Consider the following 72,089-nt stretch of genomic DNA (forward strand, 5'->3'; position numbering starts at 1 on the left):
ATGACAACCCCGAGGAGCTCACCACCGTACCCCGCGTTTTACGGGATTGTGACTTATAACGGCTATATTAACTCACCCACTCCCCGATTTAGGCGGAAATGGGCAACCTTACCGGTTAGTGGCTTTATCCCCACCTAACACAAAAGCAGGTCCCATCACAGCGGGAATCCAGGAACTACTCCACCAAACTCATGAGGACTCCAGTATATAAAGGCCTCACCCCCCAGGGGTGGGAGGAGATGGTAACCCCTGCTCTCTAGCTCTCTCATTCTCTAATATCATTCTCAGCTCGCTACTAAGTGCTGATTTAGCCATCGGAGTGACCTCGTTGGAAAAATACCCCTGGGTTCTTTGATTCAGTTCATGCAGGTCCCTCAGTTCCCACCGCCTACAGAGATGAACAGATCATCTCCAGTAGAAAGTAGTCGGTTCAGTTCCGGTTGTTGCTGGTAACCAGATCACCTCCTGCATGGAACACTTGGATTGCACTACGCTAAGGAGCTCTACTTCAGCCCTTGAGTCGTCGGCCACTTGGGAACAAACAAGATGATAAGATCCTTAGCCAAAGAAAAATGATACGTGACTAGAATCGGTTACATCAAATTTCTTATAAAATCATCAATTTTAAAAATCAGTCATTTATGAAAATTTTCACTAGAAAAACCAGCGTGTATCCCAAGCATCACCATGATTTAGGGATCCCATCTGATCTAAGAACCCATGGATATGATGGGACCAACCAAGGGGTCGATGTAGCTCCCATGCGTGCCACATACTCTACGTGACGTCGTGACAAATGTCCATCAAAATTCGCAATTTCATATAATACAGGTCCGTCCCACTCGATTAAGACGACCGTTTTTTCAGTTTTAGTTTGTTATCTAATGCCTACCTGTCAATCGCTGTATTGGCACGATCCTTCAATAAGGGAACTCTTACTTGTACACGTCGAATTGCCAACCATCACACTCGATCTCTTTTCGTTTCGTGTTCGTTTTGCATTCAAGGAACTGTCCCAACTCCCAAGTCCCCAACTTATCCATTTCAGACCTCTCGGTTCGTCTTTTCGTATCATCGTATGCCATCACTGAACAACGTTTGTGAGCATGGATAAACTTTTATCAGACGTGGCGCTACCGCTGACTCAGGATGAGAGAATTGAGACCTACCGTGTCACAAATAAGTTGAGAGAGAGAGAAAAAAAAACAGAATATAGGTTTGAGTATCCAAGTGAACAATAATACTGGGTGGATTCCAATTTCCAGGGAATATTAGAGAAAGAATATTGAAATGCTGCAGGGAAAACATGGTCATATCGTGGCAACTGCATGTTAGTTGCTGAATTTTTTATGTATAAAATTCATTGAAATTTATACATTTTCTCATGGAGGGCGGTTGCATAGTGCCCCGGTTCCCCTAAATAAACCGTGAGACCATTTTTGTTTTCTTTGCAGGCAATCCAATTCGAATCAGTTTATTTATATTATATATAAATAAAAAATTAACCACAAATAATAATTTGGTGCAATGAGAGCTGCCTCTAGAGTCTAGACCCGAGCGGCGGAGCGGAATATTCTCATTTCTCATCCCCAATTTCTAGGCTGCTGTGACCACGCGCCCAAATACACTGTATATGTATGTATTAATTATTGTATGGTTTCAACGGTTGAGATGTGTGATGTGTCCCACCCTAAGGATAATTATAGACCATAACCCTCCCCGCCTAATTAAGACTTATACGTCACCTCCAAATTCCAATCTCAGAACTCAAGAAGTTTCGTTACGTCACAAACCGTTTGTTGGATAATTTCACAATTTTATTTTACAACCAAAAAAGTGTAATAGAAAAGCCCCCTGAACTTCCCATCCCAACTGGTCAGTGCCCACCCCTTGTATAAATACTTTCCCGGTCTCAATTCAAATCCACAACAAAACTTTCTCACTTTCTATTTCTTTGCTCTCTCTCTTTAGAATGGAAAAGAAACAGCAGCACCAGCTTCGATGGATCAGAGGGAATTGCATAGGAAAAGGTTCGTTTGGGACCGTCAGTCTCGCAGAGTCCGACGGTCGACTCTTTGCAGTGAAGTCCGTCAATCCGAATTCGTCCATCCCTTTTCAACACGAATCTTTGGAGAACGAGATTAGAATTCTCAAGTCTCTATCTTCGCCTTACGTGGTGGAGTACCTCGGCGATGACATAACACACGAGACCGCCACTACATCGTATCGGAATCTGCACATGGAGTATTTGCCCGGAGGTACCATTGCTGACTTGGCCACCCAGTTTGGCGGGAAAGGTTTGGAGGAACGCATTGTACGGTCCTACACTTGGTGCATCGTCTTTGCTTTGAGCTATGTGCACTCCAGGGGCATCGTCCACTGCGACGTCAAGGGCAGGAATGTTCTGGTGGATTCCGCTCTCGGCGTCGCAAAGCTTGCTGATTTTGGCTCCGCCAAGCGGGTCTCCATCGGAGACGCCAATTCCGAGGACGAAGGGTTGATCTTGCCTCGAGGGAGCCCGCTCTGGATGGCGCCAGAGGTAATTCGACGGGAGCGGCAGGGTCCGGAAGCTGACGTCTGGTCGTTGGGTTGCACGATTATCGAGATGATCACGGGTAAGCCGGCGTGGACAGATTGTGGAGATGCCGCGGCAACGATGTTTAGGATCTGTTTCTCCGATGAATTGCCGGAGGCTCCAGCTCAATTGTCAGAATTGGGTCGCGATTTCCTTAGTAAATGCCTGAAGAGGGAACCAAGCGAAAGGTGGAGTTGCGAGCAGCTTTTACGCCACCCATTCGTATCGGCCGGTACCATTACGGAACCATCGCCACGGTGCGTATTAGATTGGTCTAGTTCGGAATTTTGCGACGACGGAGACGAAGATGAAGTACTACAGGAAGAAGAAGAAGAGGCAGAAATCGGTAACAATTGTGTTTCGCACGACTCAGTTTCCAACTTTGAAGTTTCTGCGAGAGAGAGGATTAGGGAATTAGCTACTGATAGGAGAGTACTTTGGGAATCGGATGGTTGGGAGGTGGTGAGAAGGCCGGGTTCGGTCTGTGACAGGGGAAGAGGTGGGTGTGGTGGTGGTGGTGGAGAGGGAAGAGAAGGGACAAGTTCGGAATACTCGAATTTGATTGAAAACAGGGAGGAAAGAACAGGAGCAAGTTCAGAATCTGGGAAGTTGATGAGTGGTGGAGAAGAAATTGAAGGGACATGCTCGGAATATTTAAATTCTATTGTAAGTTGCTTTAGAGTTGGAGGGGAGTGGCCATGTCTCGTAATTACCTGCTGTGGTAGTAGTTACAGCAGCAGCAGCAGTTGTGGTTACAGAGATGGTTCGAGTTGTCAGCATGGCTTGCAAGGGGAAAAGATGGGCTTTTACTTTTACAGTTGGTGTAAATTATTGTTATCTTTGTTGAGTCACATAATGAAAATTCAGATTCCAGTTAATATGATTTTTATTTTTGGTTCCAGTTCAGAAAACCATAACTTCACAATCTCTCTCTCTTGACTTCTTGATATATATATATATATAAGTGTTTGGAATGGCAGAGAGCGTAGTGGAAGTGGAACGCAACGAACCACAAAAGAGTGTAAAGTTATAAAGCTAAGATGTTAGGATGAGTTAACCACTTGAGCAAAGGGGATTCCGGATTCGTATAATGATGGATGAGTAAGACTGTCCTCCAGAGGTGCCTCTCCGAAAATGAACCACCACCACCACCAGGCATCGCCCTTGTGAATTATTGACCTGATGTCCCATGCACCAGAAACCGGCCAAACCTTTTTTTAGGAGGTTTTTGTAAGGGTCTGATTCAGGTTCAGCAGTGCAGACAACATTTTGAAAGCCGGACCAGACCTATATAATATACCCCGTCAGACGTCACTCCGTCATCTGTCTCATTCATCGGTCTCGTAGTTCAACCAAAACTGTTCGTCCACTGGTAACAAACAAGCAAACCAGATACCCGGAACCCGATCAATTGCCCGGTCATCGGTTCAACCATTTTGGGTCAATAACGATTTGATGGGACAGTTGATTCCAAATGAATTTAAAAGTACAAAATTTTGGTTGGGTCTCAACAGTGTATGACACTATATTGTATGCTAGCTTAGGTTGGGTTGGTTAGTCGAGCTCTAGTTGGACGCCAAACCCAGCCCACTTGATTTCCACCTTGATTATTAATTGATCTGCAAGGGTATGGGACCAATTATTTAAGCAGCAGTCGACCCAATAGTCTTGAAGCTCTTGGGAGTTGGGACCTTATCCTTATATTCCTATCTAAGTTTCTAACTAGCTTTGTGTTCCTAATTGCCCTCTATCCTTTCCTTTCTGGGTTTTTATCTTTTAAATTCTAAACCTTCTGCGATTGTTTCAAATTTACCTATCAAAAGATTGTTTCAAATTTGGAACCAATTAAGATTCCACAAGTGCCATGAATGTGGTTAGTAAACATGAGATCTGCCAAATCATATCCTGCTGGTGCCGATTCTCATACATTATCAATATTATTATTTTCATTGTCATTATTTTGATTTGCAAGAATCCGATGCTGCTTCATTTCCATGTTCTAAAATCTTTAAATTAAACCTAAACAATTAAATAAGGCGGTGTTCAACAACATCGTTGATTTTGTTTTTTTAAATAAAAACAATTGCCACATCATAAAAAACAATATGCTAGATGGATAGCCAACCATACGTGAAATTGGGAAGGCAACTTATCCACCTCTACTCGTCTTTGAGTTTTTCTTTTCTTTTCTTTTATTTTTATTTTTTTTTTTTACATATGAATAAGGCAGATATGGTATTAAGCTAAACCGGCCAACCTTTCTCAAACTGTATATTGTAGGAAGGCATATGAAATTACGTAATAACTTATCAGGTGTTCAATTTAATAATATTATTTCAAAAGTAATAAGAGATTACATGCAGATTTTGGACCCAACTCACTCCACTCTCAAATGCAATAAGAGTAGGGTTAAGGATGATATTGCATTTAATGTGTGGAAAGGGTTTAGATTCTAAACACCAATTTACTACAAGTTTTAGGAAGAGTATAGGTTGAGAGGTATAGGAAGTTAGATAGGATTTTAAATTTACAAAGCCCTCCTCAAACCTGTTCCGTTATCATCATCCTTTTGCGAACATGCAAACTAATGGGATGGTTCCATGCCAACCAATATATCTCACAAGAGTTCAACATTGTACTTGAAAAAACTTATAACCAATCAAATGCTGCCATTACTGGTAACAAGTCAGGTGGTTAATTATCAAAATCATTGGGGTTTATTGGTCAAAGCCACTCTCATACCATTAGACCTGTTCATGGGCCAGGTAGCCCAATGGCTCGGTCCAGCCCAGCCCATTATAAGTTGAGCTTGGTCATAACTTTAGGCCTATAGGCTCGGGCCTAAAGCACCTAGCCTGGCATTTTTTCAGGTCAGGCTTGGGCTTTCTCAAAAAAGCTCGACCTGAGCCCGACATGATATTAGATATTAAATAATAAAAATATATATTTTATTTAATAAAAATATATAATATATACAATATTTTTTGTTCTTCTTCTCTTTTTTTTCAAGTAATAATGAGATGTTTATTATTTTTTATTTTTGAAGGTCTTTTATATAAATAAAACACTTTTATTGAATAAAAAAAAAAATCTATTTTCAAATTCCTGACCATACTCAAGCTTCGGGCTTTATATAAGGGTCAGACTCAAGCTCAAGACCTAGGGCCGATGGTCGGGCCAGGCTTAGACTCAGGCCTGAATATATTCAGTTGATACATAGTCAAAGCCTGGCCCTGCCCATGAACAGATCTACTTACCATGTATTTCCTTCCACCTATCTCTTACAAAAAATGAAACCAACCAAGTGATCGTTTGATCGGACTGGTCCTTAAATTGGTCGTGGATGGCTTGATGTAGAATGCTCGGGTAAATGTATAGACAATTAGATGGATTAATTAATAATAACAAAATCTGAAGCTGCAGCATATATCAATCAAGGATTTTGCCAAGTCATCCCACAAAAATTAAAAAATAAAAGGACTCAATCAAAATGGTCGAAGCAATCCACATTTAGCCAGGACCCGGTGGTAGGTAGTGCGGGGCACCCACTGATTTAAGGTTGCAACATTCCCTTGCGAGTTGCAACTCCTATTCAAGGTTTAAAATATTGATACAGGTCAATATGCGATAGGGGTGTATTTGCTTACATCGAGGCTCGCTTCTCTTTTTTGTAAGTTTTTTTAATCTAGTTCAGAGGGGTCAGTTTAAGGTTTGTCTACCCTCTGAACCAGGTCAAACCCCAAAAACACCCACTGTAGGGTGTATTGAGAACCTCACTCCTACTGAGATATCTTCCCATGAATGAAAATATTCAAATATGGAAATGTCTTAATGCATGGCTTCAAGTGTTGTGAGGACAGTGTGAAAGCAAATTTTATAAAAACAAAACCACATCCTTTGGAATTCAATCTTGAACCTTAAACATGGGAGGATGAAAAGACTAGGAGAGCATTATGCCATGTCTAATTGTCTTTCCATGTGCTGGGCTACGCCATAATAATTTTTTACCATCAAATCAATCCATGAATTTTGATAAATAACATTTGATTGATTACCACATTTGTAATACATAAGGGACAGGCCCAATACAGGTTTCTAAATTCCACATTAATTAGCACCAATTCCGAATTAACACTCATCCTAACTGTATTTTGTGCCTAAAAATTTTGATCCTGACTGAACTATTATTCTCCCTTTTTTATTGGATATCATGTATATCAGCGGCATCCTAAGAAAAAAGCCCCAACAGTCACTTTTGAATCCACTCACTAAGATCCAAATTTATTGAAGGGGAAAAAAGATTAAGCAACAGACCCAACGGCTATATTATTATATAGGGTAAAATATAAAAACCTCCCGGTTTTATTTTAACAAAATTCTCTCTTATAATTTTGAAACAAAATAAAAACCCGGAGTTACCTCCCTTTGATAAGTATTAAGATAATACATTAATTTTTCAAAATATCCATGTTACCCTTACGCATATTAATCATAAAAAATATATTATTAAAATATCCAAACAAAGTTTTTATCTTCTAACTATAAAAGTTCCTTGAGTCAAATCCACAAGAGAAAAATTTTATTCTGTAAATTTGTCAAGAGCGAAGCCATCTTCAAGGTCAAATTTAACATTTGAATTATGTACAAAGATGGCCTAACAAATAATAAGGATAATTTCATAGATTATGAGTTTCCGTTATTATAGGTGATAAGGGTGGATTTGGCACTCGAAACCATTTTGGCAACAATTTGTCTTAGTCAAGTTGATGGTATCCCACCTGCCAGCTTGGCATAGGCATAGGCATAGGCGCGACCTAGCAGCCTGGCACAGGCGTCAACCTGGCGACTTGCAAGACGTGCTCGCAGACGAATTCGGCATGCATATCCAAGCACTCCCACGATCCTTGGAATTTGGCCCACGTGCCGAACGATCCGGAGGGTGGTCAACGTGCATGGCGGTTACCTTAGGGAATCTCGGACCACTTAGACGACTTCTCGGAAATCTCGGATATGGTGTGTGAAGCCCATGCCAAACAATGCCTGTATAAAGGCACCAACCCCAATGACATGAGGGGCAATTAAGCATATTCTAGCTCTCATACTTTGTGAATTTTAGCTCGCAGTCTACTATGAGTACTGACTTAAGCATCGGAGCGACCTCGCCGATTAGCCACCCCGGGTCCTCTAACATTGATTCCTTGCAGGTCTCTGAAGAACGACGAAGCTCAACAATCAATACAGCTCGTCACCTAATAGGCAACTCGGCCCCCTGGTCAGCTTGGCAACTAATAGGCAACTCGGCCCTCTGGTCAACTCGGCACCTAACCTGCCTAGCTCGGCACTTTGGTCAGCTCGTCACCTAACCTGCCTAGCTCGGCCCAGTTAGTTCATCACCTAACCTGCCCAGCTCGGGCCCAGTTAACTCAGCACCTAATCTGCCCCCAATTCTGACCAAATGATGAGGTAGTTAGCACAAAAAATTGTTAAAAAAAATTGATTCATCAATAGGTCAATGGCAGAATTAAGGCAAAACTCTAGGAGAGGTTTTGTTAAAATGAAACCTCAGGAGATGTTTTTATGATTGTCCGAAAACTAAGGGAGGATATTTCTATATTTTACCCCGTTAAATACAACGCTGAAACACATAAAGCTTAAGTTTCCCCAAAACCTTTAGGTTGTGTTTGGTTTTAAAGAAAAGATAGAGAAACTTTTATAAACCTTGTATAAGTTTCTCAGTTTTTTCCTTCTTTTCCCTACATTTGTTTGAGGTGTAAATTCATTTTTACACCGATGAAAAAGATAGTGCCAGTTCAATGATCGATGGAAAATAGAAGTAGGTGGATTTGAATTTTTATGTTGATAACGTTTAGTTGTCACAGTATAAATAGCTCTCCTTTACGATAGGGTTGTTCATAAGAAGGCCCAACCCGACCAAACCGACCAATCCGAACCGATCCAATCTGAGTCGATCGGGTTTTCATCAGCATGGGTGGGTTTCGGGTTGTGCAAATTCTTAAACCGATGATTTGGGTCGGTTTCGGTTTTCACACAAAAAAACCGAATCCGACCCGAACTGAACCGACTTAGTTCCTAGTTCAAACATGAAGTTCCAAAGCTCATTAGGCCACTTAGTTTTTGAATAGTTGCAAGAAACTTTGGATTAGTGAATAGTGATTAATGAACAACTTTTGTGATTAACTTTTCATTTAAATAATATCATAGGAGATTGCTGAAATGATGTTCAATTTACGACTGTTTTTAAAATTAGCAAGATTTTATCACAGGGATGAACTTAGAACCGAAACCGACCCAATCCGACTCAAACCGACCAGGTCGGTTTTGCTTAACATTGGGTCGGTTTCAGTTTCTATGTCAAGTAACCCGACCAAGTCGGGTCGGTTGGAAAAACCACAGTAAACCAACCCAACCCGACCCGTGAACAGCTCTACTTTACGAGATTAAATAAGAAGAATAAGGGTATTCGATTTTACTTGAGAGAGATTTACAAAATTAAAATAAAAAACCATTTGATTAAAGGAGAGATTTACAAAATTAAAAAGCAAAAAAAAAAAAGCTATTTGATTAAAGGTGAACAAACGCACCAACAGAAAAATAAGGGAATTTCGCATAAAAACTGGGTCTCAACGGAGCAACAGCCGCTGCTGAAAACGACTAGTTCAGGGAAGTGTTCGCCTGTAAGAGACGAGAGTTGGGTATCACTGCTCAAGGAGATTCTTGAACCAAGCAACTGGGTCTCACCGCTCAAGGAGATTCTCGAACTGAGCGACTGATTCAAGGAAGTGTTTGCTTGCTGCTACTGTAACGGAGTTGGGTCTCACCGCTCGATGCTCAGTATGGATGGAGTTGGATCTCACCGCTCTCTACTACTGTAACGGAGTTGGGTCTCACTGCTCGATGCTAGGCATGGACAGAGTTGGGTCTCACCGCTCGTTGCTCGGCATGGATGAGGTTGGGTCTCACCGCTCCCTACTACTATAACGAAGTTGGGTTTCATTGCTCGATGCTAGGCATAGACGGAGTTGGGTCTCACCGCTCATTGCTAATGTAACACAGTAACAGAGTGGGATTTCACTGCTCAATGCTCGGCATGGATGGAGTTGGGTCTCACCGCTCACTGCTAATGTTGAATCCTAGAGAGAGAACAGGGGAGACCGTTGGACAGAGAAGATGCGAGGTGACCGTTGGACAGAGGAAGGTAAAATTTTACAGTAAACTTTCCACTGATTTTCGATGAATATATCGACAAAAATGGACTTTACACCGCAAAATCAAACCGAAATATAAAGTTTACCTCAGTTTTTATTTTCACTTTCAGGAGGAATATAAGAAATGGCTTGAATTGAATGTTGAAGTTTGTCCTTACAAATCAACCGTGGAATGGCTTTAATCGTCATTTGCGTTCCCATACTAAAAGCCAAATGGTTAAGGTGTGGGAAGGGAAGGGAAAACTTGTAATTGAATTGGATTTTGCTCCGTGAATATAACAACTTTTAGTGGGCTGGGCTTGGGGCATGAGACCGTTTTGTGAGGCAGTTAGCCCAAAGCCCAAGCCTCATCCCGTATTGCGTAGCCCCCACCTCTCGATTTATCAAAAAAAAAAATATAGTCAGCTAATCATCTAAAATTTTTTGGGCGGGCCCCGGACTTCAACTACCCTCATATTCTAATCAGGAGCAGCAATGATCGATTTTATGTTCAGTTTGAAAAGAGTACAAATATAAATATGTACAGTATAAATATATAAAAAATATAAAATATAAGTTTTTACACTCTATATATATGTATTTATACTCCATTAAAACGGAGCTAATAACGTTTAGATGGAACTAGTCAAGGCAACCCATATCCTTCTGTAATTGGAGGGCCATAAGAGATAAGCAAGGGAATCAAATAGCACTTTATTCAAGACCGTATGGAATTGAGACTCGTTGAAAGTTGAGTTATATTTAGTATGGTTTTCAAAATCGGTCGGACTGGACGGCTGGATCAAAAAAACCGGGATTGGTTCTGCTTTTCTTAAAACCGTTGATTTTGGTCAGTGAACTGCTGAAACCAGATGGTTAATTACTCAAACTGTTTGAATGGTCTTGACTGTTTTTTATTTTTTTAAATTTTTTTACTTTTTTTTTATTTTTTGTCAGAACAGGCTGAACGTTCGGTTTGAATTGTCGGACCATTCAACCCGGTAACCGGACCCCTGATCGGTTCGATTTTAAAAACCGTGATATTTAGTATTACAAGGTGCCTAGATAGCAAGAGAGATGAATGTGGAGAACATGGTGATAGAAGGGGATTCCAAGGTGGTAATGCACTTAGATAAAGAATTCGGATTCAACCATATGGTGCTATAGAGATAAAATGAAGTTCAAATGGCTAACACAACTAGAGGTGTAAAATGGGTCGGGCCGCCCTCCCCTAGGATAACTTGGGGAGTTGGCTCGGCATGGCCCACGGCCCAGACCCGTGCAGGCTCGTGTCGTGTCATGGGCCAAGTCGGGCTGGGCATCAGACCAAAGTTATTTATTTAAAAAATTGATAAAAAACTTAAAAATTTAATTTTATATGAATTTTGATATATAAAATTACTTATATATACAATAATTAAATAAATTAATATAATAAAATTAAAAAATATATTTATTTTATTAAAATAAAATAATTAAATAAAATTTAATTTTATATCCAACAAGACTCAGAGTACTTGTGAGCAGGCTCCGGTCTAGGTGGAGGTAGTGGAGTTGATGTATTGTGCAACGAAAAGGGCAGCAATGAGCAGGCAGTGATCCATTCCCGTGTAGCAGCAATGGTGATGACTGAATTGGAGTCGTAGGAAGAGTTCTAGTGACAGGCGATTCCCAACAACGACAAATATCAGGATGGAACCAAGGCAGTGATAGTAATAACTGGGCTTCTGCTTGTTCTTCACCCCAAGTGTCGGTTGTAGCATCATTAGGATTCCAATCTCCCATCATCGCAGATAATAAAATCCCTAAACTGGCTGCAAAAGAATACTTGTTAGTGGTTCCACCTCTAATGAGACCCACCTGACCTGACCCTTGTTAGAATACTCTACAAAGGAAAAAGATTCGAGTTTTCTGGGTTGAATTTGCAGTTTAACATTGGATCAAACAAAGCAGAAAAATGATACTGCTAACAAAGAATTTCAACATACATAAAAGAATATCTGAACCCTTCCCAAAAAAAATCAAAGAATAAGATCAATCTAGACTCCAAATAACAAATGGAACTGTAAATTATTTCAACTTAGAACAAAAGAATCCTGTATGAAGCTATGTTTGTTGCTTGAGCTAACTCTAACTGCAATGGAAGAATGAAAGAATGAGTTAAAAAATTCAGCTAGCCTTCTCTATCTAGAAAGAGAAAGAATTGGAATTCTACCCCCCTTCTGCATGGCATTCATGGAAGAAGATTAAGATGACTCCCATGATCAACTCGGTACCTAAGATAAGAGGAGCTTCCTGCAACGTCAAGAGATGCCCACGCAGAAACAATGTACAGAGGCTGCTCTAGCCACCTGAGAGTAAGCCCAGCTCCTTCCCCTTGCTTCTCAACGCTGTACTTGTCACCAGCATACATCTTCAACAGCATTCGGCTCTGAAGCAGCTCTCTGTCTCCAATCCCCACATATCAAAACCCTCCATGTTTCATCAACCCCCTCCACTTCGCGAAGCTCTCGTGTCTCTCCAACCTATTCATTGCCTTCACAAGAAACTATGTTTCTAATCTCCTTGGCATACATCTCCTCTGCTTTGATTCTAACCAAGCTATCTAATGGCAGAGCAGAATCAATTGAATCAAAGATGGCAGAGTAGTATCACAGAGAATTACAAACCCTCGCTTCCAAATTGGCTTCATTGTGCAGAGCTCGCATTCTGTGCACCCGTGGGTGCACTAGACGAGTGCACCCGCGAATGAGAGGTGAACACGTGTTAACCATGAATTAACGGAAGTTTTCTCCGTTAGCTGGTTGAACCGGCTATTGTTGGAACACCTTTTGGAAGAAGAAGAAGAAGAGAGGAGGAGGAAAGAAGGGGCGGATCCGGAGCCCCTGTTTTTGTAAGGTAAAAGGGGCTCCGCCCCTGTTTTTGTTCCAAAAAAAAATAAAAAGAAGGGGCAGAGCCCTGTTTGTTGTTCCAGAAGAAGAAGAAGAAGAAGAAGAAGAGCATGCCTTATACGTACCCGCGTCGGAGTCTTGCCACCGATGGATGATAGCAGATGAACGGTGGATGAAACTTCGACGAAGATTACTGGTGAGAAAGTCAGATTCCTCACCAGAGGAAGATATTTTCTTTTCCGGTAACGATTAAAATCATTTTTGGATTAGTTAGGTTTTAAGAGAATGGCAATAAAAAGAAAATTTAAAACGTTTAGTGGGGTATTTTGATAATTTAACGTTTTCCGTTATCTGCTTAAACAGTCAAAGGGGCATTTGTCGAAACATAAATGTTTAGGGGGTCTATCGAAAAAAAAGAAAGTATTAGGGGTCTTTCTCACTAACCCTATAATATAGGAGAGTGAACAATCCAAGTGAGAAAAAAAACAGTTCATTACATGAAAGACACGTATCTGAAAAAAATAATTCATTGGATGACACGACACGTGTCCATAATTCTGTCTTCCTCCTCTCGAACTCTCTCCTCTCTTTCCTTCTTCGATACCCTCTATCTTCCCGTTGCCTCCCTCTCTTTCTCTCCCTCTTTCTCTCCTCTTCTTTGTTCTTCTCAAATTTGTTTGTTCTTCTCTATCATGGGTTCTTTTTGATTGTTTTCTTTTCTTTTTGTTGGTTGGCAGGTGTTGCAGTGGCTTCCTTTTCTGACGGAGATGGCTTCGTATCTAATGCATGGTGAGGGTTTGTAGTTCGTCTGTTGGTTGTTCCCTTATTGGCACTGTGGTTACTGTGGTTCATGGTGCCGATGGTGACACATAGAGAGAGAGGGGGGGGGGGGAAGGGGAGAAAATAAAGGTCATGGAAGCATCACTGGATAGGGTTTCTACTCCTCTTCGTTCCTCTCCAATCAAATTGGCAAGACAACACCAACGAAAGATTCTTCAAGCTTCTTTGAAGTAAGTCGTAGCCCTAAAGTTTCTACATTTCTTTTGTCTCTCTTCCAAATGTATATGAGAAACATTCATCTGCTTAGGGATTTTTATTTTTTCAAATTTTCTACTTATTGGTGCCATGGAGACCTTCAAAGGTTCCTATCTGAGTTGTGATCCCTAATTACACCTCAAATGCATTGAAGTTTATGTAAACCACGACTCTAGTGTTTCAATTGCTACTCAATACCTTCTGTTGTTTGTGTCCAGGGATTCCATTTTCCTGGGATCTGAGGTCACGGCTCTTTCTTTGAGCTTTTTCAAATTTATTCCTTCATTTGGACTAACTGTTTTGCAACATTGTAGAGTTGAACTCGTAGTGAAGCTACTACTATAATGGATTCTTGTTGTGAAACCTTGAATCCCAATGCCCATCCCATACAAGTTAGGAAAGAGCTTATTACATATGGAAAAAATGCTCTTCGGGGAGAGAGGCTCGGGGAATTTTGAGGAATGGGGTAATGCGTACCAAGTTGGCGAAGAGTTTGAGAGCTGATAATGGAGGTAGAAAAATCAAAACTGATGTTGCTTTCTCTGTTCTTAAGGATGTCAATAACGACATTGTGGTAAGTAATGCAGTACATAGCTCATTTCCTTCTCCAATAAACTAATTAAATACGTGTTTATTTTCTTCATATTTATCACTATTACCCAAAAAATAGGTCACTTTCAAATTCTAGAATAGCTAAATTCTTCATTTTATGTCCAAGTTGAAAATAAAATTGGTATTGATTTTCATGGATCATTTTTAGGGTTGCAATTTTTTGTGATACTATATGTTCAAATTGCCAAAAAAAAGTGATCAAGTTAAAGGTTCCTTTCTACTCAAATTATTTTCTCTGAATATGCTCTCATCCTTTCATTTATGTTTCGACTTTAGAGCGAGACCACCCAAGCACCACTATTTGGGAATGCAGAAGGCAGACCCAAAGAATGTTGCTTATAGGCTGACCATGTGAGCCCCACCTCGGAAAGACAGAAGCAGCTGCACTTTAACCCTCCTAAACGGGCACATAAGAACAATCCTGGGTCAAGGTCAGTCTGGATATAAAATGTAAGGCCATGCCTAAAAAAACTTGCAGGCCAGATGGGATGAGTTTCTCCACCAAGTTTGGGATGACAACCATTAGTTTTTAAAATTTGTTGTCATTTTAAACACAATAGATGGATGCAGATTAAATTTAAATTCATGATATCAGATTTCATATCAGATTCGGATCTAAAGGTTTGGTAATTGGACCTTAGATGGGGATGTAGCTGGGTCAAATCTGTTTACATCCTTCCGTTGGATATGAGCACTTTCTTCCTACTGCTTCTTTTCTTCTTGCTTTCAGTGACCCAATAACGTGATAGGTTTGGCTCCAACTTCGAGTGCTTAGTCTGATTTGTCTCTTTCATCATATGGGTTGGTTTGTGGTCTGCTTGAGGCCTAATGGGCCCTCTCTACCTCAGCAACAGGTATTACATATTATCAATTTAAGGGGGATTAAGGGTAATTGGGATTTCATGAAAGTAAAAACTCTACATACACTCTTAAAAGCATATGCATCCAATTGCACATTGGGAACATCTCTTTGTGAATTTTATATACTTGCAAATTTGGTTTACCATTTTCAGAAGTATGTTGATACAAATGCTGATATTACAGTTCCATGTATACTAATGGATGATAGGTATGTTAAGTGAACTTTCTATCCTTATTATAGGTGGGTGCTTTGAGGCATTTCTCTCTTATAGTCCATGTACAACAAGGATTTGTACAATGGGAATGAACAAAAAGTGTTTGGTTTGTCATTTGTATACAATATACTACTATCATTTTGAGTATCACCTCATGGTATTATGTTTATTTCTTTCATTTGAATGCATATGCATTCATAAGGGTGTATTTACACGTAGATGCATGATAAATTGACAAAGTCCAACAAGTTATGATTTATTTTATTTTCTTTTTTCATGTTAACATATGCAGAAACATTTGTATGGAAACATGATGTTACTTTGAAGAGTAATTGCAAAGTTTGTTGGTGAAACGCTGAAGAGTAAGTGATGTTTGATGTCCTTTAAGTAACTCCTGTCCTTGTAAGACATGTATCTTTTTTTGGTAATAGTAAGACATGTATCCATTCTATACCACTTAGACTTTTTGATATTTTTTTATCACTTTGGTATTTTTTATGTTGCAATAACGTTGGATATTCATGGTTAGCTTATTAAAAATTGTATCCATGTTATGGGAATCAAAGAACTATTGTCCGGTCCAATTTACTTTATTACAAGCCAAAGCTATGTACAAATCATCATAAGTCTCTCATGGGGAAGAGTTGAACATAGTGTTTGTAATAGAAAAATTCATTTAGTTTTTTTAATCACTTCTATTTTTTCTTCATTTTTTACTCTCAATTATTCGATATTTACTTGCGTATGCCGAGCACAAGCACCCCTCGCTAGTTTTACATTATTTTGTATGTATTTGTATTATACATATTTGTATTTGCACTATTACCAAACGTAGCTTTGTCCATGCAAATGCAAAGTTGGTTTAGTTTTGCCTTAATAAATTTCTTACCAGACTATTTTTAGTTGTAATGGGTGCAAATGTAAATCCCGAGATTGAAATATATCTTTTTAACATTTATCAACTTTGAATGCAAAATATACTTTTTTTATTATGCAAACATTCCTTGAAATCTATGAACATTGCTACTTTAAATATATAAATACATTCTTACCAAACACCATTAAAACTTAAATAGATTGCATATATGCATTGAGTTGGCATTTGCACTTTTTTCAAACAGAGCCTTAGGCTGTGTGCAATGCAATTCTATTTGCACTAGTACAAATGCACAGGAGTGTAAATGAAAAGAATGCAAATTCTGATCTAATTCTAGTGTACCTGAAAAGAATGCAGTTCATATGCTCTAGGTCTTATTTTAGTTCATTTGTACTTCAATCAAACAAAACAAGGTAAATTTTGAAACAAAACAAGAAAAAAATTGCACCCAAATCATTTACACTCTACCATAGTTTTGCATTAGTACAACTAGATTTGCACTACAACCAAATGCAGAAGGGGAAATCTATGCTTCTAGAAAGACATGATAGGGAAGAGCCTTGACTAATCAAAACCCTCCATGAACTTGATAAATAATCATATGTTTGGATACAAGTTTTCTAGCATCACAATCGAACTCTTCTTTCTTATTTTTTGGGTAAATTACAAAGACCCCCTGTACTATGGGGTCTATGACAAAGACTCCCCTGTATTATGACCTTGAGACAAAAACCCCATTCCATTAGTTTTCCCTTGAAATCCAACGTTGCAATATTTTTTAATCCCCATACTACCCTTATAATAACTATTCAGACTATTAGGCTGCATTTGTTTGAACTGTAAATTCAAATTGTATACCATGGAAAAAATGAACCGATTTAGTAATTGGTGGAAATTAACCAGTTGATTTTGAAAATTTACACCTATCGGTGAGATGGTGTAGAGGAGGAGAAGACACTCTATTGAAGAGGAGGGAAGCAGGGGAAGAAGAAGAAAAAAAATGAAGAGGAGAAGACGAGTGGGTACTACTCGAGGAGGCTGGCGATGGCGAGCCTCCAAAGCAACTCCAGGTGACTAAGAAACCCGTGTTCGACAGTCTCTCTCTAAGTTGCTGACTCCATCAACTCTGGTGCTCAAGAAAACTATTGTTGACAGTTCAAGGCTAAACAACCTAGTTTCATATTCACATTTTTTGTGAATATGAAAACTGTTTGTTGTACCGGAAATGACAAAGACAGGGAGCAATCGCCATGCCAGAAGCAGAGATGATTCTGAGTCATCCTTGTAGGTTGGTTGTTCTTGGGTAGAATGAACATCAAGTCAGTGCTTCAATCTCCCTTTTGTACTTGTTCTTGCTTCTTTGCTCCCTAATGACACGAACATGCTCCTTCAGTTCCGCTCTCAGACTGATGCACATGGGATCCTCCGTACCAACTGGGCCATCGACAACGCCTGCTCCGCTTTGTTGCGAGGTGTTCGATGCATTCACATCATTGCTCGAGGAGGCTGGCGATGGCAAGGGTACGTTATTGGACCTGTCCGGTGTTACATGGGCGCAAACAAATACTGGTCGGGGAATACCTTCGCTTGGGCTAGATTTGCACATGCGTACAGAGGAAGCACAAAGAGAAGCTACCGATTATGAAAGGTATTCCCCTGTTCTGGGTCCTCTCCGATTCTCCCTTCGGAGGTGGGTTCAGATCTGCCGCTGCAACTAGTTGTAGCGGTGGTGACGGAAAGAGAAAAAAAAGGGGGGAAGAAGAAGAAGAGAGAAGAAGAGAGAGATAGAGAGAGAGAGAGCGAGAGAGAAGGGGAAGAAGAGAGAAAGAGAGAAGGAGAGAAGGAGAAGAGAGAGATGTAATAAATACATCGAAATCGATTATCGATGTAATGCAATGGCAACATTAATTTTACATCGATATGTAAAATTACATATTTATCAAATGCTTGCAAAATCGAACCGGGGTGTAAAGTTTACCCCGGTTTGATTTTATACCTCTACCAAACGCAGTCTTAAGAGAAAAACATTGTTAAAGTGACACCCACCAAACCCCACTTTACCCAATACCCACCCCCTCTCTTGTCTCTCACTCTCACCAAACCCCACTTTACCCAAGCATATGAAAAAATGCTATCTTCAAACCCCTTCTCTTTTTTGCGCTATTCTTCTATGCCTACCTATTGCATTCATCTTCATAGTTACCAACCCCACCAACAGCAGCAGCAGCACCGATGACGCTGGTGCCACCACCACCACCAACGGCAATTATATTCGCAAAATCCAGGTAAGGAATATCGTTCCATCCACAAGCAACATTAAGCGAAGCAAGAATAGCGGAATCAAAAGCAAAATTGTCAGTAGACCGCTACCGCCGCCAGCAGTTATTCCAGAAGACGACGAATCTCTATTCCGCATCGCCGGCCAAGTAAACCGAAACCCATCACCCATTGGAGCAACAAAGAAATTAGCATTTATGTACCTGACTACTTCGGATCTCCCATTCGCTCCACTATGGGAGCGCTTCTTCCTTCCAAATCAAACCCAACAGTAGAACAATAGAACGAAGCTCTTCAACATCTACATCCACGCCGACCCATCTTCTCACTACGACCAACCATTCTCCAACATCTTCTCCGGGTGCACCATCCCCTCCAAACCCACCCAACCATTTACTCCATCTCTTGTCTCCGCGGTTCGTCGCCTCCTCGCTCACGCCCTTCTGCACGCCCCCTCCAATGCCATGTTCTCTCTCCTCTCCCCCTCCTGCATCCCCCTCAGTTCCTTTGGCTTCACATACATAACCCTCATTGGATCCGATAAGAGCTTCATCGAAATCCTCAAAGACGAACCAGGCTTCTGAGGTTTCGCCGGAGCTGATCCTCTCGCTCAGACATGCTAGGCCTAGATACTGTGGTGATGGCAACTCGACTGCCAATGCTCTGACTAGTCCGTGTCGAAACGGCATGACCCTTTTCTTTTTGCTCGGAAATTCTCGCCGGATTCTTTACAGCCGTTGATGGACAGCCGGCGACGTCATCTTCCGAGACTAAAAAAGTGACTGTAACTAGTAAGTTTGGTTGCAGGATTTTATACATAGAAAAGAAATACAAAAACATGCAAGTGTAATTGTGTAAACCCCTTTCTTTGTCTTTATTCTCTGAGTTCTTTTTAGTTTTTATTAACACTTTTAACTCAGAGTCAACTGCTCCTGTTGTTCGAGATCGGGGAAGATGAACAGTATTTTTCTTTGGAATATTAATGATAACGGTTGTATGGAAATTAAAACGGCGGATTTACAACCTTTATCGCAAAATAAAGTACAGGGAGTCATTGTCACAAACCCATAGTGCAGGGGTGTCTTTTTTTTTATTATTAATTTTTTGTCAACAGAAAAGGTATCCATGTTTTTTTTTTCTTGCCTTATTTGCAAGTTTGGATTGCTAGACAAAATAGGGTTTTACGATGGCATTATATATGCATGAAAAAACTTGGAAAATTCAAATCTCATATGACCAGGACTAGTCTCATACTTGATCCAATATGTTACTTTCAGTTCGTGTAGTCTTAGAGTCTCCTACTTAATCTAAATAATCAACTTCCTCTTTATTTTTATATAAATAACCAATCTATCTCAACTGTTCTTTTTGTTTTTTTTTTCTTGTTTTCGGTGGATTGTCATAGATCATAGATCCTAAGGTATACTCGTTTTGGGGATGCTTCTAGCTTAGATGACGTTAATCATATTTGTTATATAGGATCTCTTATGGATATCATTTTTCCATGGCTGAAACAAACAATGGATTTAAAAGAAGAAAAGTTGGAGCATTGGAACATTTTCCCTTTTTTTTTCTCCATTTTGAACTCTACTGCTTGAAAATTGAAATAGTAAGAGAAAGAGATGGACTTTTTCATTTTTCTTATGTAAGCGTAATTTTGTCTATAAAAAATTAAAAATTAGATTTTCTTCCTGCTAACGGGTTTTAACATTAGAGTCCGGATCTCAGCATCCCTGGAGAGATTTCTATACATCAAATCAGAGAGTGTCACGTCAACACTCTCGCATGCTTAAATTTTACATGTGCGAGTGGAGTGATATTCCAAACGTCCTCCCATTCTATTTTTAATATATTAAAATTTCAAAACAAATAAAAAACAGGAATTCCGACTTTTGACTTCCGATTCTCGATACAGAGCTGGATATCACTAGGGCTGTTCATAAGAAGGCCCGACCTAACCCGAGTCAGTCGGGTTTTCATCAGCACTGGTCAGTTTCGGTTGTCAGTTTCGGGTTGGACAAACCGAAACCAACCCAAACCAAACCAAACCAATTAGTTTTCTAGTTCGGTAGTTCCTAGTTTCCTATTTAACTAGTCTTCTACTAGAACTAGAACAGCCATATCAATTAGTTCTTAATTAAATTGTATCTATCCTAATTTCTATAGTCTTTTACACCAAATAGGCAACCCATTAGGCAATTACAATTAGAATTAGGTGTCCTTCTAGTTCTAGGCTTTTCTATCATTTTTGTACAAGAACAAAACCGAAATCGACCCAACCCAACTCAAACCGACTAGGTCACTTTTGCCTATCAGTGGATCGATTTCGGTTTCCACCTCATGTAACCCGACCAGGTTGGGTTGGTTGGAAAAACCCTTGTAAACCGACCCAACCCGACCCGTAAACAGCGCTAGATATCACTAGGCAGAAATACCTCAAATAAGAGCTCCGACTTCTAAGAATTGAACGCCTAAAACTGACCTAAGACACTCTTTCTAAATTGTACTTCCTTCCACCCATATGATTATGTCGGCTCAAACTCTCCCGTCTGAACCCAACTTCATGTATTCATCATTGATGACGCCGTAGGCACATGTATATAAATATATGTAATATTTGGGTCAGTAGACATTAAGTACATACCCAAACTTCCATTCAAAAATCTCATATAGCTTGGTTCTTTGTTCCCTGTGGTGACATCTTGCACTCGAAATAGACCTGTGGAGGATCGGACTCAACAAGAGCAAACAAACCTGCTTAGTAACAACAAGTGATAGAACACTATTCCAATTGTTAATCGTTTTAAAAGTCTGAGAGTCGTCTCAGCTTCCAGCATTCAATTTTGGAAGTTGGAAGTCGGAATTCTTATTGGTGGTTTTTTCTGATTAGTTTCAACTCTGTAAATTCTTATTTTTTATTTGAACGAAATAGGATGAAGAAACCTAATCCATATTTTTATTTGTTTTAAAATTTTAATATATTAAAGGTAGAATCGGATGATGTTTAAAACGTCTATTACTCCCATTGGCACATGTGAAATTTGAGCATGAGAGAATGCTAGTGTGGCACTCTCTGATTTGATGTACAGGAATCTCTTCATGAAGGATTGTGCAGGAGATCCAAACTCTTAACATTATTTAAAAAATGTAACATATTTTGTCAATTGAAGATTTCCTCATTTATTTCTTACATAGTGGTAGAGCAGAGACCTTTTTTTTAGGGGGGAGGACCCACCAATATACTTGACTCCACCCTTGTGTATTCACCATACTCTAAGCAATTGTTTTTACTTTTTAAAACTCATAATTTAAAAGATATATACGAGGTCAAAAATATTGGATGTTTTAGGCAGTGTTTAGCATCGATGCCGTTTTTTGAGAAAATGGCACCACATAAGCGCCACATCAGAAAAAATGGTGCTTCAGAAAATGACCTCTTATTTGGTACTATTTTTTCAAAAAAAAAAAAAAGTTGCTCCGAACCACATCTTGGAAATCGAGAAAGTATGGTCTAAAGAAATGCCAAATTCAATGTTTTCTCAAAAAATAGCCTGTTGCTACCAATAGCGTAATGATATGGCATCAATATGACACCATCTTGAATGTTGGATAATATAGACCAATGATCAAAACTGTTCTATAGCACTGTACCAAACAAAACCAATTTTGTTTTCCCATAAAACTCCCTATGTGGTAGCACCGCTTCCAAACAAAAAATAAGCATCATTTTCTCATAAAACAATGCTTACAACTCAGACATGCATAAAACAGTGATGTGTTCCCAGCACCAATGCCAAACACCTACTTAGTTTTAAGATAGGGTAAGTTAAAAGTTGCCACCCTATACTTAGGGGTGGTGGCATTTAGTCACGTGAGCTTTGTTTTGTGATACCCTCAAACTTTTGGATTTCAGCACTTTGCCCCTATTCATTTTACCATGTTGGGTGAAAGTAAAACTACTAAATTGCCTATATGAGAAATTGATGAACTGAGAGAAAAGGTTGCCAAAACAACAATTTTTTAAGGCAATTCTTTCGGAATGGGTTATTGTGCTTCTAAAAAACCCTCGTCGAAGAAGAAATGTAGTTTACCATCAACGATCTGGAAACACAGTAGTTTATTAATTTTGTTAGTTTTTTTTTTTTTTTGACCCATTGAATCTCAAGTGGGTAGTTTTATAATTTTACCTTCATCATCAAGAGTAAAGATTACATGCTGAAATCCAAAAAGCTTAGGGGGTCTTTGTCATAACACAAAGTTCAAGGGGCTAAGTGCTACTATCCTTGAAGAAATGGTGGAAGTCTGTAATTTATCTTATAGGTGCATTCTTTTTTTTTTTATGGGGGAAGTTAGTCAATGGGATTTTGGTTCCCATTGACCAAGATACCAATGTTCTTTTTTCAGATTTATGTGGGGTCTATGGAAAGGTACCATTTACCATAAGTATTCTACTTGGGCCAAGTTGGCCGGAACCCAACCCGAAAAAAAGTTAGGTTTGATTGGTTTAGGCTGATGCTCAAGTTAGGGTTAGGGTTGACCCTTTGGGCAACCCGACCTAACCTGAACTTGACTCTATAATACATCTTATATATATAATATCTCATGCATTGATTTATTTAGATGCATGATAGTTGTATAGCCCCCACCACATAATATTATGAATTTCTTTTAAGATAATCACTTCACTTAATCATAATTAGAAAGCCTAAAACCTTGATAAAATATTTTATGTTTTTTTGAGTATTTTATTCTTCATCTTCTATCTTGCCACCCATAAAAGATCTATCATAATCATAACTCACAATAAACTATAGTCATTTCAAGCACTTATTTTTCTGAATGTAGTACTAAATGAACCAATAAAAACTTCAACAAACAAATACTAATGAAACATAGGATTAGTATATGTAGTAAAAATTGAGAAGTTCTATGAGATTTTGATGGATAGAAATAAGGTTGGGTTGGGCCCAACTCGAGCCCAGTCCAACCCTAAGTTTTGGGTTGGGGTTGAAGGAATTTAATTAGGGTTAGGGTTGGGTTGGGTTGGGGGTTTAGAACTTAGGGTTGGCCTCAACCCGGTCTGACTTGCAACCCTAATTAACCAAGGTAAGTGATACCCACCTCCTAGGTGGGTAAGTAACTTTCCCACCTGGGGGGAAGTTGCCAACACTTGAATGGGACAAAAATTTCCCTTTTTAATAATGGTTTTTATAGATAAAACAACAAGTTTTCTTATTTAATTGAGAAACAAAAGAACATGGGTAAATGCACTTACCTAGGGAAGTATTTCCTTATAAACACTTACTTGAATAGGTAACTTCCTGAAAATTGAACACAACCTTAGGGTCCGTCTGTTTTTTGGATTTTGAGGGGGAAAGTTGGTAAATGGGATTTTGTTTCCAATTGACCACAAAACCCATGCTCTTTTCTTTAGGTTCCATTCGCTTTTTAGTAAGTTACTTACCCAAGTAAATGCAATTACCTGGGTAAGTTTTTTCTGGGAAACACTTATCAAGGTAAAGTGCAGTTACCCATGTTCTTTTATTTCCCAGGTAAATAAGACAATGACCATTTTAGCCATGGAAATCCATTATTAAAAGGGGCATTTTTGTCCCATTCAAGTGTTGGCAACTTTCCCTCTATGTGGAAAAGTTATTTACCCACCTAAGAGATGGGTATCACTTTTTTGGGCAAGTGATACCCAAGAAAATAAACTTTCCCTGATCCCCACATAAAACTGAAAAAAAAAACATGGAATTCTTGGTCAATGGGAACCAAAATCCCATTGACCAACTTTCCCCCCTCTCCAAATCCAAAAAAAGAGCGCCCTTAGATTTTTGTGGGATCAACAAAAAAATTATTTTCATTAGGTATCATTTACTCGGGTAAATGATATCCATCTCCTAGGTGAGTAAGTAGCTTTTCCACATGGGGGGAAGTTACCACACTTAGATGGGACAAACTTGTCTATTTTAATAATGACTTTACGGCTAAAATGGTCATTGTCTTATTTACTTAGAAAATAAGATAACATGGATAAATGCACCTACTCAGGTAAATAATTTACCGAAAAGCGAACGTGGCCTTAAGATATTATTGTAATGTCTAAATATAATATTTTTTATTACATCAATGCATGTTTTGTAATGTCTAAATATAATCTTTTTTATTACATCAATGCATGTTTTTAGTAGATTATATGTAAATTACATAAACATATATGTTTAGAATCTAAGAGTACATTTCATTTTACCCCAAAATTGGAATTAAATTTTAAAAGAAGAAATCTCTTGGCATATTTAAAGTTGTTTGTCATATAATGGATTTAGATATGTAAAGTTTTATTAATTATAATTTACACCATCTCTTAAAGTCTTAAATATAGTGTTTTCAAACCATCACCGATCTAGACGATTAGACCGTTTGGCATGGGAATTGTCCAAGCAACTAGTTCCATTTCACCCAAACTTGGCCGTTGGCCAAAAAACCATTGATTTGGTCAACAACCTGCTGACCTAGGCGGTCAAACCATTGACTTGTTCAATGGTGTTGGCCATTTTTTTTATTTTAATTATTTTATTTACTTTTTAAGTTGAAACGGGTCGCCCATTCAAATTGGACAATTGAACCATTGACCTAGAAACCAATGACCATAACAGTTCTGGTTTCATATCAGTTTTTAAAATATTGCTTAAATGTTTCTTTTTTTTTTATTTTTTTAAAGTGAGTGAAATCCAAGCTCACTTTGATTTGAATTTGATTGTTTAGTGAGGAAGGCTCGGTTTAGGAGTACAAATACAAATATGTATAGTATAAATACAATGATTTAATAAAATTTTGCATCGCTTTTAAGAATACAAATTTCACATCCCAATACTGATGCAAATGATAAGGCCTCAGTGTGTCAACACAAAATTTAAAACACCTTCCTAGTCTTTGCATAACATGGGAGAAGCAAATGAAGTCGGTTTTAGTCAGTACAAGGCCTATTAGAATATTGTTTGAACAGCCTTGCATCAACAACATCTTCATACTTCTATGCTTTATTTCATGGGGAGATATTCCCAATGCAAGGCTATAATGGTTGTTCGAGAGGGTCTTGCGCTGACTGAATCCGATTTCAAAGCAGAAATAAGCTTCGATCAGTACAACACCCGTTCGAACAGTCTTTACAACTTTGCATTGGGAATATCTCCGTATTTATTTTCTTTTATTTCATAAGAGATATTCCCAATGCAAGTTACAAAAAAATATTGGAACGGTGTGAGCACGGATTTGCACTGACTGAAACCGAATTCTTCGAAGCAAATAGGTCGCTGGCTGCACTTTTGCACTTCCAAACAAACAAACGGAGCCTTAAGATATTTCCATCCTCCGCCTATCGAAACCAAAAAAAAAAAAAAACAAGAAGAAAGGGAAAAAAGTCATATAACATATTGTCTACCCGAACGATAATATGATGGAATTCCATGTACACCGCATTTAAACATAATTTAATGTCATTTTGACACTAACAAAGGGAGAGGAAAAATAAGCAACTCGCACAGTCTCTCGCTTATATTTCCTTCGGAAGTTCAGATCCATCTCTCTCTCTCTCTCTCTCTCTCTCCGGCTTGGAGAGCTAAAAAGGGTTTGTCGTTGCTTTGGATCTCCAAGGGATCAATCTCCAAACAGGTGTAGTTTTGAACCCTCGGTAGGGGGTTTCATCCTTTCGGCAATTCAGATTCCGTGTTTTGAAGCGTCGATCTGAGCACCATGGCTGCCGCAAGTGCTCCGATCACTATGAAAGAGGCATTGACGGTGAGTACTGTTTCGTTTGTTTGTCTCAAGAGTTTATCTTCTCGATTTTGTGGCTAATCTTAGAATTTAAGCTGAATTTGTTAGAAAGGTGGGGTTTGGATTGATGTGCTGTTGTTTTTGATCATTAATGAGGTACCGAGTTTTATTTTCGATTTCGCTCTTTTTGTTTCTGTTTTCTTCTGCTGGCATTGACGAATCCAGGTTGCATTTATTTCTGTCAATCGAAATAAGCTTGCAATCAATTCATAAGAAGCCTATAGGCTATAGTTTCACTTGAAATTTTGTTCTACGAGTGTCTGGTGGATTTTTTACTTAGAGCTTAGGTAGATCCGGGATCTGTTCAGATCTGTAAGGCAGAAAATGGTGTCATCCATGAGTGCTGGATCTGCTTGTTGATATTTGAAAATTTTCACCTTTCCCATTATTTTGGGTTTTGGGATCTCCATGCATGATCTTCAGTTTGTTTTTCTTTTCAAATTTTGTGATCCGTAGAAGGTGAGGTGTGTTCTTCTAATTCTGTTGTTTGATCTGCTGTTCCTGCAGTTACCAAGTATAGGGATCAATCCTCAATTTATTACCTTCACACATGTTACAATGGAGTCGGACAAATACATATGTGTTCGTGAAACATCCCCTCAGAATAGTGTGGTTATCATTGACATGAGCATGCCTATGCAACCTTTAAGAAGGCCCATTACTGCTGATTCTGCTTTGATGAACCCAAATGCGAGAATACTTGCTCTCAAAGGTAAGATATTATTAGTGGAGTTAATTTTTTGATGCACGTTTTAAGTTTCTGATCTCATATTTGTGTTTCGAGTCAAAGACTCACTAGTGCATAAAGTTATTTCTAAGCTTTATTTCTTTTTACATATTCCTAAATATTTTAAGCAATACCATATATGCTTTTTTTTGTTAAATGCATGCTTGTTGCTTCAAGCAAACAAACATTTGCAATGACTTATGTGACGTGGTTGGGCAATGGTGTATAAAATCAAAGAAGAACTAGAGGAGTTCTTAGGTTTTCTTACTGTGGTAGTTTGCTGGTATTTAGTTGCTCCAATCAAGGGGCTACAGCAAACAGTTAAGCTTGCACTCTTTCTTTGAAAAAGAAAGACTATCATTCGTTATCTCAATTCATCCTTTTTTTATGTTCTTCGAAATGAAGATTGTAAACTATATGTTCTATATCATTCTTTTTTTAATACTTAGTCTATATTAACTTGTATATGAGGGTGCATCAATAATTTATATTTGAAAATTTTGTGACCGACTAGTTGGCCTAAGGCACTGATTAAATCATTGCATCACATAGGGAGGGCAAATGGTTTGTCATAGTCTCACCACATTAACAACACTGCAAACCTGCCACTGAGAAGTGATATTTTTCACTTTTGCAGTGGAGAAAGCAACAAATGAATAAATTCTTTATTTAGGCTGCTAGTCCATTCCCCAATTTTCTGTCTTTTGGTTCATTTTGTTTGTTTCTTTTCCTTTCCACTTCTCTCTCTTGTAAAATTCATTACATCTGTCGTGGCATGATAAGTTGGTGGTTCTATTTTCTATTTTTTGTTTGATAGGATGGAAAATAACCACTGTTATCTTTGTACTGTTGAATGGTTTGGTGCAAAGCTTGTGGGTTATTAGGCTTGACAATTCATTAAAGCTTGTGGCTTTTTTTGATGGGCAACTCCATAACTATGGATATTTTGTTGTTCATTGATTAAAGAACAAATATGTATAAAGTGCCTTGCACTCTGTAAGTTGGGCCAGCTTCTGCTTCTTAATTCTCAGCCTACTACCAGAATTGCAAATTTCCCCCCATGGGAAGTGCGTTCCCAAGATATTTCTTCCCCGTGTGGTCCTTGTATTGCCAGTGTATGAACCATACCGTTGGCTGATCTGTGTGCCTATTGGAATTTTGCCCCCAGCTCCTCACCAAGTCTTCATACTTCTCTTATCTCTTGTCTGTAAGCCAACACTTTGTTGCTTGAACCCCTACGAAAAATTGTGGCTTACCAGCCCAATTATCTCCTTTTGATGGATAGATTGGAAAAATGATCCATTTGGATTCTCTTACTGTTAAGGTGAAATTTTGGGAAGATTACAAGTTACTAGGTGTGATGGTAAATCAGAACTCATGACTTGTGAGTTAATTTGGCGTGATTATAATGCCAAAATCATTGGTACCTTTAGGTGAGGGTGAGAGTAATTTGTTGTGTGACCAATCACTAGGCCTATTGAGCAAGGATAAGGCTCTTAAGCTGTCAATAAATCCATGCCATGGTTTTATTCTAGCCTTCTAGGTTGACACATAGGCTTTTTTTATCCATCAACAAAATTAAAGTGATTCATAGGAAAACGCAATAAAACATTCTTGGTTGTCCATCTTCTTTTTATCAGAAACAGAGGTGATGCCTCTGGTGTCTAATTCATCAAAGAAACACTTGTTGAATCGTGGTGGATGGTGGATGATACTTCTCTGTTTTCGAGGCTAAATGAGGTTGAGGCCTCTAGTAGTTTAGGAACTTGTATGGGGGGGGGGTCCAATTTTGTTGTTAAAGGTAATAATCAGATACTTGACAAAGGTTTTATTCATAAAAGAGGAGTTATTGAACAATGCAAATGATACTTGGATACTTGTACAATCATGCCAAATACTTCAACTTTTAGTCAAATTTCATATTGGATGCTCTGTCCAACCATGTCCTTGCCAAGTTAGGGTAACATTGAACATTGCTAGTTTCATGGAACCCTTTGGAGGGCGTTAATGATGAAGATCAAAAGAAGGCGGATAGTTATGAAGTTGAGGACCAGGAATGTCAAGATTATAAAGGCGATCAGGGTAACATAGAACATTTCTAGTTTCACAGAATCCTTTTAGAGCATGTTAATGATGAAGATCAAAGAAGCAGGATAATTATGAAGTTGAGGACTGGGAATGTCAAGATTATAGACAATGAAAACACCCAAATAGATGAAACTGTCGATTAACATCTCAAAGGTTTTGGTTGGAACATAGGTTTTAGGAGAAACTTTAGGGAGTCAAAAATTCAGCTGGTGGCCAATCTATTGAACACCTTAGAAGGGATTTTCCTCAATCCTAGGTAAGAAGATAATTGTGTTTGGAAACTTCATCCCTCTAAAGTGTGGTGTAGGTTTATTGGTAAAATTCTAGTTTGAATAACTGATCAAATTTTCCCTGAAATTCGAACTCGAATCAAGCCCTGTGATTTAGAAGGCACGCCTTGGAACATAGGCCCGGGTCCAACCCCTTTACAAAGGCGTGTGCCTGGTGTACCTTAGCTAAGTTTTGCATTTTTTTGTAAGTTTCGTTTTCTCACAAGTTGTCCGAGAACCCCAATTTTGCTAATGTTGTACATTCATCCTTCTTAATAGAAGAGACTTTTAAAGATAAGGAATTATGATTAAAATTACAAAATCAAACTTTTGTTCATGAATTAAGGATTTAAGACTCTAGCATGGATTTGTTTAACCTTGCCTCAAGGGGCTTGGGCTTGGTATAAAGAAGGTCGTAGAATTGGGGTAATGTGATTGGGGAAGAAATAAAGAAATTAAAAGTTTCATGTGCTTTAATTTTGTGTGCATGAAAATGTTTTATATGTTATATTTAATTTTATTTTTACTTTTTCACTTTGAATGTGTGTTATATGTTATGTTTATATTTTTAAAATTTGAGCTAATAGGATTTTTAAAACATTTAGCTTAAAACATTTGTATTTTTTACATATTACTGTTTATATATATACTTTTTTGTTTTTTTGTTTTCATTTTGAAAATTTCTGATTTTTTTGCATGTCTTTGAATTTTTGCTTTTATAAATTTTGTGTTTGCTTCAAAAAGGAGCGCGTCTTGGGCACAAAAGCCCCATGGACTTTGTTTTTGTGCTTCCTGCTTTTAATACACTAATTGATCTCAAGCCAAAACTATTTGATTAAAGCTTGATTTGATTACACCGCTAGTGTAATGTAAACCTATTCTTCCTAAAATAATGGTGTTCTGTTGGGAACTGTTTCATGAAAGCATCAATACTTCAGGCCTCCTACAAAGGAGGTGGCCTACTTCTATTTTGAGCTTACCCACCTAGGGGTGTCCATGGTTCGGTTAATCGAACCATGGCACTTTTTTGTAAACCGAACCGGTGGTACCGGTTTTTCCAATTCTCCAAACCGAAACCGAACTGGTACCATCGGTTAACCGGTCTACCGGTTTCGGTTTTTGACCGGTTCGGTTCTTCGGTTTTTTATATTTATAATATATATTATACAAATATATGTACAATATTATATAATGAATAAAAAATGACATATAATATATTATAAATATTTGAAAAATACATAATATATATATTATATTTATAAATAGGTTATTATAAATATAATATAAGTATATATTTATATATATAATGAATATATATTTATATATAATACATAGAAAATGTGACATATATTAAAAATATATATAAATTTTACATAAAAATATATATACCGGTTGGTTCGGTTAACCATTGGTTTTTTTGTAGGTTAACCAAAAACCAAACCGGTCCTTCGGTTTTTCAAAAATCCCGAACCAAAACCGAACTGGTCGGTTCGGTTTACCGCATTTTGCGCTTCGGTTTTCTTGGTTCAGTTCGATTTTTTGGTTTTTTATGGACGCCCCTAATCCCCCCAACTGGTGCACTTTATGCAGGTCAAATGATGAATCTTGTTACCATTTACTAATCTCCTTTTCATTTGCTCTTTACATTTGGGAATGGATTTTTTGGTTGCATTTGGAACTATCCATCATGTGCATCCAGCTTATTTGCTCTCATAACTTTTAGCTGGGCAAGGAAAAGGTATTGAGTTATGTGGACTTGTGGAGGTGTACAGAGGGTTGCGTTGATTTAGACAATTTGGGAGGAAAGAAATGTGTGGATCTTTGAGGAGAAGAAAAGGAGTAAAGAAGCAGTAATTGAAAGCATTGTTGTCAAGGTAGCACATTAGGTAAGAAAGATGGGCATTTTTGAGCCATTCTTGATGGATGATATTATTAGAAATTGGTCTCAAGTTGCAAGCTCTTCATCAAGGAAAGGAAGAGGGATGAGAATTTAGGAAATGTCAGAGAAATGCTTTCTGAAGCTGAATTTTGATGGAAGTAGCTTGGGAAATCCAGGAACATTTGGGGATAGGAGGAATATTTAGAAATGAAGAAGGTAATTTTCAGGACCAACTGGAGTGGGGGATTCCTTAAGAGCAGAATTTTTGGCAGTAATTTATGGGGTGCAGAAAACTTATCCAAAGAAAAAAAAATTTATGGGGTGCAGAAGCAATGGAAACAGGGGGTGGAAAAGTCAAATTTTGAGGGTGACTCTAAGATGGTGATTGGTTGGTTGTTGAAGCAGGAGAAGATTTTATGGACACATAAAAGCTCTCAAATGACTGTCATAGAATATTCAGTTACAAATTCAGTGGGTGCAAAAGTCCGCCAGTAGTCTAGCTGATGCTCTAGCTAAACAAGGGGTCACTAGGAATCAAGTGTTTTGGGCTTATCTGTAATATGGTGTGAGAGGGTGTAATTGGGGAGACTTAATTGGGGAGACTCAATTGGGTGCTAGGCTCTCATGGGTTTGCTTGTTTCTTAATGGTTGTAAATTGATTATACTTGTATATTCCTGTCTATATGGTAATAACATCTTTTTGAGTGGAGATGGATTTGTGAGATAAGTTGTAATCAAGAGATAGGCATGGGGAATTCTTTTGACCTTTAACAGTCCAAAGTTTTATTAATTAGTGGAAAAAATGATGTAGTCCTAGTTTGCCAAACACCCCAAGCATCAGCTAGCCCTTGCTACCCCAATGTGCCCCACTGTACAGTTTTAACAAGTCCACATCATGGGGAATTACACTCCAAAACAATCGATTCCTCAGTGCTCCCTCTTTCATTAGTTGGCTGATCTTTGGACCCGTCTGAAATCTATATGCAGCCAGTTCCTCAATCTCCCTCATTACATGAGAGCTTGTGCTTCTTCTAGTTAACCACTCCACAATCATCTTGAATCCCCTCTCCACCACTAGTTTTGTAAGGTTTAAGGAATTTAATAATCTCTGACCTTGCCTAACTGCTAGGTATTCTTGTCTAATAGAATCTCCATGGCCAACAGCTCCGGAGAATAATGCAATCAATTTTCCTTAATTGCTTTTAAAATTCAAGTTCTTGATGTTCTTGGATTTGTGAAACTGCAGCCTTTGAAGTTAAACTTGATGTTTTTTTTTTCGTGTTTTTGGGGGTGTGGTGGTCCAAGAAACTGCTATGAGCCTATGCCATTCCTTGGAGAAAGCTTGAAGATGGGAGCATTTCACCTGGTGTGGTTGATGTGAAATGGTGGATAAGACTGTAGAAATGACCAATTTACTGTTAAATCATTTTACAACATTCTTGTTTGTAATTAAATGGATCACTCCAATATTTATGGCATTTTTTTGATCAATAACTGGGATTCATTAGATTAAAAGAATTTAGTTATAACACTCCAAAGAGAGATAAACAGGCTTAACTCTCTCCAGGAAGATAACAAAAAAGAAAAAGTTACAGAACAGCCTAAAACATTTGATCCCTTCCCACCCCCTGCTTTGCCAAAGCATCAGCAAATGCATTTTCTGTTCTCTTGACCCACTGAAACTTGATTTCCAGTCCTCTAGTTAGCCAATTAATCTCCCTCCTCTCATTAGCATATTTCCAAAGTGCACTACCTTCTTGTAACCAACTTAAAACCAGCTTTGAGTCCCCTTCAATGACCAACTTTTGTATATTCAGTTCTTTAGATTTCCTTATACCCTCCAGTACTGCATAGGTCTCAGCTTTGAGAGAGTTTCCAAACCCAATGGGACCTGAATACAAAGTGAGCACCTTCCCATCCTCATCTCTGAAAACCCCTCCTACACTTGATGGACCTAGATTTCCCTCACTACTTCCGTCAAAGTTTAGCTTTATAAGTCCACTTCCTGGTGGTGACCACACAGGACAAACTAAAGAGCGGGCAGGAGCAGAATATTTATGGCATTTAAGGAAACACAATACCTTCAAGGGTGGACACATTCACTTGGTGGCTATGAATAGCAATTTGACAGCAGATCAAAAGGAAGAGGCTTTCAGTTGGTGGATTGGTGCCATATATGTAACGGTCATGATGAAGATGTAAGGCATCTTTTCAATGACTGCAAGACAATAAAGTTTATTTGCAGCTTCTTCTTTTCTTTGTTTAGGAGGAAATTGTAGCAGTCAAGGCATCCTGATGAGATTTTTTCATTGTCACCAACTATTCATGTAAACAAGAAGGCAAAGATTTTATGGAGCTGTGTTCCATTTGCAGTGTTTGAGGAATTTGGAAGGAAAGAAAGATGGATTTTTGAGGGGTGTTAAAAGTGATGTGAAAGGTTTATGTCTAGAGATTGTAAAATTAATTGTGAACAGGATTTTAGTTCACACTGAGTTTGGTTGTGGGCAAGGTGCTTCTTTTGGCTCTTGTTTTTGATCTACTTCTGAGTAGATTTCATGCACTGAGGCTTGAATACTTCTCTCTCTCTCTCTCTGCTCATCTGTTGATTGTCTAGAACTAAAATCATCTGCTGTTGATGGCCCGGGAATAGGATCTCGTCACGGGTCGGTCCACGGGGAAAACTTCATGTTTTCCCTTGTTCCTTCCTGCTCTTGATGAACCTATCTTGGCGCCTCTGGTGATTTGTTCAAGAGATCACCAACTCTCCTAACTCACTTCTTCAACTGAATATTCGATATCTCATTCAATAATGGGGTCTCCTTAAATAGGAGATTACAAGAGTCCTAATCAAAGGGAGTCTCCTTGCTGAATAGGGAGACTTCCAGTTCTATCTTGCTAAGGATAAGATAAGCTAATCCTAATGTGATAAGCTACTAGCAAGATAAGATAAGAGATAAGAACAAGCAAGATGAGCTAATCTAATCTAGATAAAGCTGCTGTTGCCGAACTGGGTAGGATGAGCATCACTGAATCACTGCTGCTGCTGCTGGCGGTGGGTCAGGTGCCTGTTGCTGCCGGCAGCGATGGTACGTCTTCCCGAGGAAGGCGTCCATAACATTACTCCCCTCCTGGACTACGAGCTTGTCCTCAATCTCGAACTCTGGATATGTGGCTTGGAACTCTGCCAATGGAATCCATGTGGCTTTTGTTGATGGTAAATTACACCATTCCACCAAGACTTCAAGGATTCCACGATTGAAACGAGAGCGGGTGACAGCTTGCCATCTTTCAAGGGTGGCAGGGAGGGAACTTGGTCCGGGGGAACACCTGTAAATGGCTTCAGCTAGGAGATGTGGAAGACATCATGAATCCGGCTGGTCTCAGGCAATTCCAGCTGGTGGGCCACACTGCCAATTAGTCGTAGAACCTTGTAGGGCCCATAGAACTTAGGGGCCAGCTTCGGGGCAGCCTTGTGGCGCAAGGAGCGTTGCCGGTAGGGCTGGAGTTTCAACCAAACAAATTGTCTTGGATCGAATGACAGTTCCCGGTGGTGCTTGTCATAGTGGAGCTTCATGCGGAGTTGGGCCTGCTGTAAGCGAAGGCGGACGTCGACTAGGAGGGCATCGCGTTCTTGTAAGGAGTGATCTTCCAAACGAGTAGAACCGGGCTCGTAGGACAGCAAGCAAGGAGGATCCCTGCCATAAACGACGCGAAAGGGAGTCATGTCGAGGGAAGAATGGTAGGCTGTGTTGTAGCAGTACTCGGCCCAAGGGAGCCAATCCACCCACTGTCGTGGTTGATCGCCTACGAAACAGCGGAGACACATCTCGATTGTGCGGTTAATCACTTCCGTCTGACTGTCGGTTTGTGGCCGGTAAGCTGATGAGTAGGCCAGGGTGGTGCCGTGTAGCTGGAATAACTCTTTCCAGAAGGCACTAGTAAAAACCGGGTCTCTATCGCTGACGATGGATTCTGGTAACCCATGTAAGCAAAAGACATGTGTGAAGAAGGTGAGGGCAACTGAAGTGGCATTGTACGGGTGTGATAGAGGAATGAAGTGGGCGTATTTAGAGAAGCGGTCGACTACCACGAAGAAAACTGATTTGCCACCTACCTTGGGTAGTCCCTCAATGAAGTCCATGGAGATGTTGGCCCAGATTTGTGTCGGGATGGAAAGGGGCTGAAGGAGGTCTGCCGGGTGTAGGTTTTCCCATTTGTGCTGTTGGCATGTGGAGCAATTCTGGACAAAATCTTGAATAGAAGTCTTCATACCTCGCTAATGGAAATCAGATCGAACGCGGTGTAGTGTTTTTTGAATGCCCTCGTGGGTGGAGTTATGGATGCTGGTGATGATGGTGGGAATCAACGGGCAGTTTGGTGGAAGATGGACTCGTCCCTTATCCAGTACCAACCCGTCTTGAAGAGACCAATTGGGGTCGGCGGTGCCGGATTGGATCTTCTGTAGCAAGAGCGATTATTCCGGGGATTGTGGTGCTGCCTTCTTAATGTCGTCAAACAGAGAGATCCGAGGATGGGAAATGCTACACAGAACCATCGCGTCTTCATCTCGCCTAGACAAGGCATCAGCTGCACGATTTGAGGATCCCGCCTTATATTTCACCCAGAAGTCAAACCCGAGCAGTTTGCTAACCCAATGCTGCTGAGGGGAAGTGGTGAGATGCTGCTCTAACAGGTATTTGAGGTTGTAATGATCAGTTTTGACGACGAACGACCGCCCCCACAAATATGGCCTCCAGTGCTGGACGGCTCGGGCTAGGCCAATTAGTTCGCGCTCATAGGCTGGAAGCTTCAGGTGCCGGTCGGCCAGTCTGCGGCTGAAGAAAGCAATCGGGTGCCCTTGCTGCGGTAGTACGGCCCCGATACCCACTCTGGAAGCATCGCACTCGACTATAAATTCGAGGGCAAAATTAGGTAATTGCAAGACAGGGGTGGAAGACAGGGCATTTCTCAGTGTCAGAAAAGCTTCATCTGCTGCGTCGTCCCACCGGAAGGAATTTCTCTTCAACAGGTTGGTTAACGGGGCTGCCAACACTCCATATTTCTGTACAAATTTGCGGTAGTAACCCGTTAAACCGAGGAACCTGCGTAAGGCCTTGGCTGATTGAGGTTTGGGCCATTCTTTTATAGCCTGAATCTTGGAACTATCAACTGTCACACCCTGCCCATGGATGACGTGGCCAAGATAAAGAACCTGTCGCTCCCCGAAGGAGCACTTGGACCGTTTCAGGAATAATTTGTGTTGGTGTAGGAGCTCGAAAACGGTCCTCAGATGGTGGACATGCTCTACCCATGATTTGCTGTAAACGAGGATATCATCAAAGAAAACTAAAACAAATTTGCGCAGATGGGGCTGGAATACCTCGTTCATTGGTGACTGAAATGTAGATGGGGCGTTGGAGAGTCCATATGGCATGACTAAAAATTCAAAGTGGCCATGGTGGGTGCGAAAAGCAGTCTTCTTCACGTCACTGGGAGCCATGCGAACTTGGAAGTATCCGGACTTGAGGTCCAACTTAGAGAAATATTGGGCACCATGCAACTCGTCCAGCAGTTCGTCCACCACGGGAATGGGGAACTTATCTTTGATCATCCGGTCATTGAGTTCTCTATAGTCAGCACAGAACCTCCACGTTCCATCCTGCTTCGCCACCAACAGAACCGACGAAGAGAAGGGGGAGTGATTTTTGCGTATGATTCCTTGGTTCAACATCTCTGTACATTGTTTCTCTATCTCGTCCTTCTGTAAGCGAGGGTAGCGATAAGGCCGGACAACGACTGGTGCTGAACCCGCCACCAAAGGAATACGATGGTCGCAAGCTCGGGGAGGGGGGAGGCCCTTGGGTTCCTGGAACAGATCTGAAAACTCGGTGAGAAGTTTTTCCATGGCTGCCGGTTCTGTCTGAAGTGCATGAACCTGTGGTGTCCTTTCTTTAACCCTGCAACCGTGCCATGAAACTTGCTTTCCATTTAGGTGGAAGGTCATGGTGAGTGCGCTGAAGTCCCACAAAATCGGGCCTAGGGTAATTAACCACTTGACCTCGAGAACAATATCGAACCCATCCAATGAAAGTACAAATAAATCAGCAAGAAACAGTTCAGAATTGACCTGTACCGGCACGTCCTTACAAATTCTTGGACTGTGAACTCTTTCACCATTTGCGACGGCTACCTGTAGTCGCGGTCGAAGCTCCATTGGCAGTTTTAACTAAAGGGCGGCATGTTCACTTATGAAGTTGTATGTACTCCCTGAATCGACGAGAATGCGCACCGGTTGACCTGCTATCTGTGCCTGTAACTGCATGGTCTGAGAAGTTTTAATGCCGGTGATCGCATGGAGAGAGATCTCTGGCTCGAATATGACTGGTTCTTCTTCCTCCTCCTCTTGTTCATCGATGAGGAGGCAAAAAAGCCTCTTGCATCTATGTCCTGCCGAGTAGAGGTCATCACAATTGAAACATTGGCCTCTTGCTCGGCGTTCTGCCATTTCTGCCCTGGTCAGACGCTTAATGGGTGGAGCGGCCATGTTACTACCTGTACTTGTCACTGGTCTAGAGGTGGTGGTGGTGGGAGATTTCAGTTCTCGGCTGGTAGCAGAAGAGGGGGTTGTTGCTGCTGATCTTGGGGGTACCCATGAGTTTGGTGGCCGACCCACATTAAAAATTCCGCGGCTGAGCTGCAGTTTGCGCTCGAACGCACGGGCTAAGTTCTTGGCTGTGACCAAATTTGGGGGATTCTGCATCTCGACATCCACCCGCAGGGGTTCTGATAGCTCTGCCGTGAACATATCCACTTGCTGGTTGGGTCGCACAGAGGATGCCCTCGCGAGGAGGGTTTGGAACTGTCGCTGATATTCAGCCACTGTGCCGGTCTGTTTAAGGTTAATCAGCTCACCCAGTGGGTTGCTGGTCAGTGGGGGTCTGAACCTAAGAAGGCAATAGGACTTAAACTGGGGCCAACTGAGCCCGGGTTCTTCTTGCTCTAACCGATAAAACCAAAGTTGTGCTTCCTCTGTTAAGTGAAAGGCGGCTAGACTTACCTTATCCCAGTCATATGTCCGTTGGTTCCGAAAAAATTGCTCGCAGCGATGCAGCCAGCCTAAGGGGTCTCCGTTGCCGTTGTACGACGGGAATTCCAGCCTGTTGTACTTGGGGACGACTGCGGTTCTTTGGCTAACGGACTGCTGTTCGCCGGAAGACTCTGGCAGATCTGGTCGGCGGCCATTGGCGGCTGTCCCTCCTTTAGAGTTCCCTTCCCTGTTGGAAAGGAATAGCTCCATTAGGCGTCGCAGCTCCCTCACTTCGTCTTTGATCTCACGGACTTCGGAGCTGGTCTCCACGAGTTGGTGCTCGAGGTCGTGGACCCTGGACGGTAGCTGCTCCAGATCACCCATGACGCCTTGCTCTGATACCAAGTTGTTGAGGGCCCGGTAATAGGATCTCGTCACGGGTCGGTCCACGGGGAAAACCTCCTGTTTTCCCTTGTTCCTTCCTGCTCTTGATGAACCTATCTTGGCGCCTTTGGTGATTTGTTCAAGAGATCACCAACTCTCCTAACTCACTTCTTCAACTGAATATTCGATATCTCATTCAATAATGGGGTCTCCTTAAATAGGAGATTACAAGAGTCCTAATCAAAGGGAGTCTCCTTGCTGAATAGGGAGACTTCCAGTTCTATCTTGCTAAGGATAAGATAAGCTAATCCTAATCTGATAAGCTACTAACAAGATAAGATAAGAGATAAGAACAATAAGATAAGAACAAGCAAGATGAACTAATCTAATCTAGATAAGGCTGCTGTTGCCGAATTGGGTAGGATGAGCATCACTGAATCACTGCTGCTGCTGGCGGTGGGTTAGGTGCCTGTTGCTGCTGGCGGCGATGGTATGTCTTCCCAGGAAGGCGTCCATAACATCTGCTTTCGATATCTCCTTCATTTTGAGGTTGTATCAGTCAATGTATACTGGCTTCGCTATTAGCCATCTGTAGTACGCAATCTTCCTTCTAAATTTATTATGTCTTAATTGGTTGCTTTGTATGTTTATCCAACTCGGTATACTTGTATCTTTCCTTCTGTGTAAAAGGGGTAACAGTTGATCATCAAACCATTAGTTTGATGTCATGGAAATGCTTTGTTATGCTGTTGTCCCATTCCCTTTGACAGTACACATTCTTCCAATATTCATATCACATTCTTATTGTGGACAACTGGTAAGTTCCTGATTATGATGCCCTGAACAAAATCTAGTTCCATAATGTGTTACACATTTGGTTATTCTTACTGTTTGTCTCCTAGCTGGCTGATGAATTATTTTGTTCTATTTGAAGCTCAACTTCCGGGAACTACACAGGATCACCTGCAGATATTCAACATTGAAATGAAAGCAAAAATAAAATCACATCAGATGCCTGAGCAGGTGGACATGGAACCATTTCTCTCACTAGGACATGTCAAATGCTTCTCAGACTTTATTTTGTTTTGACTTTGACTTTTGAGGTGAACGATTTTATTCAAGTCTTCAGTATTTTCACCTTGTTTTTTGGTTTAGGTTGCCTTTTGGAAATGGATTACCCCAAAACTGTTGGGCCTGGTTACACAAACCTCAGTATATCATTGGTCAATTGAAGGCAAGATACCCTTTCCCATGACAACTTTACTTGACTAGTTTCAATATTTCAAAATTTTCTTGTCCAATGGGTTATTTTTATGTTTCAGATATTGTTCCTGATGATTTTATGGTTGGATAGTTTCTTTTAGCATGTCTAACTAAATTTCTTATGCAGGTGACTCGGAGCCTGTAAAGATGTTTGACAGGACAGCTAATTTGGCGAATAACCAAATAATTAATTATCGGTGTGATCCTTCAGAGAAGTGGTTGGTTTTGATTGGCATTGCTCCAGGATCACCTGAGGTATGTAGTTGCGTTATATTTCATTACTTCAAACTGAGTTTATTTCTAAATCAAGGTTCAAAGTATCGATATGATACACATCGTGAGGGTTCCGATACACCTGTTTAAAGGTGTTTTCAGGAAACCCTTTATTTTATTTATTAAATAATATAAAGACATCTATAAAATGAAACTTTGAAAAACAAAAACTAAAAAAGATAAAACGTGAATGGTTTAAAGTACTGATACACCCCTGCCAATACATTTGGGCTTATGAGTTTATCGATACTTTAAACCATGCTCTAAATAAGCATCTCATACTTGCAACTTTAATATCATCATGTCTCTTTGATTTGTGACCTAAATCTTATAAATTTCTGCCTTTTTCATGTACATAACGCTCTGTTTTGATTGTTGGGGTCCTAGCTTTCTATGTTGAACAAATTGGAAACTGGAATAAAGAATGGTGGTGTTATTTGCCATATTTACCATTTTCTTGAGGGTCCCGTAACAACTTCTCTTTTTGGAGATGCCTCTTTTTTTGGTTGTTTGATTGTTTGTATATGTTGTTGTGAATCAGATTTGTTATGACCAGGAACAAAGCATTTTCAATATGTTGCATGTACAGTTACATGCTTTGCTAGGAACTCTGAATGTTTAGTTCAACATGTGCTTACTTAATATCTCCACTAAATTTATCATTCTTTTTTTCTTTTTTTTTTTTGATAGATAAACGTTATTTTATTAAACAGCACAAAGGATACATATCACAAAATCCCCATAAAGAGGCATGAGATGCCGCCTCTAAACTATATCATAAAGCTTACAAATGAGCCCCAAAAAACTGATTCCTATGTATGTACCCATTGTTTGGCTAAAGAATCTGCCAAGACATTTTCCGATCTTCTTTCCCATTGAAATGTGACTGACATATTTGATTTTAATCATCTGAACCTTCTCAAAGCCCCTCTATAGGACCATGCTGTCATTTCCGGCTCTTCTAACCACCTAACAACCAGTTTAGAGTTGCCTTCAATGATTAAGTGTTCCATTGCCTATAATTTTTTTTTTTTCTCTTAGTTGTAGTATTTACCAATAGGAGCATCCAAGCATATTCAAGAGTTTTAATGCACCAATAAAAGAAAATGTAGAATAACGAGGAATCCTTTGAATTTCATGCAATTTGATTTGCAGTTGATGGTTATGCAATAAGTTGTTTATTTATTTATAGTTTTCTAGTTAAAAACAATTCAACTCAATTTAAAGTTCTATCCAACCACATGAATCCTTTTCACTAGTTCCATACAGCATAGCTGGCCTTACATCTGTTTTATAGAATTTTCCTTTTAATCTAAGTGGTATTCTCCTATCACACAAAAGTCCAGATGCATCCCTCCATTTTGCCCAAACTGCTCTAATTCTCTAGGTGACATCCTCCTCAATCTCTCCCATGTTATAATTATTGAACCAAGGTACTGGAAATGGTCACGTTGAGTTATCTCTCCAATTGTAAGTGTATCCTGATTTACACTCCTATTATTGCTAAACTTACATGCCACATACTCTATTTTAGTCCTACTCATTTTAAGGTCTCTTGTTTCTAGGGCATTTTTCCATAAGCTTAATTTTTGCATTTAATCCTTCATTAGTTTCATCAATTAAAACAATGTCATCCGCAAACAACATGCACCATGGAACTTCTTCCTGAATATGTTTAGTCAATTCATCTATCATCGGTGCAAATGGATAAGGGCTAAGTACTAAACCTTGGTGAAGAACCTTCGTGACAGTAAAATCTGAAGTCTCTCGAATTGGTCTTCGAACATTGGTTGTTGTCCCTCGTACATATCCTTAATTAGGTCTATATATATGTATTTTGAATCCCTTTCTTTTCCAAGACCGACCACATGATCTCTCTAGTAAATCTATCATAAGCGTTTTCTAGATCAACGAACACCATATGAAGATCTTTCTTCTCTCTTCTATCAATCGTCTCAAAAGAAATATAGCTTCCATGGTTGATCTCCCTCGTGTAAAGCCAAGTTGGTTCTCTGATGGATCTGTTTCAAGTCTGTATTCAATTATATTATATTATATACACACACACACACACACATATTCATGCATCCATGTATGTATGTGGGCATATGTATCAATAATTTTAAGTTAAAAAAATAATTCAATGTAAGTATGGTACTATTTAAGTCTTAACGCACCATAACCTTCTCCCCATATGTAGTTAACACTAATTGGACAATTCCAAGTTGAGTAGTGAGAACATTTTTTTTAAGGTAAAAAGAAGTGAATAAATTGGGCTAACCTAATCCCAAAGTCATCAGGTTGGGTTAAAGTTGGAGAGTTCAACAACCTGTGATTGGTTGGGGTTGACCTCAACTCAACCTGATCCAATCTGACTTGCATCCCTATATAAAATGCCATTACCTGGTGTTGGTCCCAGCTATCTGGGGTCTTGAATACAGACCTAATCTTTGGCATTTGTTTTTAGCACAAAGTTGCCACTTACAGAAACTCATGTTTTCATGCTTGTTGGCCAAGATTTTACCGTTACACCATGCAGTGGCTCCTGCCTTGCGCCCCTGGATGCTATTATTGATTCTTTCCTTGCTGATTAGAATTAATTTTTTTTTACTCTTTCCCCTGTTTTTTGATCACTTTTCATTCAATATCATTGGCTTCATATGGTGTTAGAGGCTATATTGATCAGTTATGATCTTATTTTTTTATCTGGTGATGGCTAAACAATAAACTTTTATGGTTTTTCTTCTGACCATTATAACTGCTAGAGTTTTTATTCTACTTTTAAAATTTGGTTGTAGAGGCCCCAACTGGTCAAAGGAAATATGCAGCTTTTCTCTGTGGATCAGCAGCGCAGTCAAGCTCTTGAAGCACATGCTGCATCATTTGCCTCATTTAAGGTTTGATTATTTGTTTCTCTTCTTTTCTGCAAGTTGTGATTTTTGAGCAAGCGTCATATCACTCTTTTATTTAAATCAGGGCATTGTACTTGTTTCTGTTTCTGTATACAGGTTCCAGGAAATGAAAACCCTTCTATTCTTATTTGTTTTGCCTCAAAGACCACCAATGCTGGCCAGATTACATCAAAGTTGCATGTGATTGAACTTGGTGCTCAGCCAGGTCTTTTTTTCTTTACTTGCCTTTTTTTTTAAATGGTAAAGGTAAAATTTATTACTTAGATTGGAAGAGTGGAAAAGCTGGTGATAAGAAATTACTAGCTTATCCAGATACTGAACCAACAATTACCCCTTTGCATTTATCCTTATAGTTCTTGTACTTATTTATTATAAAGGGGAGAAAGAGTTATATATATATATATATATAGCGGAAAGAAGCAATATTGTTCAGAATTATCATTTGATTTATGTTTTTTGTTAACCTTCTTCCGACATATCCTGAAATTACAAATTGAGTTGATTGTTTTTACTGTATTGCAATGTGTCTACAAAAAAAGAATATATATATATATATACTGATCCTCTTGCATTTTTTCTCTGTATAGAGTTCGGATCTGCTTCCCACAACACATTTCTAGCCACGTTCACCCCAACTGCACATTTGGAACATTGGTTGTACTTTACACTGCCAATATTCTTGAACTGCAGCTGGATGAGCGTTGACAGCAATGTGTTGTGGTCACTGGTCAGCAGATCTGAACTCTGTATATGCTCAATGATTTTCTTTCATGTTGTGGATTTGGGAAATGATGTGTTTTCAGCTTCTGAACTGTGATATCATATTTCTTTTATATTGAAAATCACTTCTCTTTGGTTATCTTGCTATCTTGAACATCCAATTAGTGATGCATTACTGATGTGTGAAATCTTGGGAGCAGGCAAACCAGCTTTTACTAAGAAGCAAGCAGATCTTTTCTTCCCTCCAGATTTTGCTGATGACTTCCCTGTGGCAATGCAGGCATATTCTTTAACCAACTATACTTGCACTAAGTTCCAATGAAATGTAGACCAATGCCAAGTTTCTGTCTTATTTTGCAGATATCCCACAAGTACAGTTTGATATATGTAATTACAAAGCTTGGTCTTTTATTTGTATATGACTTGGAGACTGCTTCTGCAGTTTATAGAAATCGTATTAGTCCAGATCCTATATTTTTGACAACTGAAGCTTCTTCAGTTGGTGGATTCTATGCTGTGAATAGACGAGGCCAGGTGTTATTGGCTACTGTCAATGAAGCAATGATTGTTCCTTTTGTCAGTGGTCAGGCATGTATAATCTTCTCTTTTGTGCTATAGAAGATTGAATTATTGTTTTTTCTGGTTGATTGCAGCTAGTTATTTGTTCTGTTGATAAATGCTCTTCATTGACTGTTACAGTTGAACAATCTAGAGCTTGCTGTTAATCTTGCCAAAAGAGGAAACCTTCCCGGGGCGGAGAATTTGGTAAAGTGATCCTCTATTTCTATTTCTTTCCACTTAATTGAAATTCCTGATTATTATTGATTCCTGGAGAATGCAGGGAATCTTTAATTTTATGCCTGACTTTCTTAGGATGCCAAGTTTGATTTCTTTGTAGGGATTTTGATATTCAATCATAACTTTGGTTGATCTGCCTATGGGGTTAGGTTGTTAGTCAGAATTGGCAATCCATCTCTTCAGCACAACATTGAAGAATGAAAAAGGAAGGAAAAAAAGAGAACAAATGATCCCAGAGAATGCCTTCTTGTTCTTTCTCCAATGATTTGCCATTCTGAGAAATATGTACAAGACATATTCCTGAAAAGTGCCCAAATGTTATTTTTTTTTAATTTTATTTTTTCACATCACCTCATCCTTGATAAAAAGGAAAAGTTAAAAAGAGAAACCCTTCCAATGGTTTTGCGTTATGTTCCAGTGACTGGGAATCTGTAGACCATCTTTTTATCCTTCGCTAATTCAGCAGGAGAATCTGGCCTTTTTTCTTACCAAGGCTGGAGTTGAGCTGGGTATTTCCTGAGTCTCTTGGAGAGATGGCAAAAAGCTGGAGAATAGGGGGACAAATGCTAGTGGAAGGGCAGTTTGGAAAGTATTTTCAGCAGCTGCAGTATGGTCGATATAGATTGAAAGAAACTCTCGTATCTTCAATAAGAAAGTGTCTCAGGAGGATTAAGCTATTAGAAAAGTTGTGGGGTTGTTTTTTTCTTGGCTTTTGTGTTTAAGCTGTTCAGAAGTGTCACTTTCCATTCTCTGTTGCTGTTTTTGATGAGCCAAGAGCATCTCTCTTCCTGCTGCTTTTTCCTTTTTTGCAGAAGAGCATTTGTATATGTTTATACAGTGTTTCACTGTATATTTTGAGGGTTCGTTTCGACCCTTATGAAATGAATTTACTATTAGGTTTCTCAAAAGAACAAAAAGGAACAAAGAAAGAAAACCAGGTCTTTCAGATGGTGAGGACTACAAGCATGAGTGATGAGTCATACAAGTAATAAAGGCCATTACCCAATGTTGGTCCCAGTTATCTGGGGTCTTGAGAGGTAGACTAGATAGAGTCATAACCTTTGGTATTTTTTGCACAAAGTGGTCACACTCAGACTTCAACCCAGTGTTCTGATGCTCTCATACCAGCAATAGTAATGTTTTATTTAATGCTTCAAAATTTATTGTTTAAATCTTTTTTTATCAGTTATTTTTGGTATAAATCTCCTAATTATTGGTGTATGATGTCTGAGTGTTGTATGTATGAACTGCTTATTAGGTCTTATTGTAAAGATGCTGTTAGTCTTATGTGTCATGTACTTAAATTCCATATTAAAAACATGCCTATTTATAACTTATCTTTCTATTACTCAGGTTGTGCAGCGATTCCAAGAACTGTTTGCTCAGACTAAATATAAGGAAGCTGCAGAGCTTGCTGCAGAGTCTCCACAGGGAATTCTTCGTACTCCTGATACTGTTGCAAAGTTTCAGGTACTGTAATTTTTATATGACTTATAACAGATTTTATTTGTGTAGCTTCTATAAGTTTATTATAATATTGTTGCTATATTTGCTCATTTGCTATGGCTATGTATTTTGTTTATAAAGAGAAAGAAAAATTTATGCAGTGGCTTTGAAGAAAAATAATGAAGCAAAATGTTGGCAACATAATGAAGAAAAATAAATGATCAGATTGAAAAATTTTTCCAACCTTGTGACACCGCTGTTTGTGAGACTGTTTGCCAAGTCGTTAGCACATTTTTGCATTTGTATGTTCTGTCTAGCCACCTAAAAATGACTGTTTGATAATATGAAAGTATTGAACACGCAGGTCATTTGAGGAACCATATGATCAGCTGATAGAGTATCCTGCTCTGCACTAAAGCTCATCATAACCAAAGTGATATAAATGTTGGAGGCCATGGGAAAGGTTCAAGGACCTTGTCTCTTGCACAATTGTTGATTGTTCTCTGCCTAGGATAATAAGTACTAAATCATGGTGGCCCCACTGTTTCTAGAAACATCTCCAGTTCCTGTTGTCCCCAGGGTCCAAATAGATCAAACATTAGATTTCAATTTGATGGTGTCATCCTGGGGAAGGGACCAAAAATAAACAGTTCCTGCATGGTATGCCAGACCCTTGAATGAACAGAACTAATTTTTCACATTCAAGATTCAACTATTATCATATTATGCACTTGAATAGTTCATTAGTGGAAATTAGTTACAACTAAATTGATAATCTCTTGGAGTGACCTTTGCATTTAAAGATACTCCCAAATACATATCTTTGCAAACCTTCTTTCTGCCAGACAAGGTGCCATGCAGACACCACAAAATGTTAAACTTGATACCAAAAAACATCTGGAGTTGGTACCAAATCATAAAAGCAAAGTGAAAATGGATAAAAAAGTGACACTCCAATTCCCTATTGTTCTTCATGGGTTTCCTGTGTACTTGCCACACTGCTAATGATGCCCTTTTTCTTTAGACCAAGTCCTGCCTTGAATGTCTGTTTCTTTTATATGATTTATTGCCATTTGTTTTCTATACTTTTAAACACGAAATTTCTATTTTTCTTGATCCTTTGTTTTGTTTTGTTTTGTTTTTTATGGAGACAAATACAAAAAATCATTAAAAGTAAGACAAGCACAACCGAAGAGGTAATGAGAAGTCGTCCAACAAAAAGAAAAGACAAAAAAAGGTACAATACATCAATCCCTCCAATCCAGCTCCAAAGATTTCCAAAAGCTGGTCCCAAACAACTCTCTTGTAACACCTGAAAATTCTGGAAGAATCAAAATCAAATTCGAAATTCTCCTCCCAATGACTGAACACATCTCTTCATTGGTTCTTCACAAAAAATCTCCTATTCCTTTGTTTCCAAACATCCTAGTGAATCCCAAATGGCACACAAGACCAAACAATTTTAACTTTCTTATTTCCATTCTAAACCGGAAAGTCTGAGAGAATCTCCTTGGGAATTCTTGGAACCCACATAACCACAACAAACAACCTGAAGAAGAAACTCTGGATGTACTTTGAAAAGCCAGGCCCAGATTCCGTACAAACTTTTCCTACCCACTCTCTACCCGCTGTGAATTGGAGCCACACATCTCTTAATTCATAATAGAGATGTGTTGTTCCAATTCACGATGGGTAGAGAGTAGGTAGGAAAAGTGAATAGGAAATCCCGAGTGGAAAAGCCACAACCAACTAATAGATGAACTTCTTCCTCTGCACGTTCACACAAATAACATCTTTTCTCTAACTGGATTCCTCTGCTTTTCAAGTTATCTTGCATAAGGTTGCTGTACAATGCAACCAGCCAAGCAAATACCTCTACTTTTTAATGATTCAAGACCGGCCTTATTGCAACTACTAATCATATGGGGTTTCTTGGACTGAATGTCTTTAAGTAAGGATAAATCGCTGTTAGCCTGGGTTCTTTTTTGTTTTGTTTTCCTTACTGCTGATAATACCTTCTGTGTCAGACTATACTCAACCTTGAAGGCATGTTTCTTTTAATTAAGGGTTTGTCATTTGCTCTCTTGGATATAATGCTTTTGTTAAAGAAACAAGAAATTACTATTATTCCTTGTTTTATTGTCTTAGAAATTTTGGAAAAGGTTTAATCCAGTTCAACTTATTTTACTTATATTTTGCAGAGTGTTCCTGTGCAAGCTGGACAAACGCCACCTCTATTGCAGTATTTTGGAACTCTCTTGACTAGAGGGAAACTTAATCCATTTGAGTCGCTGGAGTTGTCCCGCCTTGTTGTGAATCAGAATAAAAAGAATCTTCTGGAGAATTGGTTAGCTGAAGACAAGCTTGAGTGTAGTGAGGAGCTTGGAGATCTTGTGAAGGTTTGGTTGTGAATTTGAAATTGTACTTTGTTATACTACTTCTATGAGAAATTTAGTAGAGACTCTCCTGCAACATTTATATATTATAAAAACTGCATCCTATTTCTCTGCATTCAGTTTGCATCCTTTACTTTTAATTTGGTTTGATGATTCCTTTCTTCTCATTTTTGGTATCTTGATGCATGTTTCCTTTGTAGACTGTGGATAATGATCTTGCTCTGAAAATATACATCAAAGCTAGGGCCACCCCAAAGGTTGTTGCAGCTTTTGCTGAACGAAGAGAATTTGACAAAATTCTCATATACTCGAAGCAGGTAATTGTTGTATGTTTTGCATGTTGGCAGTTATCCCACATCCTGTAAACATGACTTTTATTGTTTTGAAAGTTTGGGAAAATACAGCTAATGAAGAATTTATCTTTTTCTTTATTATTTTTTTCGACCTTTTTCTTTATATCATTGAGTGCTAATACTCAAAGGACATGATTTCTGCATAATACAGGTTGGATACACACCTGACTATCTATTCCTTCTGCAAACAATTCTGAGATCCGATCCACAGGTACTTTATTTATGTTGCCTAAAAATATTTTGAGCAATTTCATATCTTTTTCTGTTTTCAATTTGATGAACTGTTAAGGTGAAACTTGAACCCTTGAAAATTGGCTATTTCAAACATCTGGTGGATGGCAGCCCTCTTCCTGCATTTTACATGCTTTGCTAAAATAAATTTCACTGAAGCATATTTCTTTTGAACAATAGCTCAGAATTTATTTCTGGATGGCAGGGTGCTGTTAACTTTGCACTTATGATGTCACAAATGGAGGGTGGTTGCCCAGTTGACTACAATACGATCACCGATCTCTTCCTTCAGGTTCATCTTTTGTGCTCTGCATTTCATCTTTTTTTTTTTCTTTGGAAGGGAGGAGGGTTAGTTTGACAGTAGGGTGAAATTATGTTTGGTTGGCTATCTGATATTGTATTTAAGTGGAAAAATTTGTGCTTGCTTTGCAGTTCATGCTTCATTTGGCTAACAACTGCTTTTATTCTTTCTCCTCTTATTGCACATTTTCTTTCATGTAATTGTCTTACAATTGTTTTTGGTATTCTTTACTCCAGAGGAACATGATCCGTGAGGCAACAGCATTTTTGCTAGATGTTCTGAAGCCAAATTTGCCAGAGCATGGATACCTTCAGACAAAGGTTATTGCTTTTTAATCAAGCTTATACTATGTGTTTCTCATTTTCACTCATGTAGTCAGCCTCCATGACATTTGTCCTCTGTTCAGGTCTTGGAGATCAATCTAGTGACATTTCCAAATGTAGCGGATGCTATTTTAGCTAATGGAATGTTTAGTCACTATGATCGTCCTCGAATTGCTCAACTTTGTGAGAAAGCTGGTTTGTACATGCGTGCTCTTCAGGTAAAGTGTGTGCTTGAAAATTGTAAATGGGAACTTCAGTGTTAAAGAGAGCTACCACTTTTCCTTGGATTAAACATGGTTTCTTCATGCAGCATTATACTGAGTTGCCAGATATCAAACGTGTGATTGTGAATACACATGCCATTGAACCACAGGTTTGTGTGCTTCAATGTTATAACATTTTCTCTTATTTGGTTTGTGGAAGTGAAAATTTGTTACTAAATTTGCATATTTTTCCAGTCACTTGTAGAGTTCTTTGGGACCCTTTCCAGAGAGTGGGCACTGGAGTGCATGAAGGACCTTTTACTTACTAATCTTAGAGGAAATCTGCAGATAATTGTGCAGGTAACTTTCTGTTCTTTATCTAGTATTTTATTATTCCAATTCTTTAATCTAGTCTCACCAGTATGTTTCTTGCAGACTGCAAAAGAATATTGTGAGCAATTGGGTGTTGATTCTTGTATAAAACTCTTTGAACAATTTAAGTCATATGAAGGATTGTACTTTTTTCTGGGATCATATTTGAGCTCCAGGTATGTCCTCTGGGGAATAAAAGTAGTGCTCTTTTCTTTGTTTTTACAGTCAAATTCTTTTGCTTATTTAGGTTATTTTTGTTACTGGGACAGTGAGGATCCTGATATTCATTTTAAGTACATCGAAGCAGCTGCTAAAACTGGACAAATAAAAGAGGTTGAACGTGTGACAAGAGAATCAAATTTCTATGACCCTGAGAAGACAAAGAACTTTCTAATGGAAGCAAAGCTTCCTGATGCACGACCATTGATAAATGTTTGTGATCGTTTTGGTTTTGTTCCAGATCTTACACACTATCTCTATTCAAACAATATGCTTCGATATATTGAAGGCTATGTTCAAAAGGTAAAAGTTTGCAGAATTGAACCTGGATTGTCATGCTTGTCAGCCCAAGATTTTACCATTGCACCAAGCAGTGACCCCTTCACTAATGTTTTGAATCTTTTTGCTTAACAGGTCAACCCTGGAAATGCACCTCTAGTTGTAGGGCAGCTGCTTGATGATGAGTGCCCAGAAGATTTCATTAAAGGCCTTATTCTTTCTGTTCGTTCCCTCCTTCCAGTGGAGCCCCTTGTTGAAGAGTGTGAGAAAAGGTTTGTTCTCTCGCTTTCTCTCCCCCTTCCAACATCCCTCCCTCCCTCCCTCTCATGATTTTGCCTTTTGGTTGCAGGAATCGCCTCCGTTTACTCACTCAGTTCCTGGAGCATCTTGTGAGCGAGGGAAGTCAGGATGTACATGTTCATAATGCTCTTGGTAAAATCATCATTGACAGCAATAACAATCCAGAGCATTTTCTCACCACCAATCCATACTATGATTCACGTGTTGTGGGTAAATATTGTGAGAAACGGGACCCTACACTGGCAGTTATTGCTTACCGAAGAGGACAGTGTGATGATGAACTTATCAATGTCACAAATAAGAATTCATTGTTCAAGCTGCAGGCCAGGTTTATATACTATTTATCCAGTAGTTACATGTTATTGTACCCTTGTGCTTTTCTTTTTGTTTTGAATTATACTTACCCTTTCCTTCCCTTTCAGATACGTTGTTGAGAGAATGGATTCTGATCTTTGGGAAAACATTCTTAGACCTGATAATGTGTATAGGAGACAGCTTATTGATCAAGTTGTATCTACTGCCTTGCCTGAAAGCAAGAGCCCTGAGCAAGTTTCTGCAGCTGTTAAAGCATTCATGACAGCTGATCTCCCACATGAGTTGATTGAGCTTCTTGAAAAGATTGTGCTCCAGAACTCAGCCTTCAGCGGAAACTTCAATTTGCAGAATCTCTTGATCCTGACAGCTATCAAAGCAGATGCATCGAGGGTAATGGATTACATTAATAGGTTAGACAACTTTGATGGACCTGCAGTTGGAGAGGTGGCAGTGGAAGCACAATTATATGAAGAAGCATTTGCTATCTTCAAGAAGTTCAACTTGAATGTCCAGGCTGTGAATGTTCTTTTGGACAACATTCAAAGCATTGAACGAGCCGTGGAATTTGCATTCCGTGTTGAAGAGGATGCTGTTTGGAGCCAAGTGGCCAAGGCCCAACTCAGGGAGGGACTAGTGAGTGATGCAATTGAATCATTTATCCGTGCAGATGATGCCACTCAATTCTTGGATGTCATCCGGGCTGCTGAGGATGCCAATGTGTACCATGACTTGGTGAGGTATCTTCTGATGGTGAGGCAGAAGTTGAAGGAGCCCAAGGTGGATAGTGAACTGATTTATGCTTATGCCAAGATTGACAGGCTAGGTGAGATTGAGGAATTTATTCTAATGCCAAATGTAGCCAATCTCCAAAATGTTGGTGATCGCTTGTATGATGAAGCCCTGTATGAGGCTGCAAAGATTATCTTTGCATTTATTTCTAACTGGGCCAAACTTGCAATTACACTTGTGAAGTTGAGGCAGTTCCAAGGTGCAGTAGATGCAGCTCGAAAGGCGAATAGTTCAAAGACATGGAAGGAAGTTTGCTTTGCTTGTGTTGATGCTGAAGAGTTCCGTTTGGCACAAATTTGTGGGCTCAACATCATAATACAGGTGCATATATAAACATCCTCCTTTATCAATGGTTATTTTGATTTGGAAGGTCATTTGTTATATAGCTTCTCTGTTAACCATGGCAAATTGTTCAATATCAATTACCTCTTTTTGGTTCCACGTACTGGTCCCTCATATTGGAAACAACCTCTGTTTCCAATTGATCCATTGTGACTTGGATGACCAAGGTCAAATCTTGGAAACGGCCTCTCTGTATGTACAGGGGTAAGGCTGCGTACATTGGTCCCTCCCCAGACCCCGCATTGGTGGTACCCTTGTGCACCGGCCTACCCTTTTGATTGTTGGTCCCTCAGATCATTCTTTGTTTGTATAGCACAAGCTTACCTTTTTCTAATTGATTAGATCTGAATGCATATTTACATCATAGTATTTTGTTGGCTGTTCTAGGTGGATGACTTGGAGGAGGTTAGTGACTATTACCAGAACAGAGGATGCTTCAATGAGCTAATCTCTCTCATGGAAAGTGGTCTGGGCTTGGAGCGCGCACATATGGGCATCTTTACCGAGTTGGGAGTCCTATATGCTAGATACCGCCCAGAGAAGCTTATGGAACACATTAAACTGTTCTCAACACGTCTTAACATTCCAAAGCTAATACGAGCCTGTGATGAACAACAGCACTGGAAGGAACTCACCTATTTGTATATACAATATGATGAGTTTGACAATGCTGCAACCACCATTATGAACCATTCTCCGGAAGCATGGGACCACATGCAATTCAAAGATGTTGCAGTCAAAGTTGCAAATGTGGAGCTCTACTACAAGGCGGTTCACTTCTACCTACAGGAACATCCTGATCTTATTAACGATCTTCTCAATGTACTTGCCCTTCGTGTGGACCATACACGTGTAGTAGACATAATGCGGAAGGTCTGGTTGTGCTCTTTATGATAATTTGATTTTCCATATTTCACTCCCTTATTAGGCTTCAAAATGTATACTGGATTAACATTGTCTTGGTTATGCAATTGTTTCTTTGAGTTTCAGGCGGGTCACCTGCACCTTGTGAAGCCATACATGGTAGCAGTTCAGAGCAACAATGTTGCTGCTGTGAATGAAGCTTTGAATGAGATCTATGTTGAGGAGGAGGACTATGATAGACTGCGAGAATCAATTGATATGCATGATAACTTTGATCAAATAGGCCTAGCCCAGAAGGTAAGCATAATTTTACTAAGCCCCTATTGACTGACCATAAAGTGTATATTTTCGCTTAAATCTTAATGTGTCTGAACAGGTTGAGAAACATGAGCTTCTTGAGATGAGACGCATTGCAGCTTATATTTACAAGAAAGCAGGTAGATGGAGACAGTCCATTGCATTGTCTAAGAAAGACAACCTTTACAAAGATGCCATGGAAACATGTTCACAGTCTGGTGACCGTGAACTTTCAGAGGAGTTGCTTGTTTATTTCATTGAGCAGGTACATCTTTTAACCTTTCTTGCTTTTCCTATCTTTATTCTCCCTTCTCATCTTGGTTTGTTTTTTCAAGATGGGAAGTTTACTTTTGCTAGATGTGTTGTCTAGGAGCGATATCTATACACAATTTGTGATCTTAAATGAGCATGCCAAAGATTTGCCACATGACCCTCTCTATGCATGTGGCAAATTGACACCTATTGTCTAGGCAGATCCAGACCCGCTGTCACCAGGGTTGGGAGGTTATGGGTTTGGGGGATGGGCTACTCCCCTTTAGGTAGTCCTGGTGATTTGCCACATGATCTATTCATGTGGCAAGTTGACACCAATTGTGTGGGCAGATCCAGAACCGCTGCCACCAGGGTTGGGGGGGGGGGTATGGGTTTGAGGTATGGCCTACCCCCCATTGGTTAGTCCTGATAATTGCCATTGCCTCGTTGACACCTAGTCAATATTTTAATCACACTGATAGAATTATTTTCCTAACCGTCTTGGAAGAGATTTAAAAAGTTCTAACCAACAAATTACCATTTCACCTATTCACCTGGGTTCTTTTGTTCTGCAAAATTTTGAGCTTTTTTTGTCTGATGTATATTCAGGGAAAGAAGGAGTGCTTTGCTTCTTGCCTCTTTGTTTGTTATGATTTAATTCGGCCTGATGTTGCATTAGAACTTGCCTGGATGAACAATATGGTCGACTTTGCTTTCCCTTATCTCTTGCAGGTGATCTCTTTGTTTCAACCATTATTATTTTTTACATTTAATTTTGAAGGTTATTCATCACTATTCTTCACATCTGTATTTTCAGTTTATCCGTGAGTATACAAGCAAGGTTGATGAACTTATAAAGGACAGACTCAATGCTCTTAGTGAAGTGAAGGCTAAGGAGAAAGAGGAAAAGGAAATGGTTGCACAACAGGTATGTCAATTAGAACTCTGCTTTATGACTTTAGTGCTTCTCTTGGAGTATTTGTGTTCCCATATGTAGGCAGGATGCTTTTCATAGGGGAACAGTTTGCTTCTCCACACTTGCAAAACTGCAGGTTGTGTGAGCCATTCTTGAATATACCCGATTTGGTTGTCAGTCTCATTTAATTTGCCTCGGTGTCTTTTTGGATGGATGGATGGAGATGCATCGTATTTGATCGAGTTATTTATGAGCCAAATTTTGGTCTAGGGTATGCCTGTGAAATGAACCAAGATCCCACCCTTATGCAAATGGGGGAGGCTCATCTACTGTGATTCCTCACTTTTTATTGGAGAATTCTATCCTATTGGATGTGTGATGAAGTGAAATTATGGTTTATTCATTTTTTTTCATTGCAGAATATGTATGCCCAGTTGCTGCCTCTTGCTTTGCCTGCACCGCCAATGCCAGGGATGGGAGGAGCTTCAATGGGTGGAGGTTTTGCACCACCACCACCTATGGCTGGCATGGGTATGCCTCCAATGCCACCTTTTGGCATGCCCCCTATGGGGACATACTAATTTTGGGGTGATGAGTTCCAAATGAGTGTAGTAGTTAAATATCAAAGGAGGAAGGGGAAGCTATCTGTCTATATGATCTGCAGTTACACTTGGCGGATGGAATTCTTTCTTCTCAAGGGGGAATGTGAAGGTCTCAGGTCCTGAATAAGTTCTTTGGTCGGGTTTTTTTCATAGGGTGTGCTTGTATCTTCAAATATTCTTTTGGTAGCAGAGGCATTTTTTTGCTGCCGTTGAGGCTGAGCTGAGCATCTTCTGCCTGCTGGACTGTTACTGTTGTTTGGCACCGTGAAAATGTTGAACTCTGGTGTAGTCGATGTAATCTAGTGATGGTTGTGGCTTTGTTGCCACTTGTATAGGTGGTTTAGTCTTCTTCGTTGATTAAGAACCTTTTAATTTTAGTGGTGTATTTGATTGCTTCCCCTTGTTTTAGGGTTTCACTCTTATCCCATTTGGCTTACATGATGCCTCTCGCTATGCCTTTCCCTTGTTGGGTGTAATTTGAGGATCTGCATTAGATGTCGTCCAAGGGTCAAAATATAGCAACATATCGGGCTGTATCAGCTTATATGTATCGTTCCGACAAGAACCCGGTACACAATGTGTATAAATCATTTGTTCCATTTCTTTTTGTATGTATCAGCTTGGCCGATAGAGATCCAAAACAGCCCGATACATTTGATCATTTCGGTTCATCATTAATTTCGTTAATCAATATTTAATACCGAATCTCTCATTAGTGTCTTACTCCTTTATTTAAGTCTAATTTCTCTTTCATTAATTAGCCAATTATTCTCAAGCAAATTTAAATTTAAATTTGAATTTTAGTTCCTAATTCAAATTCTTTCATTAATCCCTTTAATTAATAATTTCCTCTCATTAATTTTGTTTTGTTAGTGTAAAACTTCAAATTTTAACTGTATCAAGATTTGGACCTTGGTCACTTGATTTTAAGAACCACAAGTTCACTAATGAGCCACACATATTTGTTTGCTATGATCATATGCATTTTTCATTTTAAGTAAAGTTTCACTTTCCTTAATGTGTGATAAATGTTTATTAATAAATGTTAGAATTAATTATTAAAATTTATATACTAATAAATATTAAGATTAATTATATTGGTTTTTTGAAAATTGATATTCACATTTTAGTATTTTTTTTGTTTTTTTTACATTTTAGTTATTTCATCATTTTTCAATGATTACTAATTGTGTCCCGAAATGTCACACTTTATATAAATTGTTAAATTATGTTTTTTTACATTTAAATTACTTATTTGCAATCATATAAAATTTGTAAATATTGTTTGTAATATATTTTTTAGGATTTATTTGAATTTTCTTTTATATGTATATATATCTTGATTTTTTGTCCGTGTCTATACGTATCCAAAGTTTATCCCAATACATTTCTTAAAATTATTTTTTAGGTATACCTTACGTTTCTGATGCTTGATGTCGTCATTTTTGGTTTTACGAATCTCTTCTCTCTCTCAGGCGATCCATGCTTTTAGCCATCAGGCTATCATCAATGAATAATAAAGCTATGTCAGGATTCTTGTACCTAAGTTTTATTTCCTTGAAATGAATAATAAAGCTATGTCAGGATTCTTGTACCTAGTTTTACGTTTCATTTCCTTGAAATAGCTGAAACTATGACTGGTTGGTTAGGTCTGGTTCAATGGATAAGTTTTAAGAGTTACCATCAACCGGATCAGTAGGGCTGAGATTATAAAACCCAAGGATCTAAGTATTGGATGCTTGACAGAAAAAGCTTCGAAATATTGGAAAGTACTTTTAAGAGATATCACAATGCATTTTGAATACATATTGATTTAAGGTATATATGGTTGTACCATGCCTGGCAGCATAGATTTTCTCTTACATAAAAAAGTAAGAAACATGTACTTTAATCGTTTATGACTTAATGTGAAGTGTGAACCATCGGATGGGACTGGTGGAATCGACCTCAAACCGGTATTGAATCGACCCTATCCAATATGTTAAATAGATAAGGTTTGGTTCTAAATTTTTGGAATCAATCCCATCTAATTTAGTTCCAGGGTATAGTGGTTTACTCTACTTGAACTGATCTAGAAAATTGGCCTTAGAACTGAACTTACTTTAAAATAAATCTCAAAATATTTTGAGGATATAAAGATTTGAATCCAAATACTCATGGTTATAAATCCTATCTCGACCTTTTTCCCTAACCCTAATGTGTCATTTGACCTGTATTAACCCATTACTCATATGGTTGGGTACAAGGTTTAAACTATCGACACAGGCCAATACACAAGTAGGGATATCGGCCTATATTGGTACTTTTTTATGGTTTATTTATTTATTTATTTTTTTAAATCGGTTCAAAGGGGTCGGTTTAAATCTTGTCTACCCTCTGAACCATGGTCTGACCCGATACAATCCTTGTAAGAGTGTATCGGGAAGCCATCAGCACGATACGTATCGACCAATACGGGCTGATTCGTGTTGATACTTTGAACTTTGATTTTGCAAGCCCTAGTTTCTGATATGCAAGCCCTACCAACCCAAGACCCGATCTGCTGATTCTGAGAGCTTCACCTTCCCTGATACGCTAATATAATATTGGGTCATCTTCTTGAGAAAACTCCAAGATCCCATCTTAAATTCATGTTTTTTTTTTCCAGATTTATTTTATGTTCTGAATCGAGTCATGAAAGAGTTTTATCCAGGTTAAATGGGACTGAAATGATTTTATTCTTTGCCTGTATTTAACAAAACGGGTACGTAATTACTGCCAGTTATTCAGCTTAATGGCGACCTTATATAGGACTACGCCCATCAGTAGCCAGTAGATAATGGGATGTCCGACAAATAATCACATAGTGACCGTTTGGGAGCGCCTCATTTTCTGACTTATGTTTCATATGTTAAATGGGAAAATCTATGATATGGAAAGAGTTTTGAACAATCAAAGACCATTTATAAAATTTGATAAAATGGCACTTGCTTCACTACCACTTTTATGATTTCAATTTATTGGATAGTTGTTTTTCTGATATCATATCATAATCGCACCCTATTTATATAAGTTGTATTTGGTGAAAATCTAGAAAATTAATATTAGTATTCCAACACAAAGAAATACGAATATAATCTTAAGCTAACTAGTAACCACAATGGATGTGATTCCAGATCTCTTGCCCACAAGAATTTTATCCACGCCTATCAACGTGACTCTGGATCTCCGTGGAAAATTGATAAATAGAGGCAGTTTTAGAAGGGGGGCTATATGGCGACTGCTGTTAGAATAAGACACTCTAGCGGCAATCATTTAAAACCGCTGCTAAAAACAGTAGTGCCAGCTTGTCACAGGTGACTCCTTCGTCGTGCCATCAAGCACCTACAGTGAGCCATCCTAGTGCCAACCACGTGTCTTCATGGTGTCAACATGTGTGTCATGGGTGGGCTTTGCTTGTATTTTGTAAGGGGGACCGCCAATGGCGTTATTGTAATTACTTAGTATGCTTTTCCATCATTTTGATGTTTCCTATTGTCACTCCCCCAAAAGCTTAACGTACTCTTTGAGGGGAGGTAGGTAGTCGAGTGAGCTCATAAGCGTGTAAAGGTTAAGCACGAGATCCCCTCGACACTGTACTGTGTGCTTGTGCTTACCACTGATTAATGCAATACAAATAGCCTTTTGCTAATTCGTGTGCCATCTTGTTGCCTTTGTGTGTGTGTTTGCTTTGTTTCGTAGGCTTACTCGCCCATTTCGAGTGCCGCACGGGGCCCCAACGATTACCCCCGTGACAAGCTGCTAATGTCGAGGAGGTGCGAAAGATGAATTAGAGCTTCCTTTCCTCACATAGCACATTTCTCCTCTTCCCACCCTCTGTGTCTCCTTCTCCCTCTCTTTTATCTCAACCTTCTCTCACCACCAGACAACACTTCTCTCTTTCTCTCTCTCTCTCTATCTCTTCCCACCACCGAGACACCTAACGAACAATGTTTGCGTCAACAGGAACTACACACCTAACCAACGATGTCTGCATCAACAGGTGAACTGAGCTTTCTCTCTCTTTCTCTCTCTATCTCACTCTTCTGTGTGTGTTATGGATTTGCCCTAACCGTTCTGTTTTTGCCCTCCAATGGACAGCACCAATCGGTAACATCAGACGTTAGCGATGTGGATTCCGACTAAGGCTACCCTAATCACCTCTCAACCATCCATACAACATATAAAGGCAGGGTTGGGTACAAGGCAACGTTTGTAAAGTTTTCCTTTGCTTGTTCTGTGATGATGATTTTCAATTCCTTTCCCATTAGGAAGTTAGGCAATCTAGCCATTAGCCATTTCAAACAGTTTCTTATTTCAAACAAGCAAAGAGATATGCATGAAAATCAGGGCATCACTTTGAAAAAAATGAAAGGTGTATGCGTGGATATGTTGTGAAAATCTACGTAAATATCAAAGGTGTGCTTAGTTTGATAGATGGATAAGTTAGAAATAGAAAGTTGAGGGAAATTTCAGAATGAATTTCATATAATTTGTTGACAATTTTCCCTCAGAACTTGTGGTACTTTTGTGTCAAACCAAACATGGTCTAAAAGTACTTTGATAACACAAATTTTAGAGCTCAACTTGCCATGAATAAGATTTTGGAATAACATGTCTAAGATTAAATCTTAATATGAAATTGTGTTCAGATGCTCATTGGTAGAGGCATAGAACAAAAATATTGACATGTTTCAGTCAATATCGTCTGAATCATTTTGATACTTTACTTTGCAACATCAATATCATGTGAAGCGGTTTTGTTTTAAACAAGGGTTCGAAGTATGGTATGTGTTATATATACAAGCTATTATGTTCTTTGAATCTCCATTAAATCAAACCCATGAAAAGAGGATTAGGACCTGATTCCAAATAAACAACGTCTGTTGACATTTATTCATCATTTTTTTCATTATCTTTTTATGCATCCCTCATGTGTCAAATCTGAAATATCCACTGAATGGAGGAACTCTCTTGATTGTCCACATGTTAAATCCCCAAATCCACTGGTAGATCAACCAGAATTTGCAGCCAAAGATGTAGAGTAATAAGTAAATTGTAAAGGAAATGTATTATGTAATTGCTTTGTTCCTCTTATACTGGTTTGAGGTGGTATTAGGTTTGAAAGTCAGCTTAGTCAAGAGTGAGATGCTTCCATTGGCCAAGTGTTTAATACAGAGGAGTTAGCTGAGGAACTGGGTATTAGAAGTGTGAAACTCTTCAATATTGCCTTGCTGGGTCACTGGTTTTGGTGTATTAGTTCTGAACTTGATAGTTTGTGGTGGAAGCTCATTGTGGAAAAGTACGACTTGAGCAGAAACGAGTGGGTTGTGGGGGTTCCTCAAACCTCCTCAGTGTCCATGGAAAGGCATTTGCAACTACCTCCCTCAATTATTGAGAGGCATCGGATCTAAGGTTGGAAAGGGTGACAATTTTATCTTTTGGAATGAAGCCTGGTTTGCTGATTTCCCCATTAAGGATTTGTTTCCCTCTCTATTTTTGATGACTAGCAACAAGAGGCCCGAGTAGTGGAGTCTTACAGCCTAGACAGGGGCATAATAGTGTGGAATCCGACATTCTGTTGGTATTTAATTTCAATGATTGGGAACAGGATTAGATGACCCTGTTTTTTGCCTTGTTGGAAGGCTAGCTATGTATAATCCTCAGGAGGAAGATTCCAGAATCTGGGGTTGGCATAGTCAGGCTCATTTTCAGTTCATTTGTTTTGTAATGGCCAACGAGGTGGAAGTAGCTCACAGGGCAGTTTGGAAAAATATGGCCCCTTGAAGTCAATTTTTTTGTTCGGGTAGCTACTTGGACAAATGTCCAACACTCCAACTAAGGTGAACTTATCTAGGACAAGTGTTGTCCTGGATAGTGCCTTATGGCTGTCCTTTCTGTGAGCAATGTCCTGGATAGTCCCATGAAAAGGCTATAAAGAAAACTTCACAAGGGTTCCACCAAGTCCGTAAGGAGAGTTATCAATATATAAGTTGCATAAAAGTTGTTGTTTACTAGCATTTCTCATGTTTTTTGATGGATAATAACAACTTTCCCTCAAGTGGGAAAGTTATTTATTCACACAGGAGATGTGTATACCAAGGAAAATAAACTTTCCCTGGTCACCACATGAATCTGAAAAAAGAACATAGATTTTTTAGTCAATGGGATTCACAACCAACTTTCCCCCTCTCAAAATCTAAAAAATGAACACCTCCTTAGAAGCAATTAATACAAATACCATTTTTACCATAAAGCTATAGTTTAACACAACAACTACTTTTATCCTAAAAGCAGTGGCTTGACCCTAAGATATTGGGGGGGGGGGGGGTATTCACCCAGTAAGATAGAAAATTCCAATTATTTTTTCACCAAAAGAAACAAAAGACAAGTTAGATAGTTACTCTCCAAAGCACCAATAGGAATCCATCTTGTCAATTAACTCTTATTAAATCTCAAAATTAAAATCTTGTTAGCTCGTATTTATTCCTACATCTAACTTTATCTCTCCTATTAAATCGCTTATTAACCCATATTGAATCATATATGCTCCCATATCCAATTTTATCCAACTCACATTAAACCTTAGGTGGCGTTTGATAACACTTTTTAGACCTCTGAAATCTGTAAATGTTGCTTTTCAGATGCCACCTATGTTTGGGTTGAGTATGAAAATTCAGATATGGAATGCATTTTTATATCTGAATTTGTAAGAGTCAGGACAATGACTTAATGCGCTCAGACATTTTTTAGACTGCATTAAAAGACAAATGCCCATCATCGATTTCCTTCACCCTCTCCCTCTCTCTCTTCTTGTCTTCCAGCCACCACCATTGCAGGCTCTCAGCAATGGCGTTTCCCTCTCCCTCCCTCTCTCTCTCTCTCTCTCTCTTGCCACCACCGTTGCAAAGAGTTGTAGTGGCATTTGATTTCCCACAACCTCTCTCTCTCTCTCTATCCCCTTGTCTTCCCGGCCGCTACAACTTTCAGCAACAACGTTTCCCTCTCCCTCCCTCCCCTCTCTCTCTCTCTCTCCCGTCTTTTTGCCACTGCTGCTGCAAAGAGTTGTAGTGACGTTCGATTTCCCTCACCCTCACCCTCTCTCTCTCTCTCTCTCTCTCTCTCCGCTTGTCTTCTCGCCACTACCGATGCAACTCTCATCAGTGGCATTTCCTTCTCCCTCTCTCCCTCTCTCTCTCTCTCTCTTTCTCTCTCCCCCTTGTCTTCTCGCCACCACTGCTTCAAAGAGTTATAGCGGCATTCGATTTCCCTTCCTCTCCCCTGTCTTCCCATCACCGTCAATGCAACTCTCAGTAGCGGCGCTCAGGTTCCCTCTCCCTCCCTCTCTCTCTCTCTCTTCCCTGTCTTTCCACCATCGCCGTTGCAATTCTCAACAACAGCGTTTGAATTTTATTCTTAATCATTTATTATTATTTTAATTCTTGATAATTTATTTTTTAATTTATAAATTTATATGTATTTCCAATTTTATTCTTATTTTAATAAATTATTTTTATATTTTTATTTGTATTAATTATTAATTATTTGAATTTTTTAATTATTAAATAGTTTAATAGGTTTAATTTAATAATTTGATAATTATTAAATATATTTTTCATTGCTTCATGAACTTTATTACTATTTTCGTTATTATTTTAACTTTTAATAATTTATTTTTAATTTATAAATATATATATATATATATATATATATTCTATTTTATTCTTATTTTAATAAATTTTTAATTTTTTTATAATTTATCATAATTTGTTTATATTTTTCAATACTATTTTGAATTTAATAAATTATATTTTATGAAATAGTACAAATTGAACTCAAAATTACCAAATAGTATGTTCTAGGGGTAAAATAGTAAAATTTGGAAATTTCAGATGTTGAAGGTTTGATCCAACACAAACAACCTTCTCTGTTTAAAGACTCTAAAAATTCAGATTTAAAACGCCATTAATATCTTTTTAACTTGTCAGATTTCAGATTTATCAAACCTCACATTAGTTTAGGAGTGTTTATTGGATAAATAAGTGATTATAGGATAAGTGCTTATCTTATAAGTGTTAAGTAAAAAAAGAACTTTCAAATGGGGTAGTATAGGTATTTTGAAAATTACATGGCTGGCCAAGATGAATTAGAAACACAATAAGCTTTTTTTTCAAAAAGCACTTAAGCAAGAAAAATTTGGAGCTCATTCAAAACGGTTTTATTTCTTAAAAAAGAATCCCAAAATGCATATAAGTGCTAATTGGTGTGGTCCTGACTCCTGAGTAGACTTGATCATGGGCCAGAAAGCCTGACTGCCTGGCCTAGCCCGCTCTTAAATTGGGCTTGTACATGAATTTAGGCTTGTGGGCTTATGGTCAGGCCCAAACCACATGTCCGCCTTTTTTTTTTTTCCAGAGTTGAGCTCAAGCTTCTTTGTTGATATTCTCTTTTTCTCAAGCCATAATGAGATCTTTTGGTGATTTTAAGTTTTTAGGTCATTTAATATAAACAAATCAGTTCTATTGTTGAATTAAAAAAAAAAACTTTTTTCTCAATTTTCCTAATTAAGCTTTGGGTTTTATTTTATGTAAGGGTCCGACTTAAACTCAAGATATAGGCTTGGTGGTCATAAGAATGTATTTTGTTGATATAGAGACAAAGTCCAAATCCATCCTAATCAGCATGTGAACACGTAAAATAAGCACAGTTTCCAATAAATACTAAAAATAACCCATCCTGCCCAACCACACACATAAATATATACACATGTTGATAGATATACATGCACAGATACACATGCATGCTAAGGTTCAAATAAATTAGTAATACTCAAAATAAGTTAATGCAACTTTTTTAGTTACATTCGGCTTTACAGGCCCACTTGAGCCCAATATTTAGGGTTGGGCTTGGGTTAACTCTAAATTCGACCCAGCCCGCCTGACTTGCGTCCTATATATAACAGTACCTTATTATTATTTTATTTAAGATAGGGAAGTGAATAATATAGGTCAGAAGCATTGGGGAGCTTCAAGCAATTTGATAAAAATCGGTCAAATAGGAAATGAAATGCCACATGACCGGTAACGCTCCAATATATATATCAGTGCCAATGCGGCGATGCCCTAGTAACCCAATGTACAAACCTCCTTGTGATTCTATCTAGACGACTAGGCTCTGAGAGAGTGAGAGACGCCTTCTCTGATTCTCTCTAAACCTCTCAAGCTAAAACCCGTTTCTGAACGAATCGACTAAAACCCTAGTAGTTTTGCTTCAAGCAGTCTACATCCTTTAGTTTTGGTGATTTCCTTCATCCTCTTTTCCTTTTCTCATCAAGTATACGTATACTTTTCACCGTTTGAATCTATGCGCCGCATAGCTGATTTAAAGTTTGTTTGTTGATTTTGTTCCTTTTTAATCGCAGTGAGAGATTCGAAGTGTTGTAACGATGTCGGACGAGGAAACGAAGGAGGAGAAGGAGTTGGATCTCACTTCCCCCGAAGTCGTCACCAAATACAAGAGCGCAGCTGAGATAGTCAACAGTTAATATCATTCTCTGTACTTGAAATCTGTTTTGTCACAATTTTCCTTCTCCTGTTTTATGCTTAGTTTTGATACCCTAGAGATTAAGAACTAAACAGTTGCTAGAATGTTGTTCGTTTCCTGGTGATGGTATTTCTTAGTTGCGTCTTGAAATTGGAAAAAATTGCAGAGGCATTGCAGCTGGTATTGTCGGAATGCAAACCAAAGGCTAAGATTGTAGATTTATGTGAGAAGGGCGATGCCTTTATCAGAGAGTAAGACTTTGTATTTACGTGGATTTGATTTCTTTTCATTTATTGTCTGGTATTGATCGATTTTACGCGGGTAGGTTAGATTGGTTGGTTTGATCGATATATGTGCTTGGGGTTGTTTATATACAGGCAAACTGGAAACATGTACAAGAATGTTAAGAGGAAGATCGAGAGGGGCGTCGCCTTCCCAACGTGCATTTCGGTGAATAACACCGTATGCCACTTCTCTCCACTTGCCAGTGATGAAACAGTATTGGAAGAAGGTGATATGTTGAAGATGTAAGTTTTTTTTTTATGTCTTATCATCTCTCTCCCTCATGCTATTTCCACCGTACATAGTCTTTTGAGTGCGAAACAGAACTTCTCAAAGATCGAAGAGTGATGAGATTTTTATTGGTTGCAGAGACATGGGTTGTCATATTGATGGGTTCATTGCTGTTGTTGCGCACACTCGTGTCTTGCAGGAAGGGCCAGTGACGGGTAGGGCAGCTGATGTCATTGCAGCTGCAAACACTGCTGCCGAAGTTGCTTTGAGGCTCGTAAGGCCTGGAAGAAAGGTAATAGTACTCCATGTTTGAATTGCGATTTTTTTTTTATTTTCTGTTTATTGTTTCCTTATTTTCATCGAGTATTGTGTTTTCATGCTGGTCTTTCTTGATGCTCAATTATGCCTGTTTGTTTTGGGTACTGAACATGTATCATACTTCTATTCCTTCTTGCCTATTGCAAAAAGAAAACCAAAATAAGAAAAAGGAAAGTTGTTCCCTTATGTTCTTCATCTATCTCCCTTTAAGCTTTAGACTACTAGTTAACCGCAAGTTTTCAAATTTTATGTGATTAGCTTGAAATGTACAAATATTCACTTGTGTAACTTTATTAAATGTTAGTGCCATGGCTACCATCCATTATTGTCTGTGCCTCTTTTGTGTATTATGCTTATCTTCGTTCTTATTGTATAAAGACGGATTCTCTATGATATAATGCATTCTACTTACTAGTTGACGCCTTCGGTAAGGTCTCAGTCTGGTTGTCGCTAATACTTGGGATTGATTCCCACCTTCGCTAAGGGGTTATGGGTATGGGGATGGGGGATGTATAGTCCTGTGAATGCCCAAAAAAGAACAAAAATAAAATTATATGGGATGCCATGTATAAAAGTTGAGAAAAGGTGTAAAATAAGGTCAGTACTGTAAATTTGGATGTGGACCTCTTTTTTTAACCTTGACAGCCCTAATTTTTATATCTCATGCCTTAATTTATGGTGCAAGTTATTTATCAAAAAAAATTGTGGTGCAAGTTGATTGGTTTTGGCCTGGGAAATTTTTAAAATTTCAATGGGTCTGGCCCAAAAGCCAGGCCAATACTGTGAAAATTCTTCAAATCGGCTAACTGACTTGTACCCTAGAGTTAATGCTCCTTGGTTTTTTGCTTTTTTTTTTGAGAAAAAATTGAAGGTGTTGAGTTGATATGGATAGTGAAAAATTGAACATTAATCTGACAACATAATGCCTTCCCAACCTATCTAAAGATAAGGAATGGTTGGAATGACTACAGGCTTGTTTGAACATGTGTATGCTATGCTGTAGTTTGGGCAATGAATGGGATACAATCTTCTTGGAAACATGAATTTTCTTTTAAAGTTCACCATCTTCACTGTTGTTTGGCTTTTTTGTTACAAAGTTTTCAGTGGAAATGATACTCTAAATGATGAGAAATCATTGTTAGCTATGGAGTGAGCTCCAAATGAAGCTTTTGTCATAGTTACACTGATAGATATCATGTTCCATCAAGATCCCCTTGCATGGTCAATAAACCGTCCTTTTTTATTTTATTGCTACCAATGTTTATACTAGATTTTTTCCTAGAAATTTTCATCAAACTAATGGCTTCTTTAAATCGAGAATGCAATTTTTAAGTTTTGTGCACTAGTAGCATTAGGCTGCCTATATGAATATATTGTCTCCAGAAAATGAAAAATCTTTTTGACTTGATAGTGGATCTATTATTTTCTGTTACCTAAAAGAAATCAAGGGGGCAGTGCAATGATTTTGCTTTTATGAAACTTTGTGAATTAGAGTTATAAGCATATGACTTCGAAAACCGCTAAGTTTAAGCTAAATGGTGTCAATCAATTTAAAAATGCTCTACAAACTACATTACAAATATGAATTGAAGATATTAAATTACCAAGGTCCATCTAAAGATTGTGACATTCTAGAACATACCTTCCCATGATGCATCTAACTGTCACTTTCTCCTTTAATACAGTGCTTTACTATATATTTTACTGTTTTTTTTTTGTTTCAATTACTGTCTTCTGGGTTCTGCCATAAGATTTTACAAAATTGCCACCAGATCATTTTATGGGTTGAAGTGGTTAATAGTAGAAAGAAGTTAAGAACACCATAATAAAGGCAACTTTGCCGAGGTGATCAATTTTTTATTGGTTCCCTCTTTTCCCTATTGCCTATATTGATTGGCCATGCTTGGGTGCTTCTGTTCAATCTATTTCCCTTGGATTGATATTCATAATCCCTTTGTCCAACATCTCTTTATGATTTCAATAATTGAGATTTTTTGGGCTTTATGTTATTTCTTGTATAATAATTCATAAAAAAATACTATTTGCCTTCACATTCAGGCGGAATAAGGTAAATGGTTATACTTGATAGTTGTCTAATTTTTGTTATTCTTTTAATATGTGGAAATAGATGGTGATTGCTGCATTTGTTTAATATGGGAGCCTCACCATGCTATATAGTTCAAACACCTGTAAAAAACTATTTTTGGTCATATAATTAATTTCTGGCTTGTAATGAATTATTATACACTGCTCCTTTTTGTTTTACTTATTTTTTATATGATAAATTTGAGTTTGATTTTATGGTTTGTTTTCATTGTGGAAAGATTTTTAAAGGAGCATAATTTTTATTTATGGGATGTTAACTTATCATAGCCATGGAGCAAGCTCCTATGAAGTTTTATTTTGTCATAGTTACACTGATAGGACCACATGACTCTTAATTTTTCAATACCTGATGAAGTAAATTTCATTCCTTTTTTTTCTTTTTTGTGTCTGATATGGTCAAATGTTGATGCAATTTACTGTTTATACACAAAGGTTACTTTCTGTAGGTTCTAGATGATACTACATGCCTGGTCCTGTTGTTTCTGATATGTCTATGGAGAATATTCCTTTGTAAATATGGCATATATGGTGTTCTAAATGATGAAACACTTGTCGGAAGCTATGGGTTAATATCCAAATGAAGCTTTTGTCATAGTTACTCTGATGGGACGACATTGTTGCTGCACAATTATCTGTTCTTTCTGCTATGCAAAATATGGCATAAAAAAAGTTGAAAAATTCCCCTGTTCAATCTATAGATATCAGCGGTAGCACTCTTCCTATTGGCTAGATGAGAGGAGGCAACATTCCTGTATGAAACTTTGTGAAGGTGGCCAAACGCTTTGCCAATTACTATGTTTAAATTACCAAGACAAAAGGATAGACGGACTCTCAAACGATGTACGGAGACTTTCTCGCCACTCTATTGCGTAAAGTTTACTTGGCAATTGGGGATTGGGAGTTGTCACTTATCTGATCAAGATATTGCTCTTTGATGCTTTTTGTCTAAGTAAAGATATTTGCTCTTTGATGTTTTATTACTCTCTACCAGGTGTGCAACTTGGGTTTGCCCGAGTTAACAGTTTACACTGTTTCGGGCTTGGGTTTCGGGTTGGGCCCATTGGAATTTTGACAAAATCCCAACCCTAACCTGCTAAAGTTGCACCCCTACTACCAGCTGATGCTTCTAGGTGGGCTTATTCTGTGTATGTGCCTACATACATACATTGTTACCTATGCACTGCTTCCATAATCTTCTATATAAGTTGGTAATGTCAGCTTTTTCTGCAATTGTGGCAAAAGATTTATTTTGAAGTTAAGAACCTTTGGAACCATTGCATGTGACAGGATAGGATTCACTAATAGTGAAAGCGTGATTAACTTGTCTGAAAGAGTGGAGATTAGAAAGCGTGATTAACTTGTCGATGATGTCAAACACATCTGCAGCATATACCTCATATATTACTTTCCCTGTTTCCAATATCATTACATGTGATGTGATCTCTTTCGTTCATGTCATCAAACATGATTTTACCTAGTTACTAAGTCATTCTGGGTCTGGCAGAACAAAGATGTTACAGAAGCTGTTCAGAAGGTTGCTGCTGCATATGACTGCAAGATTGTTGAAGGCGTTCTGAGCCACCAGTTAAAACAGTTTGTTATTGATGGCAACAAGGTCATACTAAGTGTAACCAGTCCTGAGACCAGAGTTGATGATGCAGAATTTGAGGAGAATGAAGTCTATGCCATTGACATAGTAACTAGCACTGGTGATGGAAAGGTATGTGCAAGGTGCAATTGACCCAGAAATTATTGTTGCTGAATTTTAGTACCATTTTATTTCTTATTTTGTTTTCTGTGAAAATTAATACACAGCCCAAGCTGTTGGATGAGAAACAAACAACAATTTACAAAAGAGCCGTTGACAAGAATTACCACTTGAAGATGAAATCATCTAGGTTCATCTTCAGCGAAATTAATCAGAAATTCCCTATCATGCCCTTTTCAGCAAGGTTTGCTAATTTCCTTTTTAATTCTAAAACAATCATCATATGCTTTCAACTATTTTGCCTTTGTACTATAAATAACACAATATTGTATGGGATTCTTTCATCTCAGGGCTTTGGAAGAGAAGAGGGCTAGGCTGGGATTAGTGGAATGTGTAAACCATGATCTGTTGCAGCCATATCCTGTTCTTCACGAGAAACCTGGTGTGTGACGCCTGCTTGGATTGAGGTTTTAGAATAATCAGAACGGATTACAAGCAGTAACAGTTAGCATTCATTTACTAAGATTCTGTAGTCTTGGCAAATTTTGTGACCTTCCGTGCATGTTTGCCTTTGCAGGTGATTTTGTTGCCCATATTAAATTCACAGTCTTGTTAATGCCAAATGGATCAGACCGGATAACATCCCATGCTCTTCAGGAGCTGCAGCCCACAAAAAAAATAGATGATGATCCAGAAATCAAAGCCTGGTTGGCTCTGGGCACGAAGACAAAGAAGAAGGGTGGTGGGAAGAAGAAGAAAGGTATATTAAAATTAACTCCTGAAATATAACATTTGGTTTAAAAGCTTTGCATGACTAGTTTGTCTAAATTTGACAAAGGTTTTTGGTGCACCAGTGGATTCAACTACTACGCATTACTTTCAACATGTGTCATGTTTCCTGCAATTGTTTAATTCTTAATTGAGATTTTTAATACATGAAAAAGTTGAATGCACAAGACACCACATCCACACATCGGTAATTGTACTTTATGTTTTCATTCATGTGGAGATATTCCTGGTGTACAGCCGTAGTATCTTGTGCACGAGCCAGAGGATCCAAACTCCTAACCAATGGGCATGCCTTGGTGTAGCCTAAAAGCTGCAGAAAATAGGAGAGAAATTCGTATACATAATTTTGGTCCATTGCTAAATCTTGATCTGATGTGCATGGCAACATAATTTTAGTCCATTGCTAGTAAGTCAATATTCAGGGCACTTCTCCCACTTAGAGTGGTTTGGGTTAGTTGTGATTGGATTTATGTGCGTTTGTTTGTTCTCAATGCTTACTTTCGTGGCTTTCCTCCTCTTCACATTCCTTGTTAGTGAGATTTGGAGCAAGCCCATTCCTCTTCGGGTTGGTAGTTTTTGTTGGAAAACTTTCCTGGAAAGAATCAACCTTCAAAGAAAGAGACCCAATCTTTGTTTATCCCCTAATAGGTTTTCCCTTTGCAAAGCTGATGGGGTTGGCTACCACCTTTTGGTTTCTTGCTGTTTTGCTAAGATTATCTGGGAGTGGGTTTTTTCCCTTTTTGGGTGTATTTGGGTTCCCCCCCTGTGGATGTGCGAAGCCTGTTTTCACCCTCTTTCTTCAGTTTGCCTAAGAAAAGAGGGAGAATGATGTGGAGATGCATTAGGGCAGCAGATTGTTGGTCTTTGTGGGAAGAAAGGAACTCATGCATCTTTTCTGACAAGGAAAGAACTTATGAGAGTTTAACAGAATTGATTCTGTTGAGGGTGGTCCATTGGTGGAAATCTGTGGACCTATTCGCAGATGTCTCACTGGCTGACTTGATGAGAAACTGTAAGGAGATAGCTAACACTGCCCAATTTAAGAGGTCTTCTAGCCCCTCTTGGACATCCCCACTTTATGGATTCATAAAACTGAATATTGATGGCTGTGGTGTGGAGAATCAAGGGCCTTCTGGAATTGGGGGTGTGTTCAGGAATGAGGAGGGGATTATTTTATCTTTTTTCTCAGGCCCTATTGGAGAAGGAGACTCACTTAGAGCTGAGATCTTTGTGGCCTTAGAAGATATCCAAAAAGCTCGGGATCTGGAACTTCAGAAGGTTGATCCTTGAAGGTAATTCAGAGGTGGTGATTAGATGGGTAAAGGAAGACACCAGCTACTGCTGGAGGTTTAGCACTAAAGGGAAGAAATTCAAATGGCTTACTCGGGGTATTTAGGTGGAAGTATAGTTGGGGGCGAACTCATTTGTTGATGGTTTAGCCAAACAAGGGGCGTATAGGGATTCTTTATTTTGGGCTATTTTCTATGTTTTTCTTGTAATCTATTAGTGGGGAGCCAAGACATTTTGTTTCCCCATTTCTTGTACTTGCATTTCTCTTATTTAATAAAAG

The 72,089-nt window shown here is 38.7% G+C and overlaps 3 protein-coding genes and 1 pseudogene across 4 annotated transcripts in view; all 4 read left to right on the plus strand.

Annotated features, from left to right (window-relative positions):
• Positions 1 to 1,906: 1,906 nt before the first annotated feature.
• LOC104602698 (mitogen-activated protein kinase kinase kinase 18-like) lies at positions 1,907 to 4,217 on the plus strand. Its single transcript, XM_010266476.3, has one exon. The coding sequence runs from the start codon at positions 1,973 to 1,975 to the stop codon at positions 3,512 to 3,514; it is 1,542 nt and encodes a 513-aa protein (XP_010264778.1). The 5' UTR covers positions 1,907 to 1,972; the 3' UTR covers positions 3,515 to 4,217.
• Positions 4,218 to 13,204: 8,987 nt separating this feature from the next.
• LOC104602564 (glycosyltransferase BC10-like) lies at positions 13,205 to 19,639 on the plus strand (annotated as a pseudogene). Its single transcript, XR_016081960.1, has 2 exons — positions 13,205 to 15,756; positions 17,175 to 19,639. The product of XR_016081960.1 is annotated as a glycosyltransferase BC10-like (transcript).
• A 6,355-nt stretch (positions 19,640 to 25,994) lies between these two features.
• Positions 25,995 to 55,960, plus strand: LOC104602563 (clathrin heavy chain 2-like). The gene is made up of 30 exons (XM_010266290.3): positions 25,995 to 26,348; positions 26,892 to 27,096; positions 39,693 to 39,781; positions 39,914 to 39,992; positions 40,149 to 40,276; positions 43,093 to 43,191; positions 43,303 to 43,411; positions 44,127 to 44,206; positions 44,287 to 44,514; positions 44,626 to 44,691; positions 46,078 to 46,194; positions 48,372 to 48,569; positions 48,767 to 48,883; positions 49,071 to 49,130; positions 49,356 to 49,442; positions 49,688 to 49,771; positions 49,858 to 49,992; positions 50,085 to 50,147; positions 50,233 to 50,337; positions 50,413 to 50,525; positions 50,619 to 50,871; positions 50,983 to 51,119; positions 51,197 to 51,475; positions 51,570 to 52,572; positions 52,981 to 53,466; positions 53,584 to 53,754; positions 53,834 to 54,019; positions 54,616 to 54,738; positions 54,824 to 54,934; positions 55,342 to 55,960. Exons 1-30 carry the CDS (start codon positions 26,304 to 26,306, stop codon positions 55,501 to 55,503), a joined length of 5,118 nt encoding a protein of 1,705 aa, XP_010264592.1. The 5' UTR covers positions 25,995 to 26,303; the 3' UTR covers positions 55,504 to 55,960.
• An 8,677-nt stretch (positions 55,961 to 64,637) lies between these two features.
• Positions 64,638 to 72,089, plus strand: part of LOC104602562 (ERBB-3 BINDING PROTEIN 1-like) — a 7,967-nt gene continuing 515 nt past the window's right edge. Inside the window, exons 1-9 of the mRNA XM_010266289.3 lie at positions 64,638 to 64,839; positions 64,964 to 65,081; positions 65,252 to 65,336; positions 65,463 to 65,612; positions 65,737 to 65,890; positions 69,527 to 69,742; positions 69,838 to 69,974; positions 70,081 to 70,172; positions 70,308 to 70,490. Of these exons, the coding sequence (XP_010264591.1) occupies positions 64,988 to 65,081; positions 65,252 to 65,336; positions 65,463 to 65,612; positions 65,737 to 65,890; positions 69,527 to 69,742; positions 69,838 to 69,974; positions 70,081 to 70,172; positions 70,308 to 70,490 (1,111 nt within the window). The 5' untranslated portion in view covers positions 64,638 to 64,839; positions 64,964 to 64,987. The remainder of the gene's footprint in view (positions 64,840 to 64,963; positions 65,082 to 65,251; positions 65,337 to 65,462; positions 65,613 to 65,736; positions 65,891 to 69,526; positions 69,743 to 69,837; positions 69,975 to 70,080; positions 70,173 to 70,307; positions 70,491 to 72,089) is intronic.

Source organism: Nelumbo nucifera, chromosome 2 (genome assembly GCF_055504915.1).
Source record: "Nelumbo nucifera cultivar China Antique chromosome 2, China Antique-T2T, whole genome shotgun sequence".
Taxonomy (NCBI): Eukaryota; Viridiplantae; Streptophyta; class Magnoliopsida; order Proteales; family Nelumbonaceae; genus Nelumbo; species Nelumbo nucifera.

Bases quoted from the DNA above. Each gene is read 5' to 3' on its own strand.
- LOC104602698 (XM_010266476.3), top strand. From the start codon at position 1,973: ATGGAAAAGAAACAGCAGCACCAGCTTCGATGGATCAGAGGGAATTGC.
- LOC104602563 (XM_010266290.3), top strand. From the start codon at position 26,304: ATGGCTGCCGCAAGTGCTCCGATCACTATGAAAGAGGCATTGACG. The intron at 39,993-40,148 runs GCAAGATACCCT...TTTCTTATGCAG, and splicing joins ATATCATTGGTCAATTGAAG to GTGACTCGGAGCCTGTAAAG. The intron at 40,277-43,092 runs GTATGTAGTTGC...ATTTGGTTGTAG, and splicing joins TTGCTCCAGGATCACCTGAG to AGGCCCCAACTGGTCAAAGG.